This window comes from Myxine glutinosa, chromosome 11 (assembly GCF_964187855.1).
Source record: "Myxine glutinosa chromosome 11, kmMyxGlut1.1, whole genome shotgun sequence".
Taxonomy (NCBI): Eukaryota; Metazoa; Chordata; class Myxini; order Myxiniformes; family Myxinidae; genus Myxine; species Myxine glutinosa.
In genome coordinates, this window is record NC_136271.1 from 113438330 (window position 1) to 113510418 (window position 72089).

Genomic DNA, 72089 nt, shown 5'->3' on the forward strand with positions numbered 1-72089 from the left:
TAAAGCTCGCAGTGTTAAGTGTGGAAATTTCTGAGGAGATTCCATAGACTCAATGGCTCAGTGGGCTGTCACCGCAAAAGTGATGGAGGTCCTTGGTTCGAGTCGCGGGTTGAGTCAGAATTTTTCACACTAGCCCCACACAGGAAATTAAATCCTGTTTATTATAGCTCTTCCATGATCCTTGACTCTATATGCAGAAAACCCGTCATAGGTTGGCAACCATTGAGCAGGGCTGAATGGACTTGTGTGTTGAAGTTCCTTGGAAGGGAAGTCATCTCTTATATATTGCGAACCGTTGTGTCTGCCCGTGTGCTTGTCTGTCTCCCGTTTACGGTGGACTCTTCCCGCGCTGCATTTGAAAACCTCAACATTCACTTTTTAAATGAAGGGAGAACAGGTATGAATAATGTTCATACCTGTTCTCCCTTCAAATGGATGTTGCACCACCATTTTGCGGTGGGCGATATAAGTAGCTCAAAGCTTTGGCTCTGAGTGAAACCAAGAGCGCAACAAAATTAACCTTTATAAAGTCCATGAAATAATTTAAATTGATAGACTAACTTAAACTTTTCCTGGCACTGGGAACGGACACTTTTGCTTGCTTTTCCTGTCACTGGGGACGAGCATTCTGCCTCGTATTTTATCTGTCGTGTGTGTGTCTGTGTGTGTGTGTGTGTGTGTGTGTGTGTGTGTGTGTGTGTGTGTGTTGCTGTCGGCTGCTATCTCCACATGGTGGATTTCAGGAAATAGAATGGAGACACACTAGGTATGAAAGTATGTTTGTCACCATTTTTCTCAGAGATGGCTGTACGGATTACTTTCATAGGTTCATTAGTGAGAGCCGGGGAGTGCTTTAGGCAAAGAAAAGAAAATATCTCTTGAAAATATTGTCACGTTCCTGGCGATTAAAATCTTTTCAAGGAACGGATAGCCGAACAAGCTGTTACTCCACAGCTTTCATCAAATGTGGCGGAGTTAAAACACGCGGGAAGGGGAGGAGGATGCTGAAGAGCGCTTACCTGCACGGATCCCACCGGCAGTCCTCAAACTTGCAATAAATAAACTCAAACAAACCGGATTTAAAATGTACAAAAAATAACAAAATGATTTATTAAAAGGAGATACCGATAACAAGAAAAGCGCGATGGTACAACTAAATTCCGATGTTATCCTCCACACCAGATTTAAGCACGGACAAAGGGGAATGTAAAAAGAACTGGAAAATAATGGTGTAATTTAATTGTGAGGACTTAACTCGGATCGGTGTCTCGTCAGTAATGTCAGGCCCTGAGCGCGCAGGTCCGACGCCGCTTCTGCCTTGGCGGGAAGAAGGCATCGATGCGCCCTTGTTCACTCGGCCTCGATGAAGGCCTCCCGCGTGAGGCGAACAAGTAGGCATGCAGCCTGCTCTCCGGCCGTGCCCGTCCTCACAATTTCGGCCCTTAAACCGCGGCTCTTCGTTCTTGGCACTCTGCCTCTTTATGACCACCAGCAAGGTCCCGGAACATGGCCGCTGCGATGAAGCCCATTGAAGAGAGAAATGTCAGCGCACAGCCGTCTCCCATCAAAGTCCGGAACCAAGCGAGAAAGAACCAAGCGAGAAAATGTCTGCCAACTCGTTCTTTTCTCGGCCAACCTCTCACGTCATCGGTGCTTCTCCTCCAATCCCTGCAGGCTAACACCACAGGCTCAGCTCTCCACCACTCAACACGCAGTACACCTTTGTGATGCAGTCCGCCTGTCAATCAAAACCATGACCAATGGTGTCTCCTCGAGGTGTGGCTTTCGGCCTGCCTGACCCTGTGGTGATGTAGCTGGTTGCCGTGTCATCGGCAGTGCTCAAAACTGGCTTCCGGTTGGTTTTTATTGTTATATAAAGCAGTTAATGGGCAATTCCTGCTCTACGTGTCTAATGCGGTGCCATAAGGGACAAGGGATGTAAATTACAGAGGTTTGATGAACAAGGTAGTCGTTAACATAATCCCTACAACTAGTTAACACAAGGGCCATCCTCGTATGGCCACAATTCTTCACTCTTACGTGACAAACGGCTAAACAAAATCCCTACTTATTACATGGTGGTAGTTCTTCTTCTTCACGACATTCGGAGCATGCTAATTTATACATTCTACCTGTACTACAGTAATCGCTACCTCACAAAGATAACAATATATATTTATAAATGGTTAAATCGCTATCGTGCCTACGCCTTTGTACAGAGTGAGTCATAAGTCCCAGTACACCGTTTTAGCTGTTTATACAACATTGGTCTATACCGTCGACCAGGGTGTCATAAACCCCAGGCGTAATAACATATTACAGTAATACATAATAACAGGAGTAATAAAAACATATTACAGTAATACAACAATTACAATACGTCCTTGGACATCGATTGCATCCGTATGATGTCCACGGTTGTCACGGCACAAGATAATTTTTCTCCATGTGCGGTGTGAAATCCGACACAAAATACCATGTGTTATGGTGCCAAATGCTTCCTGAATGTGTTTCAGTTCATCAACAGATAGTCCAGAGGAAGTTTGAGGTAACCTTGCAGTAGAGGTCCCACATGGGATCTTTGCTGATTTTGAATCTTCAGATAATGTAGAATCAGAATCTGAATGATGCCAAGTTGGCAACCTTGAGAGTTTTGCAAAAATCACTGGTTTCTATGGTAACCATCTCAGCCAGCTAGGTGTACATGCAAAAGATGAAATTTGGCATATGCAGTCGTGCCCAAAAATAATGGCACCCTTTGCACTTTTTTTCAAATAACTAAACTTTACGTGTGTGTCATCGACTAGGCATGGCGATTTAAAGTTGATCATGAAAAATGTCTGGTCACACAATTTTCTCTAAAAATAAGTTGAAATTGACAAAAGTATTTGGTCTGCACAATTCTTTATTTCACTGTTAATATTACAGAACCTTTGTTTATGATTCAGAACTTAATATTTCCTTTTAAATCAGAAAATAAAAAGAAATGGCATTGACAAAATTATTGACACCCTTGACTTAATATTTGGTAGCACAACCTTTGGACAAAATAACTGCAGTCAAGCGCTTCCTATAGCCATGAATGAGCTTCCTACACCTTTGTACTGGCAGTTTGGCCCACTCTTATTGTGCAAACTTGTCCAGTTCTCCCAGATTTGAAGGGTGCCTTCTCCCAACTGCTGTTTTCAGATCTCCCCACAGGTGTTCAATGGGATTTAAATCTGGACTCATTGTAGGCCACTTCAGAACAGTCGAGCGTTTTGTCTTGAACCATTCCTGGGTGCTTTTTGAAGTGTGTTTGGGGTCATTGTCGTGCTGCATGACCCATGACCTTCGACAGAGACCCAGATTTCTGACACTGGGTTGAACATTGTGCTCCAAAATTCCTTGGTAATCTCCTGATTTCATGATGCCATGCACACATTCAAGGCACCCAGTGCCAGAGGCAGCACAACAACCCCAAAACATCGCTGAACCTCCTCCATGTTTGACTGTACAGAAGGTGTTCTTTTCTTTGGAGGCTTCATTTTATTTTCAGTAAACATAGAGATGATGTGCTTTACCAAAAACCCCTAATTTTGTCTCATCTGTCCACAGGACATTCTCCCAGAAGGATTTTGGCTTGTTCAGGTGTGTTTTAGAAAACTCCAGTTGGGCTTTCTTATGTCTCTCTCTCAGCAGTGAACTACCTGTGAGTAGAACCCTCTGTTAACCTCCTGGGTCTCTGTTGGGGACGTCTTAAAAAGAGATTTCTCAAGACAAGGCTCAGACTCAAAGGGACCCAGACTTGCTCAGTTCAAATCGAGATTTATTCCGATATTGCGGAGAGGACTTTACACAAAATACAGACAGAATACGACACGTCGTTCAGTTGAAGAATTCTCCCCGAAGCCTCGGAGCATTCTCGTTATATAAGTCCCGGCTGCTTTGATCTTGTTCAGTTGGAATTTCGAGGTCAACACAAACCTTGGTCAGGTCAGTCCTTTTGGCGCCAAAGCCCATCTGGGTTCCATCATGAAGCGACGAAGAAGTATACCATAGATAACTATCACATACAGCCGAAAAGAAACCATTGTTCTAACCGTTGCAGGTAAACCTACTTTGACCTGTCCAATCTCTCTAATTGACGAATGCATTCAAAACCCGGGCTGAGTCAACACTCTGCCCTAGGCCTTTCCACTAAAGGGCAAAGGTTGTTTTACAGATGGCCGCTTATCGTCCTGGTTCCATTTTCACTGCTTTGCTCAGGCTGCAAACTTTGAAAGCACATTCTGTCTTTAATACAATTTTAACTGTTGCCAATAACCCGCCTCTACATGTCCTTTACAATTCCACAGTCTCCTACCATAGAACCCTCTTTCATTATGTTGGCGACGGATGGTGCGAGTTGAAACTGTGGTACCTTGTGTCTGAAGGTCAGCTTGAATCTGTCTGGCAGTTGATCGAGGTGCTTTCTCCACCATTCGAACAATCCTTCGCTGCAATCTTCGATCAACTTTTCTCTTGCTGCCACATCCATGGAGGTTGGCTACAGTGCCATGGGCCTTAAACTTCCTGATAACATTGCGTACGGTGGATACAGGAACAGCAAGGTCTCTGGAGATGGACTTGTAGCCTTGAGATTGTCCATGCTTGGCTACAATCTTGTGTTTGACCTCCTCAGACACTTCTCTGGTTTTCTTTCTTTTTTCCATGCTCAATGCGATACACACAGTGACACAAAACAGCAGAATGACTCCTTTTCGCCATTCAAACTGGTAGAATGAGTGATTTTTATATTGCAAGCACCTGCAACTCACCACAGTTGAGTTAAATTGCAAAGTAAAGGAGAATCACCTGCTTGAAATCTAATTATTTCTAATAACTTCTAAAATGTGCCAATAACATTGTCTGGGCCATTTTAGGATTTCTGTGTGGAATAAGCTAAGATTTCGTAATTTTTTCAGCTTTTTTGTTTTGTTCCACTGCAAACCAAAGAAATACAAATGTGGATACCAAAATATATTTTTATTTCAACAATTTTCTGGAAGAAATGGTGCATTATTTGAAAAAAGTGCAAGGGTGCTAATATTTTTGGCCACGACAACATCAACAACTCTTTGTGTATTTCGTTCGTTTATTTGTCGATTCTTCTGGTTTCTGATGAGCACCATATATTTATGATATTTATGCTCTATTTACCTAATTTGCATGATAAAAAAGATGAAGGAAACAAATGTCTAGTTTATATCTCACAGGTATGTTGATTATAGCATCAAAGGTGTCACTCATTCAGAAAAAGGGAAAGAAGCAAGCATGCAGCATCAATTCTCATGCTCGATGCTTCTTCCACCACAAAAAATTGCATTGGCTTGTAACCTACAACAAAGTTCAGCTGATCGATTTGATTGTCGAGACTCTACAGTAGTGAAGGTACTTCAAGCTGGTAATCACCTATCAGAACTCGGGAACATCTCTGCTGCACTTGCTGATGTTGTACAAGAGTGTACTGCATTCATAGCAGCATGTTATGGTCACGTGCAAGCCTCGAATATGACTGAACTGCGATGCAAGAAATGGAAATTGAAATCAGCAAAGGCTAATATCGTCTCTGCTCCAAAGCTGATGTCTCTGCCTCCCACCAATTAAGCATTTCAACAGAATTTCATGCGGGCTCACTTGCAAGCCAGCATCTGGAAGCATGCTGCAGAAGCTGCTCCACCCGACCTAGACCTTACGATGCAGGATGGACAATGGATACAACAAATAAATCCTTGCAACCTGTAATGGTTTCCCCAGACACTGCAGCTGCACCAAAAGATGTACCCAAAATGATCAAATGCATTTGTGGCAACTGTAAGTCAACAAGGTGTTCATGTTCATCCTTAATGATGCCGTGCACAATGTTCTGTGATAGTGAAGGTGGATTTGATTGTTGCAATGAGTGCACCAAACAGTAGTGGGAGACACTCCAGAAGAAGAGAATGAACAAGGAGAATAATAAGGATAATTCGCTGTGTGTGGGTGTTTGTCTGTGAGCATGTGTACTCAGTCCTTTCTGTTCTATATCAGTATTAAAACATTTATTACCCTGCGCTCGCGAAGCGAAAAGCAGGGCTACGCATTCGGGTGCGTACGTATGTGTGGCATGCGTGTGCATTTTTAAAATTCATTTTCTCGGCAACTGTTGGTCCGATTGACACAAAACTGTTGTCCAATTGTCTGATTGACACAAAATTTTACCATAAGAGTGCCTCTGTCTGTAGAATTTTTTATTAATAATTGTGATGTTATTGGTCACATGGTACGGATGCCATATTAGAAAAATGTTACACCTATATATGTCCGAAATCGCTCAATCATCATCATACTAAAATACGCAATTTGGTGACTGTCTGTCTGTCTGATGATTTTTTGACCACGATACATTCCGTCGTTACTTATCCAATCTCAATCCCAAGGGGGTATTCTCCCCCGAGGGGGTTTTCCCTGCCATTGCAGTCAATGGGGTTGCATGTTGAGGTGTATATGCATGTTAAGTTAGCTTTATCGTGGCGATTTATAAGGGCGCTTCTAATAACAAAACTAACGATAATAGCATAATATTAATGTTATTACAAAGCAATATTAATACCAATGATATCCCACCTCCCCCAAGGGGTTTTTCCTCCTTGAAAAAAACATCGAGTCAACGTTTATAAATAGCTTATCATGGCGTTTACGTGGGAGCAATGGTCCAACAGCCTCTCCCGAAGTAAAAATATTATAAACCACAGACACGTATGATTAGCTTTTTAAACAGTTGCTAATGCTGTTTATAACACTAAATAAAGAAATTTGGATGAACCCTGACATTTGTGAGGTAAGTTTTACTGACAGAACTGAGCGAAGATCTACTGTAATCTATGTACTCCACAAGGGTTGGATTAATAACACGACCCTTCCTGCCACAACAACACAACAACAACATGCATTTTAAAGGACATTTTCCCTGCTAGAGCGGGGGTTAGCCTTGCGGTCCCCATGACAATCTCCATTTTGCCCTATTTTCTGCCTCTCTCCTTGTTAACCCCCTTGCCCGCATTTCTTCTTCCACCATCTTTAGCCAAGTCTTTCTCGGTCTTCCCCGTCCTCTACTTCCTTCTACATTCATTTCCATCACTCTTCTCAACCAGTCACTTTCATCCTTCCTCAACACATGACCAAACCATCTCAACCTGTTCCTCTTCACAGCATCAATCACAGGCTTTATTCCATTCATCTTTCGCAATTCATTATTTGTCTTCCTCTCTCTCAACGATACTCCGCACATCCATCGAACCATTCGCATTGCCACCCTTTCCAACCTTCGTTGCTGCTCTACGTTCATTACCCATGTCTCACTCCCATAAATCATAACACTTCTCACACATGCAGCATACACCTTTCCCTTCAGCTTCAACGACACTGCCCTCCTCATCAGCACGCCACCCAGTTCCCGAAACTTCTTCCATGCACATCTCACTCTAGCAACCGTTGCCGAGTCTGATCCACCTTCTCCATCCAGCATGTCTCAGAGGTAGCAAAATGTTTTCACACCTTCCAGTTTCACGCCGTCTCCAAGATCCAACTCAACATTTCCTCCATCTGCAGCTCCCTCTGTGCACACCTTACATTTGAATGTAGCTGCCACACTGGTTAATGACCCTCTCACACCACTACATTTTTGATGAACCCACTCAGCGCACATTGTACATTGAATGGAGTTCACTCCGACACCCTTCCTGCACACAGCACATGGCCACTTCCCAGTTCTTTCCACCTCACCACATGCTTTACCACTTGCCATCACCTTCGTTTTTCCGATATTCACCTTCAGACCTTTTGTCTCCATACATTCCTTCCACTTGTTCATCTTCTCCTTCACTCCATCCATACTTTCTGCAATTAACACCAGATCATCTGCATACAACAACTCCCACGGTAAACCCTCCTTTACGTTCTGAGCCAGCACCTCCATCACAGCTACAAATAGTAGTGGACTTAGTACCGACCCCTGATGCACTCCCACCTTCACCTCAAACTCACCACTGTTCCCGTCCTTCGTCCTTACAGCTGTGCGCGCTCTTTTGTACATTGCCATCACTACTCTGATCAACCATTCCTCCACTCCTAACTTCCTCAATGCCCATGTCAATACTTTGCGCGGAACCCTATCGAATGCTTTCTCCAGATCAACAAACCCAAGAAACAACTTCTTCCTCTTCTCCATGTACTTCTCCTGCAACTGCCTCATAATGAAAAGCACGTCTGTCGTTCCTCTTCCTGGCATAAATCCAAACTGCATTTCGTCGATCTTCACTTTCTTCCTTATCTCCTCTCCGACACCCTTTCCAATACCTTCATTCCATGCTCCAATAACTTTATCGCTCGGTACGAGCCACACTCCAGAGTGTCACCTTTCCTCTTGTATCGAGGGACGAGGGTACTCAGTTCCCAATCCACTGGAATACGGCCTTCTTTCACCACCACATTACAGATCTCTGTCATTCTCTTCACACCCCCAACTTCCTGCTGCCTTCAACATATCTCCCACAACTCCCGTCGGCCCTCCCGCATTTCTACCCTTCATTGCTTTTATCGCTTCCTCAACTTCCTTCTCAGTTATCTTCTCTGCCGGTCCTAAAACTGGGTTACTCTCTATGTTGCCATCCCATTCATTCTCTGTATTCAACAGCATTTTCATATATCTTTTCCATCTTCCTTTAATTCCATCTGGGTCGACAACTATTTGTCCCACTTCATCCTCCCTTTCATGGCGAACTTTTGAAAGTTCGTTTTTTGTCCCCCGTCGCACAGTGGAGCGAAAGGGGGACTATGGTTTTCCCCTCCGTCCGTGTGTCCGTGCGTGTGTGCGTGCGTGCGTGCGTGTGTGTTTGCGTGCGTAAGCGAAGGACCGCATTCGAAATTGGTGTGTGGGTGCAACCCTCGTCAAAATCCAAGATGGCGGCCGCCATGTATGTCTGATGCCATGTATGTCTGAACCTTGTGAGATGAATATCTTGAAAAATAAGCGAAGTACCAACTTCTAATCTGGTGTGTGGGTGTATCTAGGCACAAGCAAGAAGGCTGTTTAAAATTGGGTCGCCACGTCAAAATCCAAGATGGCCGCCGCCATGTATGTCTGAACCTTGTGAGATGAATATCTTGAAAAATAAGCGAAGTACCAACTTCTACTCTGGTGTGTGGGTGTATCTAGGCACAAGCAAGAAGGCTGTTTAAAATTGGGTCGCCACGTCAAAATCCAAGATGGCCGCCGCCATGTATGTCTGAACCTTGTGAGATGAATATCTTGAAAAATAAGCGAAGTACCAACTTCTAATTTGGTGTGTGGGTGTATCTCGGCATAAGGAAGAACGCTATTGAAAATTGGGTCGCCACGTCAAAATCCAAGATGGCCGCCACCATATATATGTCTGAACCTTGTGAGCGAAATATCTCGAAAAATAAGCGAAGTACCCACTTCTAATCTGGTGTGTGGGTGTATCTCGGCATAAGGAAGAACGCTATTGAAAATTGGGTCGCCACGTCAAAATCCAAGATGGCCGCCTCCATGTATGTCTGAACCTTGTGAGTGAAATATCATATCATAGCATGTTTTCTGCGTCTTCCACTTTGTCAACTCACATCACTTCACCGACGGAGGACCTCGGCGTAACGCTTGTTTTTGGTGTTTTTCATGGCGAACTTTTGAAACAGTTACTCCTGCTGTTTAACATGAAACTGAAAGGGAGGAAGCCCGGGGTGTGCTCATTTACCAAGCAGCTAGCTAGCGCTTGCCAAGCTAGCCATTCCTTAACCGTTTTGAATGGAGTTCTTTCTCGAATACTTAAACCAAATGGCGATGTCTCCACAAGAAACTTGGTAAATGAACACACACCCAATGTTCTTGAGACCCGACCATAGATCGACTGTCATCTATATACCCCAAAGTGGAATGACCCGTCCTGCCACTCCCGTAGTGAGCGGCTTTACGAGTAGAAACTAGAGCTTCCAGGGAAGCAGAACTCAACTGAACTGACTGGACAACTTTAAAGTAGGTCAGTTGTCTGTACTAGATTTGACTTAAATGAAAAGCCAACAACCTTGTGTAATAATTGAAAGGTCCTTGTATCCTTATACTTGTCCTTGTTTTACAATTGATACAATGTTACACTTAAATCCATAAATATTTGTGGACGTTGAAGTCTTGACGTCGTTTCGGAGCTGAAAACAATATGGCGGCCATTTTGTGACGGATCGGGTTGGAATGCAATAGCGACCTACCTTGTGTGGTAAGGGTTAAATATTCTAAGTTTGATCAAAATCTGTTAATATTTGTGGACGCTGGAGTGTTAACGTCATTTTCATGACCAAAAACAAAATGGTCGCCTAAGTCCGCCATTTTTCAACGGATCGGGCTAAAATGTAATACCAACCTGGTCCTTGGGGTAAGGATGCTGCATGTCAAGTTTGATCAGAATCGGTTGATATTTGTGGACGCTGGAGTGTTAACGTTGAAAAGTTAAAGGATGACAGACGACAACGACGGACGCCGGAGGGTTCAGTATGTGATGAACTCAACTGGACTGTAGTCCAGTTGAGTTAAAAATGGTAACGTGCCTCATTGTAAAGCACTCCGCATGGGGAACTAGAACGGGAATCAGGTAGGGAGCATACCTCCGCCTGGTTGGCCGTATCACTCAATGGTGAAGAATCACTTAAAAATTAAATAATTTTCATATCCGAATCCATATTCAGATCTTCACCAAAATCGAATCGATTCTTCCTTGTCACACACACAACCTGTCCAACAAGTTTCGTCCAAATCCATCCATAACTTTTTGAGATATACCGCAATGTATAGTTTTTGGCCCTATCTCCGAATGGTGAAGAATCACTTAAAAAAAAAAAGATTCTCATATCCGAATCCATATTCAGATCTTCACCAAAATCGCATCTATTTGTCCTTGTCAGACACCCAACCGGTCCACCAAGTTTCGTCCAAATTAGTCCATAACTTTTTGAGAGATCCTGCTGTGTATCGTTTTTGGCCCTATCTCCCAATGGTGAAGACTCACTTTAAAATTCTAGTAGCCGAATCCGGATCTTCACCAAAATCTAATAATTTCGACCTTGTCACATACGCTACCTCTCTGCCAAATTTAGTCCGAATCCGTCCACAACTTTTTGAGATATTTTGTTCACAAACAGACAGGGGTGAAAACATAACCTCCATCCTCCTTTGGTGGCGGAGGTAATAAGTGTTGTTAACGAGACGTCATTGGTGCCTTCATTATGACATAATTTGACAGGGACAACGCTAAGTCTGATCAGTTTGAAATTTCGTGAGCGTGATCTGCACAACAATTATAGTGGAGAATATAAAGTTATGATGTAATCGCTCAGGTGGTCTGGCAGCCATATTGGATCAAAGAAAAAAAATGTTCAAAAACAGAACAGTTAGCTCGCACCAAGTTGGCTGCGCATGGTAAGTATTCTATGAATACCGTCTAGTTTTCTACTATTTTTTGGTGTGACCTTCCTTTTGTAGCACAAGCATGATCTTAATAATTAATATGAAAGTTTCGATGGAATTCCTATATCAGAAAACAAATGAATCGACATTTTAATGACTGAAATACGAGAACTAGTCGATGCAACATACCGATTTTTATTAACTCACGAATGCTCAGCTGGCTGAGATGGTTATCGTAGAAACGAGTGATTTCTGCAAAACGCTCAAGGGTGCCAGCTTGGCATCATTCACATTGTGATTCGACATGGTCTGAAGATTTAAAATCAGCGAAGATCTAATGTGGGACCTGTACTGCCAGGCTTTTTTTTCTTTCTTTTTTTTGTATAACAGATCGAGGCTCGTATAAGAGCTAACATTAATCACAAAACAATATAAACGGACACATAAAACATATCATGAGAAAGCACACAAGGACAATAGTGGAGAACAGGGAGATCTGTGGGAGGGAGAGGGCTTGAGGGGAGGAGGCATGGGAAGGGGGGGGGAGAGGGGGCATGGGAAGGGGGGGGAGAGGAGGCATGGGAAGGGGGGGGGGCGTGGGACAGGTATAACACACATGGACATTGCTCGAACTTCCAGGAAAGAAGTCGGAATTTCAAAAAAGTGGATTTGGGGTGCATTAACGGGGGTAGAAAAGATCAAGGTTTTGGATGGGGGAAGAAGATAAGAGATGGCAGTGAACAGCTGTTTTGAAGACCTGGAGGGAGGAGAGGGATTGAAAAGAGTGAGGGAGTTTGTTCCAGAGGCGGGAGAAAAGAGGAATGAAAGAGTGAAGGTGAGCAGAGAGTCTTGATTTTGGCAGTTTCACCAGAAGAGGGTTGCAGGCAGATCTTGTGTGTCCTGCAGGAAAATTTGGGGGACAGCACAGATAGAGCTGGGGGAGCAAGGCCGGAGAGGAGTCGGTAGAGAACAGAAAGACCACCAACCTGCCTGCGGTGAGTGAGTGATAGGCCCTCACATTCAGCATCATCGCGGGAGATTCGAATGATTCTGAAAGCTTTTGGTTTCAACAGCGTGAAGCCGAGCTAGGTGTGAGGCAGGAGCACCAGCCCATAGGGGAGAGCAGTATTCCATTGAGCTGCGGATGAAAGCCTTGTATGTGGTGAGGAGCTCAGGTGTGCCAAGGAAGGACTTCGCACGACGGAGGATGCCCAGTCGGCGACTGGCTTTGCAGGCCAGCTTGGAAATGTGGTTTTCCCAGGAAAGATTATGGCAGATAGTGAGACCCAAAAGCTTGAGTGACAGAACTTATTGGAGAGGATTGTTCAGAAAGTGGATGGGAGGGTTGTCCAGTCGATATTTTCAGAGAGACAAAGTAAGAGAGTGAGATTTGTCAGGATTGAAAGACACGTTCCACTTGTTTGACCAGTCTGCGATTTTGTCCAGGTCTGCAGAGTGAGGAGGCTGCAGACTGCCGATCTGAGGGAAGAGGGATGGAGCGGCAGAGAGTGGAGTCATCAGCAAAGAGATAGAGAGGATTTTCCAGAGAGTCGGAGAGATCATTGATGAAGACCAGAAAAAGCACAGGGCCCAGAACACTACCTCGGGGAACTCCAGCCAGAACAGGAAGGGGAGATGAGAGAAACCCATTCAGGGCCACACGTTGACTACGACCAGAGAGGAAGTCCGCAAGCCATGCGTGGAGATCCATAGGTTGGACAAAAAAAATACCACCTTGGCTGCCGAACTAAGTTGCAATGTGATGTTCTGCTACCTTAGCTTTGATTTTTCTGCAACCTTAATGATTTTTTCGGAGATCTGAGAGCGATGTTTTAATGTTTTGAAATCACTAATTTTTGGTCGTCCGCTATAGATGAACGCTGAGCAAACTCGGAATAATTCGCATAAGGGTAGACCAACTAAATATACAGTGCAGGTGTGCGGGATAGCATTATAGTGCCGCTGATGCAGTGCCCTCTGCTGGTAATAGAGCGATAACACACCCACACTTCGTGGGGATCTTTAACGTCTACCAGGTGATGCCAGCAGACGGGACACCCGTTTAACGTCCATCCGAGAGACGGCATGACACACATCGACGAATCGTCCTGCCGGTGAAACACCGGGATGGCGGTTTATGTCCGGGTCGGGGTTCGAACCCAGGCTAGACAGCTTAGCGCCGAGTGTGGGTCCTGCTAACCGTACAGCACATGCCGTCAGGACTACTCTCAAAGGGAAATCGTATTGACAATTCGACCTATGGATAAACGCCTGATATTCGTGCACAATAACACGGATGGCGCCAACACCTGCGTAATTATCTACCACACCCAATCGGGCGAAGCGACCTATCGAGAAGCGCATTGATTGCTCAGTCTGTTGTAGGTTATCCAATCCTGTGTGAATAAGGCAACCAATGAAAAGTAATCTTGTATGTGACGTCAGTCTGGTCTAGATAGAACACTTCCTGGCAGCGCATGAGCCACGTCACAATCTGCTGACCATTTAATGAGATTGTGAGCAGAGACGAATAAAACGAAATAAACTTCACGTTTTTATACAACGGCACGACACGAACGAATCCGAGCGATTTACATTTTAATAACATCGCCAAATAATAACACTGCCTCCACCCAAAAAAAACAAAACGTCATCGCACTGGTCACACGGACGATAGCCAATGGGAATGACGCTGACTTGTCGCCGACGGTACATTAACCAATGACAGACGCGCTTGTTAGAGCTCTGCTTTTATGTTGGCCAATGACAGAAGCAGTCACTGCTGTCGATCTATCGCCGGTAGGAGAGTAGGGAGACATTTATTTGACGACACGATGTCTTACGCGTACCTCTTCAAATACATCATCATTGGAGACACGGGTGAGCTTGTCGTTCTTCGTTTCGCGTACAAAATGGAGGTCGTTATTGATCTTGTTGACGGGAGTTGTGAAGAAAAACGAACACGGGGCAGGGTGTGTGAGTGTGTTTGACGTTCCACATTCGCCTGAGAGAGACTGTGATTGTAATGAAAGTTCTCTGTCGCAATTGCTTGTGGAAAACATTGATACCGGCTGAATCTGCCGACGTTACGAATTAATAATTAATAAAAGTTTGTCCTTTGGTTCGTTGTGTTTGTCCAAACCGACGAGCTGTTTAATACTAATAGTCCATCGCTGCATGTGTAAAATCCTGTATTAATACGAATGGTGCACGTCGGATGTAGTTTTGTTTCCAAAAGGAATACTTTTCACATTCGTTTGAGGAATCCCGGGAATTTATTTTACAAGTCTTTCACGAACCGGCTCGCCAGGCATGCCGTTCGACTGGGTGGATGCTGGCGATAACTCCTTCTCGGTGATTTACTGATAGACGCCAATGGGTCTTTAGCGTTTGACTGAAAGTGTAATTGGGACAGGACGTTGTTTAAAATATATATATATATATATATATATATATATATATATACATATATACATATGTCTCCGTCGCCAATATGCCTCTGTGTAGGCCCTGCCCGTGACAACAGGTAGATGCCCTCGTCCACGGTCCTAAAAATAAACAAGTTTGATTTAAGTCCCTTCAGCTGTTCTCAAGTATCATTTTCACCAGCCATGGCAGGTTTCACATCGATCAGTGAAGCGGTTTCAGAGAATATATATATTTTTAATGTCTGCTTTCAAGCTAATATGGCTGCCATACCATGTGACGTATGACCTTAAAAAATGTACACTCTGCATATGTATGGGTAGGGGATCACGTTTGTGACTGTTTGTGTTTATCGGATAAGGTTCGTTTTTCTATCCAAGATGGCTGAAAAACCACGTGACCTACATCATTTTAAAACTACTAGGACGTGCCCGTACGTGGGTGCCCGTTCCTTGCCAAAAAAAAAAAAATGAAAAGGAAAAACATTCCAAACCGCGTGGCAGTAACGACCACAGAACCCCCCCCTCTATTTACATGAAATGGTTTGGTCCATTCGCAAAGCCAAAGCGAACGACCACAGAACCCCCCCCCCCCCCCCCTCTATTTACATGAAATGGTTTGGTCCATTCGCAAAGCCAAAGCGAACGGCTAAATCGCCATAGCTCGGTAACTACTTCTCCGATTAATATGAAACCTTGAAAAGGCACATCCTCGGGTCCCCAGCAATATACCTGGCAAGTTTCAAGTATATCGGACCGGTAGTTGTCGAGAAACAGCGGTCACAGACAAACACACACACACACACACAGACACAGACACACACACACACACACACACAGACACACACACACACACACAGAGATTACTGGAATTATAGATAGATGTACAGCAATGGCTAGATTGTGAAGTTTCACATCGATAGGGTAAGTGGTTTCTGAGATATAATTTAATATTTTCCTTCAATCCAATATGGCTGCCGCACTATGTGATTGACTTTTAATTGCCATGCCTAGGCAGACACGTAAAGTTTGGAGTCAATCCGAGTTTGGGGGATGTTTTTTTTTAAAGTTTTAGCCAATATGGCTGCCAAACCATGTGACCTATGATGTCAAATTTTGTATTTCAATACAAGTGTCATAAATCATGTGCATGCAATTTCAGATTTTTAGGATAAGGAATTCGATTAAAACATTTATGGCTGGTATACCACATCAAAACCATGCATGGTGGCTGGTATACCATTTTTTATTTATTTATTATTATTTGTGTTTAATCCAAGATAGTTTAATCCATGATGGTTTAATCCAAGATACCACGTGACGTATGTCACAATTATCAAAACATTCTACATGGGTGTTGCTCCTACCCTGAAAGTTTTGTCTCAATCGGACATGTGGTTGCTGAGAAAAACGAGGTTTGGCCCGTATGTATATACGGACGGACAACCCGAAAGCATAATGCCTTCGGGGGCGGAGGCATACAAAAAAACAACAATCCAGAGGGTAATTGAGTAAATTGCGACAATTCACCTCTTGGTGAATGTCGTGGTTTGGATCTTTAACATCCACCTAATGCTAACAGAAGAGACACCTGGCTTGATGTCCATTCGTGGGTCTGTGCACTTTGTGGTGTAACGTCCTGTGTGAGGTGCACTGATCTGACCGTTTATAGTCGGGTCGAACCCAAAATTGGGTTCAGAATTTAAAAGGACAGAGCACGTACAAACAACCATAAGTTAGCAACGGTGCAGGCCGGCTTTGTATCTAATGACCTCCGCTAACAGTGAAGGTGTTTTGTAAGAAATCGACACACACACACACACACACACACACACACACACACACACACACACACACACACACACACACACACACACACACACACACACACACACACACACACACACACACGTATATAATGAAATCTCAGCACTTCCTGCATGGCCTGTTAGCAGCAAGTGTCCCTGCCCTGCTGATCACGAGAGATGGGCATCATTTATGTGCATGACATCGGTCTCATGTCGCATCTAGGGTCAGTGTGCTCTTCATTATATACATACACACATCTGTGGCATCTTGCAAGACCAGTGATTGAATTGTGTAGTTGACTAACGAAGTAGATTCCATTGTGATCACTAGGTATAGGGGAAGTTCGATGGACAGATGTAATTTTCAGCCGGGTTGCTCAGGTCGCATTCTCACCTTTGTATTGTAAAGTTTGGTTTGAATTCCCATCCGAAATAAACGATATTATTATATATATATATTGTTGCGGATCTCTGCGCCGGCCTGTCCCCTTACCAAGGGGGGGTTAGTCCCCTTGTCTTTTACTAGCCGACGGGACCCGGGACCTATGACGTCCTTCCCAGACGGCGTTAAATAGGGTTTTAGGACTATGAATTCGCTATTACCTAAGTACTAACGCTGACCGGAAACGAGGAAATAAGCCCCGCCCGAATCACGGGTGTTAGTGGAAATGCCGAGCAGTAGTGACCCGAGCCGTTATCAAGGATTAAACCCGATCCAAGTGGTTCTTAATCGTGCCACGCTTACCCAATGGAAGAAATGACTGAAACGGTTGAATTTGGGAAGAAAGGAATAACAGAATTTATTTACACTTTGTACACTAAAAGAAGAAGAAGAATACACAGTGCAGCCTTAAACAGTCTTAACTTATCCCTGGACAAACGACAAACGTGCCTGTCACACTCAGACACTCACATGGGGTTGCAGACGAACAGGTCGATGGTCCAGGGATGGCGTCCAGGCAGTTCGCTCTCCGGTCCCCAACTCGCACCGCGAAGTAGATGAATCAGACGGCAGGGCCAGGAGCTCTCCACGTGTCGTGGCGTGCACGGGATTATTACGGTCTGAACGGCAGGCTGGCTTTGGCGGTTACACTTCGGCTCGGCCGCGTACGTAATAAACGGACGGTCTGTAATAGTTCAATAAACGCGAGCAATGCGCTTCTCAATCAAGGCTCGAAACTGTTGTGCGCAAGCCAGTCTTAATGCAGTTCTCGCACGAGTGCTCCGGATTAGTTCTCTCAAGTGCCTCTCCCTTCTCATAGCTCAACTCCAGCCAGACCTTCGTATCAGTTCTCATAAGGGCAGTCCTCTGTAAGCGCCTCCCTTTTCATCTCAACTCGACGAGTGCCTCTCCCTTCTCATCTCAGATGGGGGCCTCGCGCCAAGGGTTTTATTGCCACGCCCTTGGAACCCTCTCGAACTCGCCAGACGTTTCTTGCCATGCCCACCGAGCTCTGGTTGGCTATTGCTCTTACCGTCACCACCTTCTGACGTGTTGCTTGTCGCGGCCACACCCCAACCTCGTGCTCCTCTTCTTTTCAGGCCTACCCCGTGGTTACCCGACTAGTTTGAGCGAGCAACGGGCAGCTAACGCTGCTGGCGGCCAAAGCGTAACAAGCTTAAGGGATGCCAAATGGGCCGCGGGATCGAGTTCGCCCATGATGAAAATGAAGGGTGGCCGCAAAATGAAAAGGACCTAAGCTCATTTCTTTACACAACGCAGATATCACTAGGGAAATGGCCTACTCTTACACATACTCTGACATAACTAATTCTAATGGGCCTACGTGTTGCTTGTGGACTAACTATGGGGGGGGGGGGGGGCAAACCTTTAACCTTTAATGATGTTATATGTACAATTCTCGAAACCTCAACAATATATTTTAAGTTGGAGGCTCAAGGCACGGACAATATAGCCCTCATCGAGGCCAGGCCTTAAATAAAAGGAAAGAAAAGTATATGATGTTTGTTTGCAAGAGAGGTTGAAGGTAGTGCAGTATAGTCAGGTTCACTATTTTTTTTTGTTCAAAATTTTTGGAGATTAGCAAAACTATACATTTTTGGAATATTCAGAGCATGAGGAATCCAAAAATTAATGTTGGCATTTTCGTAGACACCTTTGCGAAAATGACACTGGGCAGCGATGAAGATCTGTAAAAGCATATTCCTGAACGGTATGGACCTAGTAGATCCTGTGTATAGGACTTATAGTTCAATCTGATACTAACGGCTGCTTTCTTGCTTTACAAACCCATACCTATAACTTCAAAGGAGTTGCAATATCATGTATTATGTAATAGTTATGTCACAAATATAAAGACAATGGTTTTCAATTACCTGTTTGTTGCTTTTCTATAATCCTGAGCACTATTTTGAGGCCTTTATTGGATTCCTTGACCCAGAAAACATAGGATTAGCATATTTAATTAAGTTTATAGGTTGACTAGAAGCCGAGATAGCACAAAATATGTATTTATGGCGGCAATTTTGAAAATCCAAAATCTGTCTGTGCAAATGCCAACACTGATTTTCGGATTCTCCATGCTCTGATTCCAAAAATGTATAGGTTTGCTAATCTCCAAAAATTTTGAACGAAATTATATTTGTTAACATTGTGAACCTGTCTTGTCGCTGTAGTTTGAGTGAGACATGAAGTAAGACCAGCAATCCTGACACTGAGTGCAAGATGGTTCCGGGTACCACTTTAACGCTCCTAAGTCCGAACGATCGTCCGACCCTGGGCGGTTGCTGTCTGCAACCTACTACCTAAAAAGAAAAAATTTGCCAATGCAAAACTCCCCAAAAAAAACAAAAAACATTCAAGTTGTTCCAGGTTGGAAAACCTTGGATATGCCCTGCAGTTTTGTGGGCAAGACTGAAGTGTGTTAACTCGAGTCAAAAATAAAGAAATAAATAATGGGATTCTTTCATTGTGAGAAATTGAGGCTCAGTTTGTGAACCGACACGGTGGAAGATCTCTGACTACTTCATGCCTAATTCCCATCCCAGTCAAACTTCACCTTCCTCATTGAGTAAACCACAACATTCCACATCAAATCCCTGACTTGATCCCATAAAAGGACAGATCAGAAGCTTGTACCACCGTCATTATGAAATCGAAACGGCACTGGGTTTATAAGAACATTAACACAGCTGTTTGAGGTCCCAATTATATATTTATTTTGACCTGGTCGGCACGAACCCTCGTGACATTGGCTTCATGGTGAAGGTTTTGTGAGCGGCTGGTTAGAAGATCGAACCCTAAGTCGTCTTGTTTGTTTGGAACGACCGTTTTCCACAAATCCGATGAACCGGAGATTGGATCTTGCGATCACGTGGTCCATCGTTCAACCTGTATCTCAAAGTACATGACGCAATAGGGTGAACATTTGAGCTTTTGTGCATGTCTTCCAAGGGTCGACGACTAACAGATCATTAAGAAAATGGAAACTTGTGCCGTGGCACGCTCTAGCTGGACTGAGTGCCGACCTCGGCACCGACCTAGTCCTTCCCTGTCGATCTCGACTAGCTCTCCGTGCATCCCCGTGTGGCGAGGCTTCAGCCCTGCTCCGTCAAGATCACACGCACTCACGTGGCGATGAAGTGTCCCGTCGGCACAGGCCTGTCTGAGGTCACTCGCGTGGACACGCCATGTCGGTGGAACATGCACCAAAGCTACTCTGGACGTGTTGTTTTGATTTGTTCGTGTGTGTCGAGAAATTTGAATGGGAAAGGATTGAGAATCTCAATTGTAGAAGGAAGAGACCAGGACCTTCCTATGCACCCGATCCTGGCCATCTCTGACATTCATGGAGTTCACTAATTGATAATTAAATCTTCCCGCAGTCATTTCAATAACGATACATTATCATGAGAATATCATGAATTTTCACTTTGTATTGGTTCTCCTTCTCTGGTACCTTTACCATGATGCAGCGCGCAGTGTTGTACACAGTGGCGTAACATCTTGAAGATCATAATTTCCTTGGTGAAGCCTTTGACAGAGTAGCACCGCCCTAATGATAGGCCCATGTCCAACTTTGGTTGTTTATTGACCCTCACGCCAGAAAATGTTGGGCAGTTGTCACTGACTATTGTTTCTTTACCTGTGACAGGTGTTGGGAAATCGTGTTTGCTGCTGCAGTTCACAGACAAACGCTTCCAGCCAGTTCATGACCTCACCATCGGTGGGTGAGATGCTGTGTTGGCTTTGTGTGTCGTGCACATGTTTCTGCACTTTATCTCGTCTCTTAATGTCTATTATTTGTACATTCTCTTCATTATAACATTTCTTGATAGTCTGACAAATTGCATTCGAATGAATAAACATTATTAAAGTAATTGTTCTCAAGATTGAAGGCAGGATTCTTTTAATGGCCCCCGGGCCTATTGACGGTACATGTTTACTGCAACATATTGTGGGAAGCAGCCACGGTTAGTTTAATTATGGCGGACATTGGACTTGTTTAAAAGGAGAGGGATATAGGTGATGGTGGGTGCTATTGTACAGTGCTCAGTGATTGCCAGCCAGACTTTTTCTGCGAATATGGTTGTGAATTAAAACTGGAAATATCTGAAGAATTTGGCAAACTTCCTGAGTTCTGCTCTTTTATGTTTTTTTTTTTTGTTTGTTTTTTTTCCCCCCTGTACATTTCCATTTACTTGGTTATAAAAGGAATACTTATTTGTACTTACTGCAATGTCAGCTGTTATAAGGTTTTAAAGTGATAGAAGGCCTATATATGGTTTAAAAGTGTTATAAGGCCTATATATGGTTTAAAAGTGTTATAAGGCCTATATAATGTTTACGTTTTAAAATCAAAATCGTTTCTCAAATAGTATATGTCTCAAATCCTCACGGCCATGTTAACATACCTTGTGTTCGTTGTGTGCCATAGCTTTTGTTTGTTGTATAATGACCCTCACATTTATGGTGGAAACCTGTGGATGTTACCTGCATATATCTGCCATTTTGTGTTTCAATGTAAAGGTGTTGAATTTGGAGCACGGATGATAACCATCGATGGCAAGCAGGTCAAGTTGCAGATCTGGGACACTGTGAGTCTTGGCAGGGTAGACTGGAGGGAGGGATTTTGCTATGGGCGTAATCCCCCACACTCCTTGCTGTACAGTCCCCTCTCCCACTCTCATCCCCTCCCTGACAGCATACACTCTTCTCCTTGCATGTGTGCACCTCTTTTCCCCTCTTCGCCCCCTCTCAGCACCTGTGGCACCTCCATTCTCTCCCTCTCATGGCATTGTGCCCCACTGCCTCCTCTTTCTCGCTCCCTCCCTCATATTGGTGGCGTCTATGCTTCCCAACCCTCTCGTACCCTACTTGTGACGTGAGCCCTCTCCCTCCTCCCATATCTAACTCATGGCAGTGTTTCCTCTCTCCGCCCCCCCCACCCCCCCCGCCTCCCCTTTTATTGTTATTCTATTTTTTTTTTTTAATATGCAGTACTTACTGTCTTGTCTATCCCAGGTTGCATCGAGATGCTGTGAATCACCCCTCTGTTGGTTTTTACCATATAACAATCAATATTTAGAAACTTGGAGAAAGTTAAAAACAAAACTTGAAGTTTATTTTGTTTTGTTTTTATTTTTGCTCTCTCATGGCAGGCCGGACAGGAGTCGTTCCGCTCAATTACCCGTTCCTACTATCGTGGGGCAGCTGGTGCTCTCTTGGTTTATGACATCACCAGGTGAGAGAGTTGGCTGTTCTGGATTGGTTGTGTATATTAGGGTGGAAGTGGGCAGGATGGGTGTTGGTGTTTCTAAAAATGTAATGGACAGTTTGTTAATTTTTTTAATGGTGTGACATGCGTTTAGTGAAAAATCCTGTTTTTTTTTTTTTAATGTTTTTCTTTTCTTTTTTTTGTATACAAGTTCTAAGCTCGTGGAAGAGCGAAACACATAACAGTGGGAAGTAGGGGAGAGGGGGCAGAAGGACACCAGTGGTGAACAAGCTGGATATATAAGCTTAAAATCAGGAAGAATTAAGTTGAATGAACAAAGGAGAAAAATAAATGTGGAAGGAGGAGAGAAAATACAAATTAGAAAGGGATGGTGTGCTTGGTAAGTAAAAGGTTCATGTTAAGAAAGGGATGGTGTAAATTATTGAAGAAAAGTTTGAGGGTGGATGATTTGAGGAGTAAGTGAACAGCAGTCTTGAAGCTTTGGAGGTAAGAATGAGATTGAAAAGATTGAGGAAGTTAGTGCCACATGGAAGGGAAGAGAAGAGGTCTATCATTGGTTGTCATCGCCATGTGTGGGGGCTTCAGAAGGTGGAATGGAGCCCTTACAGGTCTTGAAGGTGTGTGTGCTGTGAGTGTGTTAAAATGTGGATGGGTGTGAGGTCTGCAGCGCACGAGAAGGGCAGAGGGTGCAATACCAGAAAGGAGGTTATGGAGGAGAGTGTCCACTGCAGGAGTAACAGGCCCAGAGATTCCAATGAATTTTTTGATTGCCTTCGTCACCACAGCATCAAGGTGTGAGGCCAATGGGTGCCAGCTCAAAGTGGAAAGGAAGACTACCGAGCTACAGATAAAGGCCTTGTATGTTCGAAGTTTGGATTTGCCAAGAAAAGTCTTTTCTCAGTGGCTGGATTTAGAGGCCAACTCTGTCGTTTGCCCCAAAGAGATTGTGACTGAGGCCAAAAGGTTGAAAGGATTGAACTTATTTGTGTGGTTTGTCTCAGAGGTAGATTGGAGGGTTCGCCGGATGCTCCTTTTGGCGAGATAGTGTGTGAGAGAAGCACCAGGTTTGAAGACCTATTCCAAGTGGTGCACCATCTCCTGATTCTATGAAAGTCTACAGAGGGGTGGGGGTGGGGGGGGGGGGGGGATGAGAAGAAGATATCCTCGGGGCTTGCACTCTCCTCTAAGCTGTTTAGCCTTGGTTTGAATCTCAGCCCAGGTATAAACTGCCATCCTGGTGTTTTGCATTCAGGGAGATTCATCAATGTGTGTGCATCCCTCGGATAGATGTTAAATTCGATGTCCTATCTACTGGTATTAGTTGGAAAGCAGGGATGTTCAAATATACCACGGTGTCCTTCGTGTAGGGTAGGCAAGTTATTGTGGGCACCCTGGCTAAGTTCCGAATTCATGGTATAACCTCCAGGGGGCATTGCAGCAGTGACACAGCGATGACCCCCAACAAATGAATCGACCTGCAGCCATGTGCTGCATATGAAGGAGGGAAGACACTGCAGCCTGCCTATCACAAGGATTGTGGTGGTGGTGGTGGTGTTGTCGGAGGGATAATTATTTTTTTTCCAAGAGAATTGAAGATCATTGGTGAGGATTAGCAACACGACGAGGCCCAAGACACTACCTTGGGGTGGGTACTCCAGCTTCAACATGGAGAGCAGATGAGGGTATTCTATTGATGTCCATGCACTTGATTGACGAGTGGAGGAACTCAGCAAGCCATGTGAGGACGTAATCTTTAATGCTATAGGTTGAGAGTTTGACAAGACTAAAATGCTTAAGATATGTCCAGAAAGGTGGCCTTGATCCCTTTTCTGAGATTCAGAGCTCCCTCCATTGTTGGAAGATCTGCAGCTAGATGACCAGGCTGGAAACCAAACTCATGGTCAGAGATCAGGCCGTCTGAGAAGAGTCTTTGAAATGAACTTTTATTGGGAAGCAAGCGAATGGGCCTGTAGTTGAGAGAATCCGTTTTAATGCCTCGTCTCCCCGAAGTTAGAGGTTTGTTACATGAGAATTGGAAGCAAATGCCGATGAGGCAAATATACCTTCACACAAGTCTCTTGCGGTGTTATTTGAAGTGATGGAGGGAGGTGGCACACACCAGAAACAGACGCTATAAGGTAGTACCAAGACTTTGAGGAAGGAGACTGGTTCGAGAGGTTGGCCAGATGTTATTTTCTGGCTCTCCTGATTAGACGCCCACTCGGTACTTATATTTTATATTATATATTGTATTATACTTGCCACCACAAAATTATTCTGAGGTTCCCTGGAGTGTTTAATACAGGCAGAAATAGGACTTGCCAGGAATGGCCATTTTCCATTGGCATTTTTTGGATCCATTCGTCGAACTCTTCTTCTTTCAGTTTTTTGCCATGTACTTTTTCTCATGATGGTTGTGTGAAAGGTCTGGTCTGCCTGATCATTAACCAAGAAAATTATCTCGTTTCGTTGCAATTTAAATCCCGATTAAGCGGATCCACGAGTTTTGTCGATAACCAGTAGCAGTGAGATTCCTGTGAACTTTTCTACCTTTTCGTCGCCAGCAGTCATGTGGTGCAGAGCATCGTCGGGCATTAATTGGTTGTGCTGCTGCATGATTATTCAGAAATCTATTTCTCATGAGAAAATGTTTTTGCAAGTTTTCCTGGAGAATGCTGGAATGTTGGCGTTTCTTTCTGGCGAATCCTATAGTGAGGCAGTGTGCAACAATTAGGAATGCGGCATAGAGCAGACTCTGCAATGCAGTCATACTCTGCATGATGTGGGATGTAATCTGGAATTATGTTCCACTGAAGGGATGCTCTGGCTTCGTCACTCGCCCTACGACGGTGAACGTAGCAGTCATGGGCAAGACATTGATAAATTTCCTGACCTTCCTCATTGTGACAATGGAAATAGTAATGTCTCCAACAGATATGGGCATGCCAGACAAGGTGATGTTTACGAATGAGCTTTCTTTACAGCTTGTTGGACCTTTTCTGAACGTAAAAGCAAAAATTTATTTATATAGAGTCTGGGCTCATGGAAGAGTTAGAACATTGAATCGATCAGAAGGCAACAGGACGCAAGGAATAGTAGCGAGTGAGGGCAACATCAACCTCAGAGTTGAAAAACAGGATGGAGGGAGACTTTTTTTTTGTATACATGGTAGACGCTCGTGGATGAGCTAATAGTGAACGGATCAGGACCTAATGGACAAAAAGAGGATGCAAAATATGCATGCATGAGGTGGATAAGATGGACACGGAAGGAAACTAAGGAGAGAAAACTGGAAAATTGGAAGGGAGGGATTTGGGTGGGGTTAACGAGGTTAGAAAAGATCATGGTTTTGGATTGTATATGATCTGAGATGGTGGGGAATAGATGTCTTGAATACCTGGAGGGAAGAATGAGATTGAAGGTTTCACAGGTGGGGAAAAAGAGGAATGAATGACTGGATGTGAGCAGTGATTCTGGATTTGGGGAGTTTCACCAGAAGGGGGTTGATCGTGTACCGTGTGCACCCTTCAGAAATGTGGGGGTTTGGGGTAGGGGGAGACTATGCACAGAAAGAGCAGAGGGTGCAAAACCAGAAAGGAGGCGTGAGAAGACAGAGACCACCGACATGTCTGCAATGGAAAAGTGGTAGGCCCATAGACTCAGCTTCAGCGTGAGAGATTCCAATGATATTGAAGGCCTTGGTTTCCAAGGTGTGAGGCATGGGACCAGCCCAGAGGGGTGAGCAGTACTCTATCAAGCTATATATTGAAGGCCTTGTCAGTGGATAGGAGTTTAGATGTGCCAAGGAAGGACTTTGTATGACGGAGGATGCCCAGTTGGAGGCCAACATTGAAATGTGGTTTTCCCAATTACGATTGCAGCTGATTGTGAGACCCACGAGTTTGAGTGGCTGAACCTCAAAATAATTAAGTGGATGGGGGTTCGGGGGTTGGAGTCAGTTGCCAGATGGCCCTTAGAGATTTGTTTGGATTGAAAGACTTATTCCAAGTGCTTTACCAGTTTCTGACCAGTTTGTGATATTTGTCAAGACCTGAAAAGGGGGAAGAGGTTGCAGCCTGTCTGTGGATGAGGGATGTCACGGCAGAGGGATGTCACGGCAGAGGGTGGCATAATCAGCAAAGAGACGAAGGGGATTTTCCAGACAATCGGATCATTTCTGACGATCAGAAATAGGACTAGGCCAAGAACATTGCTTTGGGGCACTCCAGCTTGGACAGGGTGAGGAGTTGAAAAGATTCTGTTGAGAGCCCCACGTTGGCTATGAGAATAGAGGAAGTCAGTAAGCCATGTGGTGTAGAGTTGGCCTTGAATGCCATAGGCAGAGTTTTGAGAGTAAGGCAGCATACCAAAATTTCAGTAATAACCCATTTCCTTTATCATGACACGTGAGAGCAAACCCCATCGTCATTATCAGCTTTATAATCACTAGGGCATGCCCGTACTATATATATATCTAAAATTATATCCCCCCCCTCTATTTACATGAAATGGTTTGGTCCATTCGCAAAGCCAAAGCGAACGGCTTGCGAGTACGGTGACAATCCCCCCCCCTCTATTTACATGAAATGGTTTGGTCCATTCGCAAAGCCAAAGCGAACGGCTTGCGAGTACGGTAGAACCCCCCCCCCCCCCCCCCTCTATTTACATGAAATGGTTTGGTCCATTCGCAAAGCCAAAGCGAACGGCGAACGGCTAAATCGCCATAGCTCGGTAACTACTTCTCCGATTAATATGAAACCTTGAAAAGGCACATCCTCAGCTCCCCAGCAATATACCTGGCAAGTTTCAAGTATATCGGACCCGTGGTTGTCGAGAAACAGCGGTCACAGACAAACAAACACACACACACACAGAGATTACTGGAATTATAGATAGACTAGGGCATGCCCGTACGTGGGTGCCCGTTCCTTGCCAAAAAAAAAAAAAAACGCTACCCGTACGCTCTACCCCGCCCGTACGCCCGTAAACAAAAAAAACAACGCTCTTCGCTTCCGCCCTTCGCTCTGACTGAATTGGGAGAAATAATGCGCATAAGAAATCGAGAAATTATTATTTTCTCCGGAAGAAATCGAATTACGAACCGTAATGGCGCACACGCTCGGCTCGGCTCGCTCTCACATCGGCCACGCCTACGCAATAACGCGTTCTGTGATTGGCTGCCGGAAGTGCAGTCTTCACTGTCCGGAAGGTCGCAAATCGCAGTTACGATGAATCGCAAATTAGTTTTAATTAGTTTTAAAACATAGTTTAACGGCAACATAGTTTTCCAACGTGAAATAAATGAATACGCTCTCAAATGTGCCGTCCGAGGCAAAGTCTGTTCGCCACGTTCGGCACACGTGATAGCTCGCTGCTCTCTGATTGGTTGAATCGTTTTTTGGACATAGTTCGGTAACTACTTCTCCGATTAATATGAAACCTTGAAAAGGCACATCCTCGGGTCCCCAGCAATATACCTGGCAAGTTTAAAGTATATCGGACCCGTGGTTGTCGAGAAACAGCGGTCACAACACACACACACACACACACACACACACACACACACACACACACACACACACACACACACACACACACACACACACACACACACACACACACACACACACACACACACATTGCTGGAATTATAGATAGATAATCGTCAAAGGTACATTGCTTTTTACACAGTACCCCCCCCCCCCCCCCCACAGTTTTGGGGCTACCCCCACCAAATGTTCTGTGCAGCTTTTTGGGTCCCTGGCCATATCCTAAATTGGGTGGGAGTTTTAATAATATTTCTCAAACATTGTTTTTTTTTTGTTTTTTTAGATACCCGGCTCCCACCCATGCCCGTGCTAGTATATATTATATTATACGAGTATTAGCCGAAGCCTGTGGTAAAATTGCCACGATATAAAAAAAATCCTTTTAATTATTTCGCTGGTTCAGCACTCACAGCTGGGAGGTTCAATAAGGAATGTGTTGAAGTGCATGTGCCTTTCACTTAAAGAAAATATCAGTATAAATAAATCGGTTTAACCTATCGATTTACTCAAAACATTCGATTGAGTCAACTTACCATGGATTATATGCACATAGTTTTAGGCTTTGGGACAAAGTACAGGCTGTCCACAAAGCCTTGTTACGGTAAAAAAAAAAAAAAATTATAACCAAACCAAGAGATAAAATGATGTTTCTTTGCATTTGGCACAGAATTCATAAAGTTTATTGTGTTCTTCAGTACATCTTAACAGCAAAGAAAAACAATTAGGAGGATCGAAGCGGACCAGCCTTGCGGCACCCACCCTGTTGCCCAAGCACAGCCTGCTGCCCACAGTCTGATTCAATTTGTTGTCTGATTTTTAATTATTTTTTTGTTTGATAATTTTCCTGTAGGGTTGGATCTATTTGGAGCAACTTTTCTTAATATATATTTTTTTCTCTGAGGAGCCTTTCCGTGTTTCAGGGTGGGACAGACCGTTATGGACACCATTAGCCAATTATATATTTAGTTGTGTTATATTGTGAGGCTGGCTTAAGATCTTAGGGTCTTGAGTTTGAGCCCCCTGTTGTGCCATTAAATGACACCAGGTGGGTTGACTCAGCCTGTCATCCTTCTAATGTCAGCAAAATGACTGCCAGCTTACTGGAGACGGGGCACCATCAGCGGCGCAGCCAGACAATGATGCAGCCGCAGGCTATATACAAAATAATGTATATTAAATGAAAGGAGCATGCTGACCCTAGATGTGATATGACACTGACGGTGCGTGTGCGTGCGTTTAAAAACAATTGTGCAGTAATCTGTGCCAAATTTCAGATATCTCTATTAATAAATGCTCATTATGGAGGTGTATGCAGATATTAGGCAAAAATAAATAGAGGAGCTCATCTTGAAATGCTAAAAATTTGATTTACCTGCAGACATATTTGGTGTAGTTTTAAAAGTTATATTTGCAAATTTAGTAAATATCGATACAGGGGTCCTCACTACAAATCTTCCTGCTATCCGTAATTTCGCATACAAGTCATTAAGTTACATCGGAACATTTTCATTATACATTGATTCAGCAATTCCCCGCACTAACGGATGGAAGACGAGTTACCAGGCGTCCACAATGCTTTGCGGACCAGCTTCCCAGTGTTCAAACCCACAATGCAGCTTCCCAGCATTTAGGAACCATTACAGTTGCATATTGTAAGAAAAGGAAATATAATAACCTTCTGTTCAATGTGTTGGGGTCCCAGCAGGTGCTTAAGGTAGGTAGGAGGTTTAAGAAATACCTCAATCCAATTATTATTTTGAAATGCGATCGACACGGGGACCTTGTTCCCAAATCCGGAAGTGAACAGATGACGGTTCATTTGTTTGGTATCTCTATATAATCATGATTTAACATTATATTAGGATATACTGGTGAGATGCCCGTGCTACGCACGGGTGGGAGGCCAGAAGCAAACGGGCAATGCAGATATTTCGAATGCTAAAGCATGAAACCAATAAATTCCACATTCCTGCAGCACCTTGAGTCGCAATTCAGACATGGACGGCAAGTTCGTGAATGACTTCCATGAAAAACGTACCCGTTCGCAAACAAATGGGTACGTTCATGCATAGAAACATCGATCGTGGGTCCGTGGCGAATCTGCATATGGCGATCCGCGAAGTTCACGTTCAGAAAGTAGAACCATCATGGCATGTCGTCATTCACTTGAACTCAGTCGCTTTTTTCATTCCAAACATATCTCCAATCGCAAAATAAACTTTTAACAACATTGTTAATGTTTCCTTCATTGTAAAAACTACCAAATCAACAGTTAAAAGGATTTTGAGCCGATAGCTGTTACGGCCTTGGCAAGATCGATGGAGACAGCGATCTGTTAGCGTATACACCGCTCAAATAGCTATGTGGAATTCTCTCATGTGGAGATTAAACGTTGTTTGAACTTTGGCCGAGGTCATTATTTACTTTTAATGATGTTTATATACGAATCGAAAAGGAGATAATTGGTTTTGGGTCGTTCTTTCCGCATATCTCGTGGGATTGTGAGTTGGAGAGACGGCTGTGATGGCGGGGAGGGGGTTGGAATTCTCAAGCAGGGATTCAACCCGTCTCCTTATAAAAAGGTCTTTGTCCGAGGTCACCGAGTCAGATCGGTGCAGCCATGCAGTGCAGCCGTTTGTGCGGCACCCGGGAAAACAACATCGTCACAATGAAAACATCGTCGCAATGAATGATGTGCGGGAGTCCAAACCTGAGAATGCTGGAGACTAAAGCTGAAATTGGAAAAACAATATACCCTATTTTACTCCTGGAGATCCCAGGATTACCCACTCAAAATATCGTTGCAATCGGTTCAGCAGTTTTTACGGTACCTTCAGACAGACGGACGGACATTTGGTGAATTATAGTAAGATTAATACCATTGTTTTAATTTGTGATTGCAATGATGAATGAAAATATAGAGAACGTGCTGTCAATGCCTGACGTTTGACTGAAGGTAGCACAGGAATGTGGAATTTATTGGCTCATCTTTTGCCATTCGCCTTTTTTTTTCTTTTTTTCTTTTTTCTTTTAAATTATTATTACCCAAGTCATTCATGAACCGGCCGTCCATGCCTGAAGTCAAAAAAAATAAATTAATACTTGCATTATTTGCGAACTGTTATTTAGCCCCACAGGCTGTACTATCGTCTTCAACTAAAGTATCAAACAAGCCCGGCTACATCAATGTTAGACTATCGGTCTTGTTTTATTATTTAATTTTATTTTTTGTGGTTCAGATCACAAATATCTAGTATTCATTCAAACCTTTGATCGATTGAAATGTTTCACGGGTTTGAAAGTGACCGCATATCGTTTCAGGCGGGACACGTTCAATCACCTGACTACCTGGCTGGAGGATGCGCGACAGCACTCGAGCTCCAATATGGTGATCATGCTTATCGGCAACAAGAGGTGTGCACTCGGTTCTGAAAGCTCTGATCTTTGCCTTGCAGTATGATTAATCCTTTTGTTTCAATGGACTTGGGTTGTACATATACTGTACATATACATATTGTTACTTGTGAAAATCTAAGATTTTTCAAGTATATTGGTTGGTCTTGTGGGCTTGTCTGTCAGTCGCCTACCGGCCACAATTTTCAACTGATCTTCACGACACTTCACCAAATGGTAGTTAGTCATAAGCCAGAAGCCTATTGTTTTTTGTCAAAAGGTCAATAGGTCAACATAGGCCTAAGGTCACCAACTTTGTCAAATTCCTAAAATTCTCAATTTTCATCTGATTGACTTGAAATTTGAAGAGGATTTTGCCTCATTTAAGTAATGCAATTTCCTGTTCTGTCTCTTGACTATTCACAACACAATTGGAAACAAATTTTCGTTGATAGTTTTCATCATTTCCTGTGCTTGATTGGCCTGTTTCGATTAGGGTACTAAACTTTAAATTCTTCACATTCTTCAACTTTCATTTCTACTTTATTGTGTGAAAGTTTGTTTTTCCAAAATGTTCATTCGATCCAAGTAGCTAACTATTTCATTATTAAATATCTTCGTTTGGTGCAGTGACTTGGAATCTCGGCGGGATGTGAAAAAGGAAGAGGGTGAAGCATTTGCACGAGAGCACGGCCTTGTCTTCATGGAGACCTCTGCCAAGACTGCTGCCAATGTTGAAGAGGTTTGATTGGCTACTGTTGAAATTTTTAATATCCTGCCTTTCTAGCAAAATCTGATTCCGCCCCTACTCCTGTAGCATACATTCCTTTCATCTGTCTCGTCTGGGTTCTATCCTCGACCCAGCCAAGCTTGATCGGTGCTTCGCAGGGAGGGAGATTCATCACAAAGTATGCCATCCTTTGGATGGTCGTTAAGCTGGGCGTCCCATCTGCTTGCATTATTTGATGGATGATAAAGATCCCACGGTGTCTTCTGCAAAAATTATATCCACGTTCCTAATGGGTTGAAATTTTTTGATTAAATTGCTGTTGGTTGAACGTCAGACCTGGCCAGCCAGTTCGTGAAAGACTTTGACCAGAAACTGTCTGCCCAACCCCACAAGAATGTGGGAATAATTGAGACGAAGTAGTTGTCTCCTGGGTCACTCACACCTTGTTTACTTTTTCCTGTGCCTTTGTTTCAGGCTTTTATCAATACTGCCAAAGAGATTTACCAAAAGATACAGGAGGGAGTGTTTGACATCAGCAATGAGGTAATTTTCCTTTTTTATAAATGATTTAATGTATAATTTGGATAATATCAAGCATTTGCCGACCAAAGTTAAATATGGAAAGAAAAAAAAAAAAAAAACATGCCACGCTTTTTCTGACTTCTGACCGATCATAAAAATAAAAAAAACCCACCTTTAGAGGCCATTTTTCCCCGCAAGCGGGGGTTGGCCTTTTTCGGGAACTGTGGTTGTTGTTTTTCGGTCCCCTTTTTGAAGCAATGTTTTGCCCTTCCTGACGCCAACCCTTTTTGCCGCCTTTAACGACAAGCAGGGAATTACCAGTGAACTGGTACTCAATTTGCCGACCTCGGAAGGATGACAGGCTGAGTCAACCCCCCTGGCGTTAATTCAGCGATTGACCGGGATTCGAACCCAGGATCCTAGGATCCTAAGCCGGCACCCTAGCCGCTAGCCCAACACCAGGGACTAATCACCGACCCAGGGACCAGGGACCGATCATAGTTATTCAGAAATGCGGAATGGTAATTTATCTCTTTGCTAAACGGTTCTTTCATCTGATTGCTGCAAAAGGTTTGTATTTGCATCGTACTTTACCTTTAAACGGTACATTCCGTTTAATTAATCTATTTATATATATATATATATATATATATATATACTTTAAAAAAAAATTATAATATATATATATATATATATAAAATCGGGAGATTGAATAAGACACGGATGTAGCTTTTGGACGGTCGATCTTTAATTATCGACAAGCTTTCGACCAACAAAGGTCCTCTTAGTCGTCCCCAAGTTCAGCGGAACTTCCGTTGACTTTTTCTGGTTGTTGACTTCCGCTGAACTTTGGTTTTCCCGTGCGTGCGTAAGCGAAGGACCGAATTCTAATTTGGTGTGTGGGTGCAACTAGGCATATGGAAGAACCCTATGAAAATGAGGTCGCCACGTCAAAAATCCAAGATGGCTGTCACCATATCTAAACCTTGTGAGCGCGATATCTTGAAAAGTAAATGTCTGAACCTTGTGAGCAAAATATCTTGAAAAATAAACGAACTACTAACTTCTAATCTGGTGTGTGGGTGTATCTATGCATAAGGAAGAACGCTATTGAAAATTGTCGCCACGTCAAAATCCAAGATGGCCGCCTTGCGTCTTCCACTTTGTCAACTCATCACTTCACCGACGGGGGACCGAGGCGTAACGCTCGTCTCGAATGCAAATTCTGTTGCCTTTTAGGAAAAAAAAGTTTAATGGATTTGCCTGATTTTATTTGTTCAGCTCATTTTGGCCATTCTCTGGCCATCCATTGGCAGGCTGTTGAATAATTTTGTTTTTGTTTTTCTGGTTGTCTGCCCTCCATTCCCTCTCTCGGTCCCTTGAAGAACAATGGTATTAAGATTGGGCCTCAGCATGGTGGCGCCGGCACTGCACAGGCTGGAACGCTCGGTGGACAACAAGGTGGCGGTGGCTGTTGTTGAAAATATTTTTTATTTTTTATTTTTGCTCCTGGCCCTGCTAACAGTCTCCATTGCGCCCTGGCACCATGTGTGCCAGTTGCACTGCACCAAACTTGTACAAATATGTCTTGTGCTTGTATTGTCAACGGTTATTGCCAAAACGCTCCCTGATGCTCCTTCACTTTTCCTTGAGAATCCCCACATAATACATTCAAGGAAGCTCGAGTGTACATTCTGAAAATCCACCTTTTTTCTCCTTTTCTTCGTGGTTGAGGCTCAGCTTGTTTGTGTTTCAACCATGGTATATTTGCTGTCATGGATTTTGAATCATGGATGTTCTTGTTTGTACTCATGTAATATTGGCAGTCATCAGCTTGCTGAGACGGATATACAAAAGTTTGAAGTGTCTTTGCCAGAAATAAATTGTTTAAAAAATAAAGTTGTACAACATAGCATTGTATTGGCAAATTGTGATAAATTTTTTTTTCCCCTTTGATTTGGTGCTTTCATGGTCTCCCCATTGTGCTGCTGTTTCGATCATTCAAATTTGTTTGGAAATTGTGTTTTTGAATGGTTAATAGCAATTTGCATTTGCTCAAAAATGTTCTGAAACGATCTATATACACACAGACTAATAGCAACACTAAGCCATTTTCCCAGACCGTAGCAATCCCACTCTTATGGAATGTCACAGTTAGAATCTTGCCATGCAGAGACGGGCTATGAGGAGGAAGTTCCTTCGCTGCACCGAGTCAAAGTGAGGGCGATGTTGGGAGAAGAGGTAACTTTGTGTAACAAACATACATGGCTGCTTGCAGGCAGAATCCGGTAGTGGGTTGGGGGAAATAGAGCTTTGGCATGAATAGCAGGGAAGTTTTCTCTCCTGATATGGATCCTAATGGAAATCTGAGGATTAAATTGTCTTTTGTAATATATATATAGGAAGCAGCGTCTGTCGGTGCCTTGCTCTGTCATTTCCTTTATTTCTGTGGTTGTTTTGTCGTGGTTATTACTCCTGCTGATGTATCGGTTTCCCAGCATGCTCCCAGATTGTATTTTGCTCCTGGATATGAATGTTGCTCCACCTTTTCTTTTTCTTTTTTTTCTTTTTTTGGAAAGAAAACTTTTAAAATTCAAAAAAAAGGTTGGAGAGCAATATAGATGTTAAACATGTGCAAAAATTGCCTACTTGGCTTCTCGCTTGTGACGTGGTGTCTCTGTACATAAAAAGAGCTGTGCACGCTGTCTCCAGCTGCTTGGTGTCTTGACACGAGGCTGTGACTCGGAAATGCACAAGTTGCTTGCTAATGACGTTTGGTAATGTGGAAAGTTGGACACCCAATAAAGATTTCCATTGTATTTTGCCTTTCTGCCTCTTCAAGGTAATTTTTAGTGGATATTGAAAGATACAGATTTAAAATTTGAATAAATCCCTGAAAATATACAGCGCCTTCAGAAAGTATTCACACCCCTTGACTTTTTTCACATTTTGTTGTTGCAGCCTGAATTTAAAATGGATTTGAGATTTCTTTTTCACTGATCTGCATGTAATATCAGTGGAATGTTTTTTTTGTTTTTTTTTCTTAAAGTTCTACAAAATTATTAAAAATGAAAAGCTGAAATGTCAAGTCAAAGTATTCTACACTTTGCTATGACACCTAATTGAGCTCAGGTGCATCCAATTTCATTTGATCATCCTTGAGATGTCTACAACTTGTCCACCTGTGGCCAATTCAATTGATTGGACATTGTTTAGAATGTTGCAAGACAATAGGACATTGCAATGAAGAGTAGAAAAGCGGGAGGGCCGACCGGAGTTTTGGGAGATATGTTGAAGGCAGCAGGAAGTTGGGGGTATGAAGAGAATGACAGAAATCTGCAATCTGGTGGTGAAAGAAGGCCGCATTCCAGTGGATTGGGAACCGAGTACTCTCGTCCCTCTATACAAGGGGAAAGGTGACCCTCTGGAGTGTGGCTCGTACCGAGCGATAAAGTTATTGGAGCATGGAATGAAGGTATTGGAAAGGGTGTTGGAGAGGAGGATAAGGAAGAAAGTGAAGATTGACGAAATGCAGTTTGGATTTATGCCAGGAAGAGGAATGACAGACGCGCTTTTCATTGAGGCAGTTGCAGGCGAAGTACATGAAGAGGAATAAGTTGTTTTTTGGATTTGTTGATCTGGAGAACGCATTCGATAGGGTTCCACGCAAAGTATTGACATGGGCATTGAGGAAGTTAGGAGTGGAGGAATGGTTGATCAGAGTAGTGATGGCAATGTACAAAAGAGTGCGCACAGCTGTAAGGACGAAGGACGGGAACAATGGTGAGTTTGAGGTGAAGGTGGGAGTGCATCAGGGGTGCGTACTAAGTCCACTACTATTTGTAGCTGTGATGAAGGTGCTGGCTCAACGTAAAGGAGGGTTTACCGTGGGAGTTGTATGCAGATGATCTGGTGTTGATTGCGGAAAGTATGGATGGACTGAAGGAAAAGATGTATGTGGAAGGAATGTATGGAGACAAAAGGTCTGAAGGTGAATATCGGAAAGACGAAGGTGATGGCAAGTGGTAAAGCATGTGGTGAGGTGGAAAGAACTGGGAGGTGGCCATGTGCTGTGTGCAGGAAGGGTGTCGGAGTGAACTCCATTCAATGTATAATGTGCGCTGAGTGGGTTCATCAAAAATGTAGTGGTCTGAGAGGGTCATTTACCAGTGTGGCAGCTACATTCAAATGTAAGGTGTGCACAGAGGGAGCTACAGATGGAGGAAATGTTGAGTTGGATCTTGGAGACGGCGTGAAGCTGGAAGGTGTGAAAACATTTTGCTACCTCGGAGACATGCTGAATGGAGAAGGTGGATCAGACTCGGCAACGGTTGCTCGAGTGAGATGTGCATGGAAGAAGTTTCGGGAACTGAGTGGTGTGCTGATGAGGGGAGTGTCGCTGAAGCTGAAGGGAAAGGTGTATGCTGCATGTGTGAGAAGTGTTATGATTTATGGGAGCGAGACGGGTAATGAACGTAGAGCAGCAACGAAGGCTGGAAAGGGTGGAAATGCGAATGGTTCGATGGATGTGCGTCGTATCGTTGAGAGAGAGGAAGACAAATGATGAATTGCGAAAGATGATGGGAATATTGCCTGTGATTGATGCTGTGAAGAGGAACAGGTTGAGATGGTTTGGTCATGTGTTGAGGAAGGATGAAAGTGACTGGTTGAGAAGAGTGATGGAAATTAATGTATACACAAAGAATTAAGTTAAGCACCCCTACACAACGAATTAAGGTAAGCACCCCCTAATATATATTCTTTGTGTATATGTATACATTGGCATATATTCTAAGGTATGTGAGATCAAATAATGATTGGTATGACATTAGCAATTATCCATTGATGAAATGCAGATGAGTGCACTCGTAGGGTTGAGTTGGGTTGAGTAGTGATCCGATCACGTGGGTCCTACACACGTTATTGACGCAAAGATCGCTAGAGGTCTTCTCAGAACAATGACTGTACGTTAGAAAACATATACGTCATCCACACTGTCCGTGATGGACCTATAGCTCCATACTTAAATTGAGGTGAAAATATGCCTAAAATTCCCAAAAAATTTCACCTTAAATTATTCAGAATAAAATAATGAAAACGGCCTGATTGTTATGTTTTTATGTGACCATAATATCACTTCTCCAGAAAATATAGCAATATCATGGGTATATTACACTGTTTTGACGACAACAAACTTGTAATGTGCGAGGTTGTAAAAAAACGGGGGGGGTGCTTAACTTAATTCTTTGTGTATTTTTTTTTTTTTTTTTTTTTTTTTTTTTTTTTTGTATACAAGATCGAGGCTCGTGAAAGAGCGAACATTAATCACACAGAAAGACAAACCGACACATAAAACATATAACATAGGGAGCGGTAGACAAGATGGGGAGAGAGGGGGAAGGACACAAACACAACATTTGAGAGCAGGGACCGAGAGACATGGAGACATCGAGAGATCTGAGAGAGGGCGAGGGCTTTGGGGGGGGGGGGCGTGGGAAGGGGGCAGTGGGAGAGGTATAAAACATATGGACACTGCCAGGACTTCCAGGAAAGAAGTTGGAATTTCAAACAAGGTGGATCTGGGGTGAATTAGCGGGGGTAGAAAAGATCAAGGTTTTGGATGGGGGAAGATAAGAGATGGTGGTGAACAGCTGTTTTAAAGACCTGGAGGGAGGAGTGGGATTGAAGGGAGTGAGGTAGTTTGTTCCAGAGGCGGGAGAAAAGAGGAATGAAAGAGTGAAGGTGAGCGGAGAGCCGAGATTTCGGCAGTTTAACCATCAGAGGGTTGCTGGCAGATCTTGTGCGACCTGTAGGAATATTTGGGGGACAGAGCACAGAGAGAGCTGGAGGTGCAAGGCCGGAGAGGAGTCGGTAGAAGACAGAAAGACCACCTACCTGCCTGCGGTGAGTGAGTGAAAGGCCCTCAGAGATAGCTTCATCGCGGGAGATTCCAATAATTCTGAAAGCTTTGGTTTCAACAGCGTGAAGCCGAGCTAGGTGTGAGGCAGGAGCACCGGCCCATAGGGGAGAACAGTATTCCATTGAGCTGCGGATGAAAGCCTTGTATGTGGTGAGGAGCTCAGGTGTGCCGAGGAAGGACTTCGCACGACGGAGGATGCCCAGTCGGCGACTGGCTTTGGAGGCCAGCTTGGAAATGTGGTTTTCCCAAGAAAGATCATGGCAGATAGTGAGGCCCAAAATCTTGAGCGACAGAACTTCTTGGAGAGGATTGTTGAGAAAGTAGATGGGAGGGTTGTCCAGTCGATCTTTTCGGAGAGACATAGTTAGAGTGTGAGATTTGTCAGGATTGAAAGACATGTTCCACTTGTTTGACCAGTCTGTGATTTTGTCCAGGTCTTCAGAGAGTGAGGAGGCAGCAGACTGCCGATCTGAGGGAAGAGGAATGGAGCGGCAGAGAGTGGAGTCATCAGCAAAGAGATAGAGAGGATTTTCGAGAGAGTCAGAGAGATCATTGATGAAGACCAGAAAAAGCACGGGGCCCAGAACACTGCCTTCGGGAACTCCAGCCTGAACAGGAAGAGGAGATGAGAGAAACCCATTCAGGGCCACACGTTGACGACGACTAGAGAGGAAGTCCGCCAGCCATGCGTGGAGATTTCCATGGATACCAAAGGAGGAGAGTTTGGTGAGCAGAGCGGGGTGCCAGACCGTGTCGAAGGCACGTGATATGTCGAGGGAGACAGCTCTAATTTCCTGTTTGGCATTGAGGACCTCCATCCATTGTTGAGACAGCAGAAGCAGCATGTCCAGAGTAGAGTGACCTGGTCTGAAACCAAATTGATGATCAGAGATCAAGCCATTGGAGAAGAGGAAAGATTTCATATCAGAAGCAATGATGGATTCCATGACTTTGCTGATAATTGGGAGAAGGCTGATTGGTCTGTAGTTGCTAGGATCTGTTTTTGCACCTTTTTTGTGCAAAGCGGTGATGTTGGCTGATTTCCAAGCAGATGGCAGTTGACCTTGAGCAAAAGAGAGGGTGAAGAGAACAGAGAGAGGGTGAGATAGAGCAGCAGAGCAGGATTTTAGGACCCGTGGGCTGATGCCGTCGGGTCCAGTTGCAGAATCAGAGTCGAGGGTTGACAGAAACTTTTCCACCTTGTCAGGAGGAAAGGACACGGAGTCCAGGAGCAGCAGGGTACGACTGGGTATGGTGGGTACAGAGAGGGATGGGTTTGGGACACAAGATTTAGAGGCAAACACAGAGTTGAGGCATTCAGCTTTTTCACGTGCGGAGTCAGCTGTGTAGCCGTTTGAGGTAAGGGAGGGGATGGAGGGGGAACAAACACCAGAAACGGATTTGACCAGACGCCACCAGGATTTGGAAGAGGGAGACAGATAAGAGAGTTCGGTCTTGAGAACGGAGAGATATTGTTTCCTGGCTCTCCTGAGGGTGGACACACACTTGTTTCGGGCTTTGTGAAAGGAAATGAGATTTCCTTCCGTTGGATTTGCTTTCCAGGAGACGAAGGCAAGTTGTTTCTGGGCAACAGCCTCACCACAAGATTCCGTGTACCATGGACGGGAGGAAGGGTATGACAACTGAAGACGAGATGGGATAAATCTGTGCATGAGAGAGAGCAATTTACTTTGGAAGAATTCCCAGGATGAGTTGATGTCAGAGGTGGTAGAGATGGGAGACCAGTCCAGATGATTGATGGCTGCTTGAAGACCGTGCCAGTTGGCCTGAGTGAAATGCCAGACTCGTCGACGCTGAGCAGGCTCCCTGAGGATGGTCAGAGAGATGTCCACTTTAACAAGGACATGATCAGATGATCCGATCGGAGCAGAAGAAGAGCAGCAGACATTTTCAGGGAAGTTAGTCATAACCAAGTCCAGAAGAGAAGATGTTCCGTTGACTGAGATCCGGGTCGGGAAATTGACAGATTGTGTCAGTCCCAGTGAGTCGCAGAAGTCCTTTGCTGAGGAGCCATGGCTGGTGAGAGAGGTACCCACACCCAGCCAACTGGCATGATGACAGTTGAAATCACCACATATGAGGAAGAGAGAGTTGGGATGAGTAGATAGAAGTTGGTCCATATCATCAGACAGCGAGAAGTAGATGGAGTCATCACTGTTTGGTGGACGGTACAACACACATATGAACAAGAGGTGGGAGCGAAGGGGAAGCCGTAGCCAGAGGTATTCCTGGGGGTGAGGTGGAGAGAGTGCAGTGCAGGGCGAGTGAGGAAGAGAGTTTTTGATAAAGATAGCAACCCCGCCTCCAGGACGAGGCTCAGGTCTATCATACCGGAGGAGGGAGTAGCCCGGGAGAGATACTATGGAATCAGAGACATCATAAAGGAGGAAAGTTTCTATGGAAGGAAGTAGAGGACGGGGAAGACCGAGAAAGACTTGGCTAAAGATGGTGGAAGAATAAATGCGGGCAAGGGGGTTAACAAGGAGAGTTGCAGAAAATAGGGCAAAATGGAGAAGATTGTCATGGGGACCGCAAGGCTAACCCCCGCTCTAGCAGGGAAAATGGCCTGAAAATGCATGTTGTTGTTGGACATTGTTTAGAAAGAAACACATTTCTTTATACTAGTACACCCGCTAACTACGGGAGGGGCAGAAAGGGTCGTTCCTCTTTGGGGTACATAGATTACAGTCGTTCTATGGTCTGGTCTCAAGAACATTGGGTGTGTTCATTTATCAAGTTTCTTGTGGAGAGATCGCCAAGTGGTTTAAGCATTCGAGCAAGCACTCCATTCAAAACTGTGAAGGAACGATTGGCTTGGCAAGCGCTAGCTAGCTGCTTGGTAAATGAGAACACCCTGGGTTTCCTCCCTTTCAGTTTCGTGTTGAACAGGAGCGAGTTTCAAAAGTTCACGACGAAAAACGCCACGTTAGCACCAGGAAGGGTCATGTTATTAGCGCTGAGGAAGCGCCTCTAGCGAATGACTTCCAGCCAGTGTAACGCGAATTCCTGTCACAGGAATTCTGAGATCATATAAGTGTGACGTGGCAGTTCCTGATTGGTTCGTGTTGGGGAACCCCTTCTCGCTGCCGACGTGACGTAAATTCGCGCACGCGCACTGGTGAAGCGCGAGATTCGGCCCAAGGTTCTTATTATTATTATTATTATTTTTGTATACAAGATCGAGGCTCGAACCATGATCGAGGCTCGAAATTCCATGCCCGAACCTCAGCGCAATCCAAGAGGATTCACTTGTTAACCCAACATTTGTTTGTTTTTGAGTATTGTGGTTCTGTGCACACACGACTTGATTGCCAGAGAGGTCGGCCACAACGCGTGGATACAAACAAGTCTTCATGAAGAGCTCGCATATCAGCACTGGGCGGGCTCAAGCTTAGAGCCCGCATATATGTCCCGAGGCCACGCCTTGCCCCCGGGCGTGGCCGATCGGCCGAAAGGCGGGGCATGCATTTCAGTTCCCTGCCTGGATGCTCGCGCCACCCACCGGTGCGCGGAATTATTACCCCTTGTGCCCGCCACACGCGCCCCCCCCCCCAGAATTCCCGCGCACCTGAAGGGTGAGCTTGCGGGGAAGCCGGATGACCCGGTCAAAACGCCCCCTGGCGATGCGTGCAGGGATGGGGGGTAGCGGGGCTGGGGGTGCCGGGGGTCTGACCACCATGGGGCGGCCTCGACGCTGAGGCAGAGCTGCTTGCGGGGGTGGTCCAGATCGAGGTGGGCCGGCTTGAGGCGGTCCACGGAGATACGATCCGGGGCACCGCCGATGTCCACGGTGAAATGTTTGTCCCCGGTCTCCAGCACGCGGAAAGGCCCGTCGTACGGGGGCCGCAGCGGTGCCCGGTGGGCGTCGTGTCGGATGAAAACGTACTCCGCCGTGCGAAGCTCTGGGGCGACGTTGGAGGGCGGGCAACCGTGGTGTGCCGTGGGCACCGGGGCGAACCTCCTGGCGGCCTCCTGCAGTGTGAAACGTTGTTGCGCCACGGACCAAGGAGCCGTGGAGTCGGGGATAAACTCGCCTGGCACCTGCAGCGGCTGTCCGAAGACCAGCTCCTCCGAGGACGCGCACAGGTCGTCCTTGGGCGCCATCCTGAGGCCCAGCAGGACCCAGGGGAGCCTGTCGGCCCAGCTGCCGTCATGGAGGCTGGCCCGGAGTGCGGCCTTCATGGAGCGATGAAAGCGCTCGCACAGGTCATTGGCCTGGGGGTGGTAGGCCGTGGTGCAGTGCACTTTGACGCCGAGCCCTTGTGCCACCGTGCCCCAGAGCTCCGAGGTGAACTGGGGGCTGCGATCGGACGAGATGTCCGAGGGGCACCAAACTAGGCAACCCACGTGGCGATGAAAGCATGTGCGATGTCAGCCGCAGTCGTCGCCGCCAAGGGCACGGCCTCCGGCCACCGGGTGGTGCGGTCCACCATGGTGAGGAGGTGGGTGAACCCCCCGCGAGGGGGGCAGAGGTCCCAACAAGTCGACGTGGACGTGGTTGAACCGACGCTCGGGCACCATAAACGGGGCCAACGGGGCCCGGGTGTGGCGGTGGACCTTTGCGCGCTGGCACGCGAGGCACGTCCTGGCCCAGTCGCGGACGTCCTTCCTGAGGCCATGCCAGACGAGCTTCGCCGCAACGAGCTTCTGGGAGGCCTTCGTGCCCGGGTGTGACAGGCCGTGGATGGCGTCGAAAACCGGGCGCTGCCAGCCAGCGGGCACGATGGGGTGAGGCGGGCCGAGGGAGACGTCACACAGGAGGGCCGCACCCGCGACGTCGAACGGCACCTCGGTGACGCGGAGGCCCGTGACGGCGGTCCGCAAGGCCTGGACGCCGAGGTCGGCGGTCTGGTCCTCCGCCATCCGGGCATAGTCGATCCCGAGGTGGACCGCGTGCGCGACGGACCGGGAAATGCAATCCGCCACCGGGTTGTCTTTACCCATGACGTGACGGGTGAACTCGGACACGGCAGAGAGGGGACGTTGCTGCCGCTCCGACCATGGCTCAGCGACCTTGGCCATCGCTAACACAAGGGGCTTGTGATCAACGAAAGCCGTGAACGGGCGGCCATCAAGCAGATGGCGGAAGTGTCAGACCGCCAGGTGGAGCCCGAGCAGCTCGCGGTCGAAGGTGCTGTAGCGGCGTTCGTGCGGGCAAAGCTGCCGGCTAAAAAACGCCAGGGGCTGCCAAGCACCACGCACCCACTGCTCGTGTACCACACCCACCGCGTAGTCCGACGCGTCGGTGGTGAGGGCGATCGGTGCATCGGGCGCCGGGTGCGCCAGCATGGTGGCGTTGGCCAGGGCCAGCTTTGCGCCCGCAAACGCCGCGGCCATCGGCTCCGACCAGGCGATGTCACCTTTGCCCGGCTTGCCCCAGAGGGCCTAGTGGAGGGGGCTGAGGAGCTGGGCGACGTGGGGCACGAAGCGGTGGTAAAAATTTACCATGCCCAGGAGCTCCTGGAGCCCCTTGATCATGCGGGGGCGCGGGAAACCCCTGACCGCCTCCACCTTGGCCGGTAAAGGGACGGCCCCGTGCCTGGTGATGCGGTGCCCCAAGCGGTCGATGGCGGCGATGCCGAAACAGCACTTTGCGGGGTTGATGATCAGGCCATGCTGGCCCAGGCGTTCGAAAAGCGTGCGGAGGTGGAGCAGGTACTCCTCCCGGGACGCGCTCGCGACTAGGATGTCGTCCAGGTAGACATAGATGAAAGGTAAGTCGAGCAAGACGCTGTCCATGAGCCATTGGAACGCCTGGGCCGCATTCTTCAACCCGAAAGGCATCCGCAGGAACTCAAAGAGGCCGAAAGGGGTGATGACGGCCGTCTTTGGGACATCGTCCGGTTGTACGGGGACCTGGTGGTAGCCCCGGATGAGGTCCACCTTGGAGAACACGGTCGTGTTTGCCAACCGGGCGGAAAAGTCCTGGATATGCGGGACCGGGTAGCGGTCGGGGGTGTTGGCATCATTGAGCCGGCAGTAGTCACCGCACGGCCGCCATCCGCTGCCGGGCTTCGGCACAATGTGCAGAGGAGAGGCCCAAGTGCTGTTGGAGCGCCGTACGATACCCAGCCGTTCCAGCGTGGCGAACTCCGCTTTCGCCACGGCGAGCTTCGTGGGGTCGAGTCGGCGTGCTGGGCGTAGACCGGCGGCCCGACCGTGGGGATATGGTGCTCCACCCCGTGTTGGACGGCCACCGCTGAGAAGGTGGGCCGCGTGAGGGCCGGGAAACTGGCGAGGAGGCGGGTAAACTCATCCACTGCCGGAAGCGTGCAGACTAACCTCGCCGAGACGGAACCTTTCAGCAAGCTGCTCGGTGAGCCGCTCAGCGAGCTGCTCAACGAGCCGCTCAGCGAACAAGCGAGCGAGCTGAAGGTTTCGGCCTGGACGAGACGTCTGCGCTTAACGTCGACCAACAGCCCATGCGCACATAGGAAGTCCGCGCCGAGCAGGGCCATTGGCACACTGGCGGTGACGAACGACCATTGAAAGCGCTGCCCTCCGAACCGCAGTGAGAGGCAACGCTTCCCGAATGTGCGGATGGGTGTACCGTTGGCGGCAAGCAAAGCGGGGCCCCGGCCCGCGGCTTGCTTGTCGGACGCAGAGGCAGGGAGGACGCTTACCTGCGCTCCCGTGTCGCAAAGAAAACGGCGCCCGGACAAGGTGTCCGTGATGAACAGGAGGCTGCCGGAATGGCCGACGCTCAGGGCCGCAAGTGAGCGCCGGCCCGGTCGTTTCCCGACCCGTCAAGAGAACACGGCGGGCGGCACGTTTTAGCCTTGCAGCCGAACCTGGCATGGTAGTAGCACCAGGTTTGCGGCGGTGTCGGCCGTGCCGGTGGCGGTGGTGGTGGCAGCGGCGGTAATGGGCGGGGCGCAGCAGCGGCCATGAGGGAAGCCGGGGGCGCTGTAGCCTCTGCACCGGGATCCACTACGGCAGCACCGTACACCGACCGCGTGTCGCAGGCCGCGAAAAACTTGTCGGCCTCTCCGGCCAGGGCGCGGGGTTCCGTGATTTTGGAACCAGCCAGCGCAAGGCGCACCTGTATCGGTAGCTGGCGGAGGAAAAGTGCGTGGAACAAGAAATCCGGGCGCTGTTCTCCAAGCAGGTACAGCATGAAATCCATCCGGACGGATGGTCATGTGTCGCCGAGGGCGGGAAGGTCCAGGAGGCGGTCGGCACGTTCGACCTCCGTGAGCCCAAACGTGGCGAGGAGGAGATGTTTGAGCGCCTTGTACTTGTGGTCGCCAGCCGGGCGCCGAAGGTTGGACACGACGCGGGCGGCAGTGCCGGGCCCGAGGGCGGGGACCACGTCCAGTACTGGGTCTCGTCCGCCGTGATGCCTCGGAGTTGGAACTGAGCTTCGGCTTGCACAAACCAAACGTCGGCTTGCGCTTCCCAAAACTCCGGGAGTTTGATTGCGACGGCGTTGGTAGCCATGGCGCGTTCGGGGGTCAGCAACGGCTGAACCAATCGTAGTCACCAGTGTGGTGCTGTGCACACACGACTCGATTGCCAGAGAGGTAGGCCACAACGCGTTGTACAAACAAGAGTCTTTATTAAGAGCTCGCATATCAGCACTGGGCAGGCTCGAGCTTAGAGCCCGCATATATGTCCCGAGGCCACGCCTTGCCCCCCGGCGTGGCCGATCGGCCGAAAGGCGGGGCATGAATTTCAGTTCCCCGCCTGGACGCTCGCGCCACCCACTGGTGCGCGGAATTATTACCCCTTGTGCCCGCCACAGTATAGTGGATCTGCACTCAGTTCTGTAAGTAAACCTTACTTCATGGATGTCGGGATTCCTCCAAATTTCTTCATTTAGTGTTATAAAGAGCATTAGCGACTTTAAAAAGCAAAGCATACGTGTTTGTGGTGTATATTTTTACTTCCTGTAGAAGCCGTTGCTCCCACAGAAACGCCATATATAACTATAAGCTATTTATACACATTATCACTGCGGGGAAAAACGCCTTGGGGGAAGCGGGACATAATTAGTATTAATATTGTTTTGTAATACCATAAACAATATGCGATTATCATTAGTTTTGTTATTAAAAGCGTCTTTGGAAAAACGCCACGATAAATCTTTGGAAATACGCCACAATAAAGCTAATTTAACATTTATATACACCTTAATGGCGAGCAAACTCGCTCAGGGGGAGAAAACCCCCCTGGGGTGGGGGTCAAATGAATGTGGTACAACCTTAATTGTGTAACTCTTAGTCATCCTGTCACGTTTGGTTGAGATTGGATAAGTAACGACAGAATGTATTCGGGTAAAAAATTCATCAGACAGACGGACAGAAATGGCATATTTTAGTATGATGGTCCGACAGTTGACAGTGCATGTCAGAGCAGAAACTCTGCCATGAATTCCAAGGAACCGTCCGTAGAACTCTGAGATAGAATTGTGAGGAGGCATATATTTGTGGAATGGTATATAACAATTTCTAGTGTTGAAGGTTCCCAAGAGCACAGTGAGTTCCATCATTAGGTAATGGAAAGAATATGGACCTATCCAGACTCTTCCTAGAGCTGGCCGTTTGACCAAACTGGGAACCGGGGAGACGGACCGTGGTTAGGGAGGTGACCAAGAACCCATGAACCACTCTGACAGACTTGGCTGACGTCCTTGGCTGAGATTGGAGAACCTGCTGGGAGGAAAACGGACTCTGCAGCCCTTCACAAGTCTAGGCTTTAAAGGAGAGTGGCCAGATGGAAGCCACCACTCCTGGAGTTTACAAAAACGCATAGGACACCCTGGGAGCATGAGGAAAAAGATTCTGTGGTCTGATGAGATGAAATGTCACTGGCATGAATGCAAGGTCTGGTGGAAACCAAGCACAGCTGATCATCCCTACTGTGAAGCATGGTGGTGACAGAATCATGCTATGGGGATGCTTTTCAGCGGCAGGGATTGTGAGGCATGTAAGGATAGAGGGAACAATGAATGGAGCCAAATACAGGCAAATCCTTGAGGTGAACCTGCTTCAGAGTGCAAAATTACTTAAACTGTGGTGAAGATTTATGTTCCCACAATTGAATACTTGTGTAATTTAGATATTTCTGGATTTAACTTTTTATTATTAAAAATTCCTAAATAAACAAAAAAAACAAATCCACTGACATTATTGGGAATTATGTGTAGACCAGTGACAAAAAAATCTCAGTTTAATCCATTGTAGATTCAGGCTATATAACAACAAAATGTGAAAATGTCAAGGGGTGTGAATACTTTCTGAAAGCTTGGTATATACCGTTTTGATATGTACTGGCCTAATAAATGCCTCAATTGTGTGAGGGAGGATAGGGGGGAGTAGTTGTGCTCAAATTATAGATTGTACGAGTTTTTCGTTTGCGGTAGCACGGCTGCAGGTAACATCTTTGGCTGAAGTGGAGGCGTGTCTGTGCCACTGATGCAGTGCCCTCTGTCACTTATCACAGGAATTGAAGTTGTTCATGGTGCCGGCGATAGCTCGCCTCCTCTTTGCAAAGCACCCAAGGGATCTTTAATGTGCACAAAGTAATACCGGCAGACGGAACACCTGTTTAACGACCATCCGAGGGACAGCGTGCAATATTGAATGACCCTGCCTGTGAAAGGTTTATAGCTGTCGGGATTCCAACCAAGGCTCGACAGGTTTGAGGTGAGCACGCCTACCTCTAGGTCAGCCTGTACAAGTGTTGAGCAAGAGAAGGTGTGTCGGTATCCTGGCCAAATTCCAAAACCTGCTTGCTCTTCCCATTTGAGCACTTGGCTTGAGTCTGACTTCTGCAATGAGGTCCAATGTTTTATTGGCTTTGATCCTCAAGTTTCAAAGCTTCCAAAAGTTTCCAAATGTGGTTTGGCAAAAGATTGGCAGATGTTCTTTAACCTAACAAGTGTTTCAATGAATGGCCAATTTTAACCGAATGGCCTTTACCTGTGTCTCATTTCCTTATGTGTAACCCTTTAACGACATCCCAAAAAGGTATGATCAAGGAGTGAGTACCAGTTTGAGCAGTTAAAGTTGTAAAATAACTTTTATTTGTCTTGCTTCAACATGTCCGTGACATTTTCTCGATGTTAGGTTTAATTATGAGATGGAAGGATAGCCTCGAGGTGTGTGCTCACATGTCACGTGTCTTTGAGCTGTCTCGCCTTGGTTCAAGTCTCACCCCAATTCGATGAACTCACCTTGATATTTTGCGTGCAGGTAGCGAGGCCTCGGTGTGTGGTGTCCATCTGATAGGGGTTAAGCCGGACGTACTGCTCGCACTCGTGTCTTATTAGACAAATATGAAGATCCGATCAGTTTGAAATTTATTGAGCGTGATCTACACAAAAATTGTTTGGGAGGATTAAAATGGTGACGTCATCGGCCACGTGATTCGGCAGCCATGTTGTATTGATTGACAGCCATAATTGCAGCCACATAAAATACACCAGACAAACACGTCCTGGTGAGGATTTGCATCTCTGATTGATCTTTCTTGTTTAAAATGTTTTTATTCATCTTAAGTCATCGAATTTTCATGATTATGTAATTGCTTGTCAACAATCTTAACACTCGCTTTAAAAAACCCAAATACGTGGTTTTCAAATTGTTTTTAAAGCTTGAATGGCAATTTTTCCATAAACATCTTGCAAAGTTAGTGGAGTACATGCGCATTTATCTTCGTTAATTTTTATTTTTGCATTTTCCTTATTCGCGAGATCAATAAACTTTTACTTCCACGAAACTATTTAGGGTGTGTCGCAGTTATGTGTTAGCTCGACGAAGCCTTCCACCTTCTTGATGTTTAAGCAGTGTTATATTAATGTATACCCCAAAGTGGAAACAGCTGTTACATCAAGGACCATTGATAATTATTTGTGTTATTGTAAGATCACTGATTTCAATTAGATTTTTCTACATTGAAACTTCTTCGTATCGAAATATGGAGCGGACACCCTTCACGTTCAGAGTTCGCGAGCGCAATGTCGCCTTTCTCCAGAACAGAGAAACTCGAGAAATGCTACAAAAATGGTAATTGTCGTTTTGGGTGTAAAAAAAGTAACGACTGTTATTCAGTTTTTTGTCCCCCGTCGCACCGCGGAGTCAAAGGGGGACTATGGTTTTCCCCTCCGTGCGTGCGCGTGTGCATGTGTGCGTCCGTGCGTTGAACCTTGTGAGCGGAATATCTTGAAAAATAAGCGAAGTACCAACTTCTAATTTGGTGTGTGGGTGTATCTCGGCATAAAGAAGAACGCTATTGAAGATTGGGTCGCCACGTCAAAATCCAAGATGGCCGCCGCCATGTATGTCTGAACCTTGTGAGCGGAATATCTTGAAAAATAAGCGAAATACCAACTTCTAATGTGGTGTGTGGGTGTATGTAGGCATAAGGAAGAACGCTATTGAAGATTGGGTCGCCACGTCAAAATCCAAGATGGCCGCCGTCATGTATGTCTGAACCTTGTGAGCGGAATATCTTGAAAAATAAGCGAAGTACCAACTTCTAATTTGGTGTGTGGGTGTATCTCGGCATAAGGAAGAACGCTATTGAAGATTGGGTCGCCACGTCAAAATCCAAGATGGTCGCCGCCATGTATGTCTGAACCTTGTGAGATGAATATCTTGAAGAATAAACGAAGTACCAACTTCTAATCAGGTGTGTGGGTGTATCTAGGAATAAGGAAGAACGCTATTGAAAATTGGGTCGCCACGTCAAAATCCAAGATGGCCGCTACCATATACGTCTGAACCTTGTGAGTGGAATATCTTGAAGAATAAACGAAGTACCAACTTCTAATCAGGTGTGTGGGTGTATCTCGGCATAAGGAAGAACGCTGTTGACAATTGGGTCGCCACGTCAAAATCCAAGATGGCCGCTACCATAAATATGTCAACCTTGTGAGTGGAATATCTTGAAAAATAAAGGAACTACTAACTTCTAATCTGGTGTGTGGGTGTGTCTCCAACCCACTCGCAAATATTATCGACTCTTCCATGTTTCCTGCATCTTCCGCTTTGTCAACTCGCATCACTTCACCGACGGGGGACCTAGGCGTAACGCTTGTTTTATTTAACCCGATCGACTTTATGTTTTTTTTTTTTTTTTTTTTTTTTTTTTTTTTGTATACAAGATCGAGGCTCGTGAAAGAGCGAACATTAATCACACAGAAAGACAAACAGACACACAAAACAAATAACATCGGGAGCGGTAGACAAGATGGGGAGAGAGGGGGAAGGACACAAACACAACATTTGAGAGCAGGGACCGAGAGACATGGAGACATCGAGAGAACTGTGGGAGGGAGAGGGCTTTGGGGGGGAGGCATGGGCAGGGGGGGGGGGGTGGGAGAGGTATAAAACATATGGACACTGCCAAGACTTCCAGGAAAGAAGTTGGAATTTCAAACAAGGTGGATCTGGGGTGAATTAGTGGGGGTAGAAAAGATCAAGGTTTTGGATGGGGGAAGATAAGAGATGGTGGTGAACAGCTGTTTTGAAGACCTGAAGGGAGGAGTGTGATTGAAGTGAGTGTGGGAGTTTGTTCCAGAGGCGGGAGAAAAGAGGAATGAAAGAGTGAAGGTGAGCAGAGAGCCGAGATTTCGGCAGTTTAACCATCAGAGGGTGGCTGGCAGATCTTGTGCGACCTGTAGGAATATTTGGGGGACAGAGCACAGAGAGAGCTGGGGGAGCAAGGCCGGAGAGGAGTCGGTAGAAGACAGAAAGACCACCTACCTGCCTGCGGTGAGTGAGTGAAAGGCCCTCAGAGATAGCTTCATCGCGGGAGATTCCAATGATTCTGAAAGCTTTGGATTCAACAGCATGAAGCCGAGCCAGGTGTGAGGCAGGAGCACCAGCCCATAGGGGAGAACAGTATTCCATTGAGCTGCGGATGAAAGCCTTGTATGTGGTGAGGAGCTCAGGTGTGCCTAGGAAGGACTTCGCACGACGGAGGATGCCCAGTCGGCGACTGGCTTTGGAGGCCAGCTTGGAAATGTGGTTTTCCCAAGAAAGATCATGGCAGATGGTGAGACCCAAAAGCTTGAGCGACAGAACTTCTTGGAGAGGATTGTTGAGAAAGTAGATGGGAGGGTTGTCCAGTCGATCTTTTCGGAGAGACATAGTAAGAGTGTGAGATTTGTCAGGATTGAAAGACATGTTCCACATGTTTGACCAGTCTGTGATTTTGTCCAGGTCTTCAGAGAGTGAGGAGGCTGCAGACTGCCGATCTGAGGGAAGAGGAATGGAGCGGCAGAGAGAGGAGTCATCAGCAAAGAGATACAGAGGATTTTCCAGAGAGTCGGAGAGATCATTGATAAAGACCAGAAAAAGCACAGGGCCCAGCACACTGCCTTGGGGAACTCCAGCCTGAACGGGAAGGGGAGATGAGAGAAATCCATTCAGGGCCACACGTTGACTACGACCAGAGAGGAAGTCCGCAAGCCATGCATGGAGATTTCCATGGATACCATAGGAGGAGAGTTTGGTGAGCAGAGCTGGGTGCCAGACCGTATCGAAGGCACGTGATATGTCAAGGGAGACAGCTCTGATTTCCTGTTTGGCATTGAGGACCTCCATCCATTGTTGAGACAGCAGAAGCAGCATGTCCAGAGTAGAGTGACCTGGTCTGAAACCAAATTGATGATCAGAGATCAAGCCATTGAAGAAGAGGAAAGATTTCATATCCGAAGCAATGATGGATTCCATGACTTTGCTGATAATTGGGAGCAGGCTGATTGGTCTGTAGTTGCAAGGATCTGTTTTTGCACCTTTTTTGTGTAAAGCGGTAATGTTTGCTGATTTCCAGGATGCTGGCAGATGACCTTGAGCAAAGGATAGGGTGAAAAGAACAGAGAGAGGGTGAGATAGAGCGGCAGAGCAGGATTTTAGGACCCGTGGGCTGATGCCATCTGGTCCAGTTGCAGAATCAGAGTCGAGATTTGACAAAAACTCCTCCACCTTGTCAGGAGAGAAGGTCACAGAGTCCAGGAGCAGTTTGGTTCGACTGGGAAAGGTGGGAACAGAGAGAGATGGGTTTGGGACTAAGGATTTTGAGGCAAACACAGAGTTGAGGCATTCGGCTTTGTCACGTGCGATGTCAACTGTGTGGCCATTTGAGGTAAGGGAGGGGATGGAGGGGGAACAAACACCAGAAACGGATTTGACCAGACGCCACCAGGATTTGGAGGAAGGAGACAGGTTTGAGAGTTCATTCTTGAGTGAGGAGAGATAGTGCTTCCTGGCACTCCTGAGGGTAGACACACACTTGTTCCGAGCTTGGTGGAAGGAACTGAGATTTCCTTCAGTTGGATTAGCCTTCCAAGAGGCAAAGGCAAGTTGTTTCAGGGCAACTGCCTCACCACAAGATTCAGTGTACCATGGACGGGAGGAAGGGTAAGACAACTAACTGAAGGCGAGATGGGATAAATCTGTGCATGAGAGAGATCAGTTTGCTTTGGAAGAATTCCCAGGAAGAATTGATGTCAGAGGCAGTGGAGATGGGAGACCAATCCAGACGATTGATGGCTGCTTGAAGACCGTCCCAGTCGGCCTGAGTGAAATGCCAGACTCGTCGACGCTGAGGAGGCTCTCTGAGAATGGCCAGAGAGATGTCCACTTTGACAAGCACATGATCAGAAGAACCGATTGGAGCAGAAGAAGAGCAGCAGACATTAGCAGGGAAGTTAGTCATAACCAAGTCTAGAAGAGAAGATACTCCATTGGCTGAGATCCGGGTCGGGAAATTGACAGATTGTGTCAATCCCAGTGAGTCACAGAAGTCCTTTGCTGAGGTACCATGACTGGTGAGAGAGGAACCCACACCCAACCAGGTAGCATGATGACAATTGAAGTCACCACATATGAGGAAGAGAGAGTTGGGATGAGTGGATAGAAGTTGGTCCATGTTGTCAGACAGTGAAATGTAGATGGAGTCATCACTGTTTGGGGGACGGTACAGAACACATATGAACAAAAGGTGGGAGCGGAGAGGAAGCCGTAGCCAGAGGTACTCTTGGGGGTGAGGAGGAGAGAGGGCAGTGCAAGGAGAGTGAGGAAGAGAGTTTTTGATAAAGATAGCCACCCCACCACCAGGCCGAGGCTCAGGTCTATCATACCGGAGGAGGGAGTAACCAGGAAGAGATATTAAGGAATCAGAGACATCTTGAAGGAGGAAAGTCTCTGTTAAACAGATCAAGTCTGGATTGTCAGAAGCAACCTGTATGGAGAGATCAATCAGGTTTGAGCGAAGGCCCCGGATGTTTGAGGTCCATCTATCTATAATTCCAGTAATCTCTGTGTGTATGTGTGTGTGTATGTGTGTGTGTGTGTATGTGTGTGTGTGTGTGTGTATGTGTGTGTCTGTGTGTCTGTGACCGCTGTTTCTCGACAACCACGGGTCCGATATACTTGAAACTTGCCAGGTATATTGCTGGGGACCTGAGGATGTGCCTTTTCAAGGTTTCATATTAATCGGAGAAGTAGTTACCGAGCTATGGCGATTTCTTTACCAAACTCCGCAAGCCGTTCGCTTTGGACCAAACCATTTCATGTAAATAGAGGGGGGGGGATTGTCACCGTACTCGCAAGCCGTTCGCTTTGGACCAAACCATTTCATGTAAATAGAGGGGGGGGATTGTCACCGTACTCGCAAGCCGTTCGCTTTGGCTTTGCGAATGGACCAAACCATTTCATGTAAATAGAGGGGGGGGATTGCCACCGTACTCGCAACCCGTTCGCTTTGGCTTTGCGAATGGACCAAACCATTTCATGTAAATAGAGGGGGGGGATATAATTTTAGATATATATACACAAAGAATTAAGTTAAGCACCCCTACACAACGAATTAAGGTAAGCACCCCCTAATATATATTCTTTGTGTATATGTATACATTGGCATATATTCTAAGGTATGTGAGATCAAATAATGATTGGTATGACATTAGCAATTATCCATTGATGAAAGTGAGTGATCAAAGTGAAAAAAAGTGATTGGTTGAGTCAGTGATCCGATCACGTGGGTCCTACACACGTTATTGACGCAAAGATCGCTAGAGGTCTTCTCAGAACAATGACTGTACGTTAGAAAACATACACGTCATCCACACTGTCCGTGATGGACCTATAGCTCCATACTTAAATTGAGGTGAAAATATGCCTAAAATTCCCAAAAAATTTCACCTTAAATTATTCAGAATAAAATATTGAAAACGGCATGATTGTTATGTTTTTATGTGTCCATAATATCACTTCTCCAGAAAATATAGCAATATCATGGGTATATTACACTGTTTTGACGACAACAAACTTGTAATGTGCGAGGTTGTAAAAAAACGGGGGGGGGTGCTTAACTTAATTCTTTGTGTATATATATAGTACGGGCATGCCCTAGGTGAAATATTATAAAATAATGCAAAAATTTTACTCGTACCGTTAATGAAGAGAGAGGGGGAGCATCGGGTACAGGACAGGGGAGGGGAGGAGTAGGGTAAGATGAAGGATGAGAGGGGGAGGTAGGGAGAGCAGTTGTTAGTGTGTCAGCGATTGCAGAAGAGTTCCAAGAAAGGGAAGGATGAGGAGGATGAAAGGTTTGAAGGTGAAGGGATGAGGCACAGAGAGGGGTTGTTTGAGGGGGGGGCAGAGGAAAGAAGAAGGTTGGGGGGGGTGGAGGTATGAGATAGAAGGGAGACGAAGTGGGGAGGAGGCAGCTTTGAGGAGGAGGGGGGAGGAGGGAGAATTGGAGAGGAATGGTATGGGGGGAGATTTGAATGGGAGGGGTTGGGGGGGAGTTTTGAAGGGGAGGAGTGAGGGGGGAGTTTAGGAGGGGAAGGGCAAGGGGGGAGTTCAGGAGTGGAAGGGCAAGGGGGGAGTTCAGGAGTGGAGGGGTAGGGGGGGAGTTTAAGAGTGGCGGGGCAAGGGGGGAGTTTAGGAGTGTAGGTGCAAGGGGAGGGATTTGGATGGGAGGGGCAAGAGGGGAGTTTAGAAAGTGGATGATTAATGAAAGACGAACATTGAAAACAAATTGGGTTTGTTGTGATTTTCAAGTTAGCAATCCGTTTCAGAATGATGGAGGAGGGATGGAATGAATGTGAATTTAGACCATGTAGTGAGGGAGACGTATAAGATATTGAATTTCTTTTTTTTGAGGTGGAATGAGTTGGAGAGGAAATTGAGAAAAGCCTTTTAAATAGGAAGAAAAACAGCGTGTTGTAAAATACCACTGAGTAAAACACTGAAGGGGAAAGGTTATACATATTTAAATAATATTTAAACAGAACCGTGAACAATCTTATGTGCACAAAAATACCAACGGGGGGAGAGCCGAGAGGGACCACCACGAGTCACGTGAAGGGCAAACGGTGGATCAATTTCTCCGGTTTGTTTTTCTGACCGATGCGACTTTAGGCGCGTGCGAGATTTGGTCTCTTCCGAAGACAGAAACCTCTTCCGGAAGATTGCTTTGCGCCGAACAGGCAGAAGAGAAGCAAGATGGCGGCCAAACATGTATTACTCGCGCTCATGATGGAAGAATTAGACAAAGATGACACTACATCACAAGTTGATGCAAATATCCAGATTGTTTTCACTTGCAAGTTTTGCTGCGTAAGTATAACCAGCGGCGTTTCTCCGTGACTGAAATTATGGGTGAAAACGGCGTACATATCACTCCCATATCACTCACTAATTACCAAGAAAACAACAAATAAGTAAAATAGAACTCGTGATTAAGTGAGTTAAGCCTGTTAAGCAAACTTGTCATACAGCTGTAATATCAACGTGTCATATATGACAAAGTTCCTTCAAAGTAATCGGCGAGGCCATTTTCTTTTCGAAGAGCCCACGCCTCTTCTGCTGGATAACGGGAAGAGGCAGAAGAGCTTCTGAGAAGAGAAGAGTTCAAATCAAATGACCGGAAGAGAGCTCTTCTTCTTCCAGAAGTGCAAATCGCACGCGCCTTTTGTGTTACCATGGTGACTGACGCGATCGTGGCCTTCATTGTCCGTTTTAATTAATTATTATTTGGAAGTTAATGCAATTTTTCTTCTTTATTTCTATCCTTTGAAATGAAAAAGTACATTCATGTGAAAATAGTCCATACTCGGCCGGCAGGATGGTGTATGAGTAGGCGCACTCGTCGCTAAGCAGCCTAGCCTGGGTTCGAACAAATTACAAAATCCTGCCCCAACCTACATATAGCAAGGAAATTAGACGCTGGAAGAGGCCATTGGGTCCATCATGCCTTCGTCACACCATTTATCAGCGATTACAGCTTCAAGTCTTTTTGGTTATGTCTGTATCAGTTTTCCACATCTGGATTTGGGGAGTTTCTCCCAATCTTCCTTGTAGATTTGCTCGAGCTCTGTCACGTTGGATGGGGAGCGTCGGTGAAAAGCAATGTTCAAGACTTTCCACAAATTCTCAAAGAGATTCAAGTCTGGGCTTTGGCTGGGGCCACTCAAGGACTTTCACATTCTTGTTCTGAAGCCATTCCAGTGTTGCTATGGCTGTATGCTTGGGGGCATTTTCCTGTTGGAACGTAAATCTTCGCCACAGTCTAAGGTCTTTTGCACTCTGAAGCAGGTTCTCCTCAAGGATTTGCCTTTATTTGGCTCCATTCATTGTTCCCTCTATCCTTGCAAGTCTCCCAGTCCTTGCCGCTGAAAAACATCCCCATAACATGATGCTCCCACCACCATGCTTCACGGGTGAGATGGTGTTAGATAGGTGATGAGCTGTGCTCAGTTTCCGATAGACGTAGCGCTTTGCATTCAGGCCAAAGAGTTAAATTTTAGTCTCGTCAGACCACAGAATATTTTGCCTCATGCTATCAGTCTTTCACGTGCTTTTTTTTCAAACTCCAGGTGTGCTGTCATGTGTCTTTTTCTCAGGAGTAGCTTCCATCTCGCCTCTCATAAAGCCTAGATTTGTGAAGTGCTGCAGAGACTGTTCTCCTTCCGGCAGGTTCTCCCATCTCAGCCAAGTAACTCTGTAGTTCTATCAGAGTGGTCATTGGGTTCTTTGTCACCTCCCTCACCACCAAGGTCCTTCTTGCCATGCACTGTTGACTGTGGGACCTTATATAGAAAGGTGTGTTTCCTTCTAAATCATGTCAAATTAATTCAATTGGCCACAGGTGGACTCAAATCAGGTTGTTGAGAAGTTTCAAGGATGATCAAAGGAAATTGGATGCACCTGAGCTCAATTTGGATTGCCCTAGCAAAGGGGTCGAATACTTATTGACTCGACATTTCAGTTTTTCATTTTTAATTATTTTGTAAAAAAAAATTTTTTTTAAATTCCACTTTGACATTATGGGGCATTTTATGTCGATCGGTGACAAAAAAAACAACTCAATTTAACCACTTTAAATTCAGCCTGTCGAGGGGTGTGAATACTTCAGTTCAAAGTGGAGGAGTACCTTCTCACCCCTCATTGGTGAAATGTCTGTCCCTGAGTGATGTCTCTTTTTGTGATATTAGATTTGTTAGGTATTTGGGTTGGTCTATTAGGTGTTCCGTATGAGCACGATATGTGATTATGCCCATGTGATTCTTGACTTTATTGAATCAGTAACATTACTTGAAGTGCTAAACCTTGCATTTTGAATTTGCTCTTTTCATTTTGTCGATCTCCTTCAGGTCCCTCGCTGACCATATGACAGTGCAGTGTTTCTCTGTGGATCAATCATTTCAGACATATAACAAGGATGATTTCGTTAGCGTAAGTCCTGGTTGGAGATTTTGTTTATAGCAAATTATAGAATTGGACCTTTGCTATTTCGTGCATATATAAACAGCTTTTAATATTTCCACATTTATTCTGGAATTGGTACAACTGAATTTTGAGTGTTGAGTATAATATTATATATATATTTTTGTGTCAAAGTAGAGGCTCGTGGAGGAGTTGGAACTTATAACAGATCAGGATGTAGGAGAACAAAAGGATCAGCAGAAAGAAAGTGAGGAAGCACACCAATGGTGGGGTTGAGGGAAAAAATAGTGGGACGGTTGGAAAACTAAGTGATGTGGGGAAGATTGAAGGTTAGGGAAGGAGGCACGTGATGGACATGATGGGCACAGAAGCCAACTCTCTGGAAGGAAAAACTGGAAATTTGGAAAGAGGTGGGCTTGGGGAGAAAGCGTGGAAAGAGGCATTCGTGAAGCATGGATTGAAGATGAGTATGGAGAAGACTGAGGTTATGTGGGCCGAGGAGCAGATAAAATAAATGAATATCAGGTTAGAGGGGAAGGAGATCAGACAAGGAAATAGGTTTGAGTATTGTTACGGATTCGTCACTTCTGCCTTTGTTGTTATTATATACTTGTCGGATTTTTAGTTTCAGGTAATAAGATTTTTGTGTGAAATGGAATTGACTTTAGTAAAAGGTGAAAATAAATGTTTGTGAAGGAAAAAGGAAGACGCGGCAAAGAGGCCGGAAGAGGAGAAAGAAAAAGTCGGCAGAGAGAGGAGGAGACGGCCATGAGTCGCATCGAGGCTGCGAGCGGACTTTTTTGGTATTGGTTGAGGCTTCCCGGGAGGGGGGAATGCCCGCGACGTCGTCCTATATTGCGATTGCGGTTGAACCTGCGTCTCGGGTTTTATTGCCAAGCCTGGGTTGTTGATGGTGGGAAAGAGGGAGCCTCCATTGCAGGCCGATCTGCCATTTTGTCATCGAGGAGGCCATCTGCTTGGTGCATCGTGTTTGGTCGTTGGGGTTCCCATATCGACGTCATCGTGTCGATTGCCGTTGGGTTTCATGTCTGCTCAGTTCCCATATCAACCTCTCACCTCGTAACTCCTCGTTCGCAGCCGCGCTGATGGCTGCCTGTTCTGGTCGTACTGCACGACCTCCACCTTCAACCAGCGTGGGGATCCGTGCACGGACTTTGGGAGTGTTGCATTCCATTCACGTTTGGCGTGTCGTGAGTTTATTGCTTTCAGAGCATTGGGGAATGATGGTACCATCATATGTATTGTTCGTTTGATGCAAGTGATATTTTCATTGTACTTTCTTTAATGGTGTTATTATTGTGTATGTGAGAGTTCTTAATACAATTGCTTGTTTTGTTCTGTGATTGTGCAGTTCTGTATTCTGTGATTCTGTGTGATTTGTCCTGTGATTCCCCTCGGTGAAGACCGAGAAATCACGGATAGCAAATTGAGCGTTAATGGAGGCGTTCAATTCAAAAGCGAATTGTATATCTACACGCGGGAAGAAGAACGAAGAAGAAGAAGCTGGAAAGCCTTACCTGTTCCGATCTCGCCGGGCAGTCTTCAAACCTGTGGAAAATAAACTCGAACAAAACAAGGATTTAAAATGTACAAAAAGCAACAGGTTTATTAAACGGAATCCCGGTAACAAGAAAAACGCGACGCTCAAATAACTGTCCTAAACGGAGCGCTCCTGCACCAGACATATAACACAGACACAGAAAGAAAAGAACCACCTTCAGAGGCCATTTTTTCCCCGCAGAGCAGGGGTTGGCCTTTTTCGGGCACCTTGGTCCCCTTTGTGAAGCAATGTTTTATGGCCGGATGCCCTTCCTGCCGCCAACCCTGTTAGTCCCCTCTTGCGACACACAGGGAATTACCAGTGAACTGGTACTCAATTTGCCGACCTCAGAAGGATGACAGGCTGAGTCAACCCTCCTGGTGTTAATTCAGCGATCAACCGGGATTCGAACCCAGGATCCTCGGATCCCAAGCCGGCACCCTAACCGCGAAGCCAACACCAGGCTTAACACAGACACAGGAAAGATCAATAAAAATAACCGTGTGTGTGTGTGTGTGTGTGTGTGTGTGTGTGTGTGTGTGTGTGTGTGTGTGTGTGTGTGTGTGTGTGTGTGTGTGTGTGTGTGTGTGTGTGTGTGTGTGTGTGTGTGTGTGTGTGTGTGTGTGTGTGTGTGTGTGTGTGTGTGTGTGTGTGTGTGTGTGTGTGTGTGTGTGTGTGTGTGTGTGCGTGCGCGCGCGCGTGCGTGCATGCTTAGCTCAACCAGCTCAGGGTTCGTCAACTCGTCCTGTGCGTTGGCAGGAACCACCCGGTCGTTGGCGGGAACCGCCCGTTCCCGCGCTGCTAGGCCTCCGTACGCCGCAGCGGCAAGCCTCGCATCCACGAGCGATCGCTCGTGAGGTCCCGTACATGAATGCAGGGGAGGAGAATCATCAGCGCTCCACCGTCCGTCGTCGTCCAACAAGCAAGTGTCCAGGGTCAAGAACGCAAGGGGCAACGTCCAGCGCAGGGAGAAGGTCCAGAACAAGAGAGAGAGAGGAAGAGGAAGAATGAAGGATGATGTCGGTTTCTCTTCACCTTTTATCAACCCCTCGTGACGTCATCTGTCTCTCTCTACCAATTCCCGCAGGCCACAACTACTGCCTTTCGCTCTCCACCAATGTCCGCAGGCCACTCTTTGACGTAATCGGCGGGCCCTGCCAATCAGTCCTCTGCTTTCCTCTCAGCCTTCCTTCCACCAATCCGCAGGAAGCTTCTTGCCCCGCCCCTGGCCAATCACAAGTCCTTCCTTACTCCGTTCTTCCCATTGGTCAACTCCCGCCCAATAGCGAGTCGCTTCTTGGTCGGCCCTGGCCAATCACGAGTCTCCAGGACGTTCTTCGGCCTGCTTGAGCGCTGTGTGTTCAACCAGGCGGTGTTGTTAGCCCTGGTGTTGATGTCTGGATTCTTGGTGGTTTTATCATTACTAATGCGTTAATTGGTGTACTAATGGGCCTGACTAGTATCTGTGGTGTAATGCCAAAAGAGCCAAAGGATAGATCACAAGGTCTCATGCTCAGGGAAATTAACATAATCCCTACACTAGTTAACACACCCCATTCCTCGTAACGGGGACGAATATACACTTAATCCGACATTCGGGCTAAACAGGTCCCTGACTTATGTACATCGAAATGGTTCTTTCTACCCACGATCGGAGCACCTACCTATGCAGATCTACCTGAATCTACATATAACGACCCCAAAATTCATAACGGTATTGTTCATTTGATGCAAGTGATATTTTCATGGTACTTTCTTTAATGGTGTTATTATTGTGTATGTGAGAGTTCTTAATACAATAGCTTGTTTTGTTCTACAATTGCATTGGTGTGGTTTTACCATGGTTTATTAGAAAACGCAAAATAACAAATCTTTCTGCCGTGTTCCTGCTCGAGACTCTGAGGGGCACCGTAACCGGGGTTTGGGGAGGTGACACGTAACAATATCTGGGGGGGAACAGTGATCGGAAATGGTATGTTTGAGGTAGAGGTGCAGAAGAAGATTCAGGTGGGTGTGGATGCAGATTGATGTGTTGTTGATGACAGACAGAAAAATATCAAGTAAGTTGAAAGGGAAAGTTATGGTGACTTTTGTGATGCCAGCCTACCGTTGCAGTCTGGAGACGGTGGCGCTGATGGAAAGACAACAACAAAGGAGCACAACTGGGTCAGGAGGATTTCATGAGTGAAGAGGGTGGATGGGAGGTGTGCAGATGGTGTGCAGAGGAGATTGGTGTGCAGATGAGTGCATCAGGGAGATTGGTGCTGCTTGAAGTGGGCCTGACACTTAGTGCGGGTGGAGGAAGAGAGAATGGCAAAGAGAGTGGATAGGTTTAGTGAGGGAGAAAGGTAGAAGGAAAGGAGGTACACCACGGTCGAGGTGGGAAGATTGTGTGACAAGGGCTATCAATAAGGAGGGGGTGGTTGGGTGGCAGTGGGCGAGAACATTCATTGGAAGATTGGGCCATGTTTGTGCATGCAATAAATATATGAACTGCAAAAAATGAAGTCATAAGGTAATTGCTACCATAATGAGTTCATTTTCCTCCTGGCAGCAATCTAAGGTAAGCCAGAATTAATGACTGCACAGCTATTATCCTAGATTATCCCAGAAAACCTTTTTAATTTCCTCTGAAATGGTCATTGATGGCATCATTTGTGAAATGATTGATGAACCTTTCCTTTACCAGGATTTTTTTCAAGATCCAGTCGTTACCAGCACCCTTAAAGTTCTGTCATCGGGTGGCGAATGGACTGTTTTGGGTGAGGAAGGAAAATAAATTGGGTTTCATGAATGCATACTTTGAAAACATCTGAATTTTTGCCTTTTAACTCTATGTTTTATAAATACTGTAACATCTTGAAATTAATGTTAACAATTTAAAACAAAGCAGGTGTGCGTGTGTGTGTGTGTGTGTGTGTGTGTGTGTGTGTGTGTGTGTGTGTGTGTGTGTGTGTGTGTGTGTGTGTGTGTGTATGTGTATGTATGTATGTATATATATATTGTTACGGTTCGCGGTTAAGGATGTTATGTTTGCCGAGTGGAGGCCCCGCGACCTAACAGTTTCCCCGATTCACCCAAACGTTGGCCCGATCGCGCCACAGCTATTCAATGTGGAAAACTCTAAAACGACCGAATGTAGAGAGGAAGAAGAAGACGTACAGAAGAGTAACGGGATTTATTATTACACACACAAGCAAAAAGGAGCAGTCACGGTTATGTACAGGGACATGAAAAAGCAGGTGACACAGTGAAAACTACTAGCTTATACAGACTTAATTGACTACCCAGGACAGAACAAACAGAAACGGACTCACACGGGGAATTGCAGAGTGGATTGGCTGGAAGGAGAGCGAGGTCCAATGGGTCCGGCAGCACGATCGGCTCGTTGGGCAGCCGCCGTCCCTTCGCAGCCCTGCTCAAAACCGCCGTCCAGGCCCCAAACGGCTGTCGAGGGTTGTTGCTGCTGTGGACGCTGCTGCTGGCGAGCAAGGTGACGAATAGCAGGCTTTGTGCTTCCCTGGATGATCTCTTCTCTTGGACCTCACAACCCAGCTCTCTCTTTTGCACCTCACCACGCAGCTCAGCCTTGGACCTCACAACTCAGCTCTTGTCATAGCTCATCTCTCATCTCTTAAAAGCTCCTCTCCTTGGGGAACGTCCCGCGGTGGGTTATATAGGCCCCGCCCCTCAACCTTCGCGAACCTCCTTGATGTTTCTCTCCACACCCTCTCCAAGTCCAACCCCTTGTTCGTGGTTGGTTGAGTGGGGCTGACTCACTCCTCCCCTCTATGACGAGGTGGGGACCCGCCTTTCTTCCCCAACCCTGCCTCGTGGTCAATGGTGGCAATTGTTGGTTGGCAATGCGAATGGCAATTGACGAAAGGGGGAATGGAGGTTTTTGGGAATGGGAATGAAGGATGAAGGGAATCTATCTCTTTCACTTGGTGCAATGGAGTGTCATTCTAATGGAAGACAAGGCCTTACCCAAAACACATAATAAGGATATAAACTACTGAACAAGGGTATTATAGTGTCCTTCAATGGATGCTTTATGGAATTAACTACCGGGACGCCCTTTTTACCTTTACACAACTCTGGAGGCAGGAGGGCCCATATTCAAGCAATATTACACAATCAAAAAAATACAATCCTCATATCCGCAACAATATGTATGTATGTATGTATATACAGACGTGGCATTTAATATGGAATTTTTTTTTCTTTTCTTGACTTGGGTTTACTTTCTTAACTCAGTATATCAATCTGGTGAGTTTCTTTTACACTTTGGTGATTTATTTGTTAAAAGAACCATGTCACTGATTGTCTGTCGCAGCAAGAAGTCAACAACAGGATTATATCACAGGTGGCGTGGCAAAATGTACGGACAGGTGCATTTGATGATTGGCTTCACAGTCGGGTATACAAGGGTTGTTGCGTTCTGTATTAGTGGAAAACAACTGCTGCACGTCTCCAAAAGTTATTGCCGCTTCCTCTGGAGATGGTCCATCAACTCGACAATGCTGTTTGTCATGGAGTGGTGGCTTTACGAAATTACGGCATGAAACAGCGTGCTATTGCTCGGCAGTATGGCATCACTCAAGGTCAGGTGTCAAAGATCCTGAAACGAAATGCTCAGAGGGGTGTCCCTACTCCAATACCGAGGCCAGGACGTCCCCGCAGAACCACAAGGAGGGATGATCGCCAGCTGCACCGGTTAGTCCGCAATGGCCGTACCAAGTCAGCTAATCGGCTTCGGGCTGCGTGGCAGCAACTGACAAATGTGCCTGTATCCAGAAGGCTAGTCAACCAACGACTGGTTCAAGCAGGCTATCGTGCCAGGCGTCCCCTGAGAAAGCCACGTCTGACCAGACAACACCGCCAGCGCCGATTGCAGTGGGCCAGAGAGCACCGCCAATGGCAGCCAGGACACTGGAATCACGTGATCTTCAGTGACGAGTCTAGATTTCTGGTCTATCGTCAAGATGGCCGCGTCCGAGTGCGCAGAGAAGTGCATGAAGCCTACAACAAAGATTGTATAGTGCCAAGAGTCCAAGCTGGAGGTGGTGGGGTGACCGTTTTGGCTGCTTTTCATGCAGGGGGCAAAACTGACCTGGTTGTTCTGAATGGAAACCTGAACCAGTTCAAGTACAGGGCCATTCTGGAAGAAACATTGCTTCCATTTGCTCGTGCAGCCTTTCGAGGAAACTTTGTCTTCCAAGATGACAATGCACGGCCTCATCGTGCTCGCATGATCCAACACTTTCTTGCTGACCGTGGTGTAGAGCATATGGAGTGGCCTGCCATGTCCCCGGATATGAATCCGATAGAGAACTTGTGGGCAGAATTAACGCGTCAAATCGACAACTTGGACCAGCAGCCGACTTCTGTGCATGAATTGCAGCAGGCTATTGTCACTGCATGGCAAGCGATTCCTGTCCAAACCTTGGCAAATCTAGTGAACAGCATGCCTCAACGTGTACGTGCTCTCCTGAATGCTCGTGGGGGTTACACGAAGTAGTGAACTGTAATTTTACTGTCCGTAATCCCAGTCGTAATTTAACTTTTGTTTTTGTTTAAAACAAAATTTGGCTAATGTGCAAAATAAAGAGATACTTCTGGAAAACGTACAGAAGTTTAACACAGTACTGTCCGTGAATTGAGTTCGATATCAGTTGACATCACTTTCAAGGATCAATTTATTTGTTTCGAAATGTAAAATGTGGTTTTTGTTTCTTTTAAAGGTCACATTAACAAAATCTAGAATAATTTCAACATAATTCCAATGAACTTTTGGTTCTAAGACATCTTGAAAAGTAAGATCACCCCCACAAAAAAAATATTCCATATTAAATGCCTAGTCTGTATATATGTATGTATATATATATATTGTTGCGGATATGGGATTTGGCCTCCATATCCGCTTGTAAATATTCCCCTATTTCCCCAATACTCCCCAACTATCCCCAATCCCCCATTCCCTAGTCCCATTGTCTGTAAACAACACTCTGTAGAACCGACCTTCCCCTTTTTCCCCCATTAAATGTCGTGCCCAGGTTCACCGCATCTCACGTAGACAACTATAGGACATCTTGCTAGTTATTCTTAGTCTATGTCAGTTAAGGACTCGTTTCCATTAATTCTGACTCTTCGTTGCACCAGAATGTGATTGTATGGCACCAGTAGTGAGTTTAGGACCTCCCCATACCTCCTCCCATCTTCCTCATGAAACAACAACAACAACAACTACAACAACAGCGCGCGGGGAGTGTGCGTCCTCACACCGGCTTGGTTAGCCGCCATTGCCCATGTGCTCCGACGGGGTTACCACGAAGGGGCTGCCTGTCAGCTCCTCGTCAAGGGCGGAGCCCGGTAACCCCCCCGCACCCAATAAGAAGCGGCGGGCCGATTCCATCTGGGGCGGAGCTAACGAGCCGAGGGCGTGTCACTCCCCGCTGGATATACGCAGCGACTTACCGGAGGTGACGTCAGAGATGCGCCCCCAGCTTGAAGAAGAACCAGTCGCCACCTCCGAGCGCTGAGAGACCTCCCTGCATCTTTCGGACCGTGTGGATCCTGTCCCTGAGCCAAGGTGCACCTTGTGCTGACCATCGACGACCTGCCCTTCCTTGCCATCAATCCCTGTGTGAGTCAGTTTTGTCCTGTTTATCTGTGGTCTGTCGGGGCTACTATAAGGCCGTGATTAAGTGCCCACCTTCCTATGCTGTCCCTCTTGTCCTTGTAATCTAAACGTTCCGCATATCCCATATTATAACCTCCTCCGGAGGTCTTGAGAACTGTACCCCTGGTGTCGTGTCATTTAACCCAGCTGTTGTGTCCTTTCCTTAATTGATTTAGCATAGCGCGACTCGGCCAACGTTCGAGTATAATCGGGTAAACTGTGCAGACGCGGTCATACCAAACCGCTCGGTAAACTAACATCCACAACCGCGTCTGTAACAATATGTATGTGTATATATATATTATTGTGAAAGTACAAATGCAGTTCTAACTTTTGCCTAATGCTTGTTTCAAGGCCTTAAACATGCCCTCGCCGACATGTAAAAGTATTTTTTGCTATTTAAATGCTTGTGGTGAGATTTTCATCACACATTAGATAATTACACTCCAGCGATTGGCGATTAATCCGTAACACTTTGAACGAATCCGTAACACTTTGAACGGCTGATCATCGCACGATTAGCGATCCTACACGCTATTCGGCCCATAATGTAACCCTTAAATGCCTTTCGTAACTTCGGCCCATAATGTTTGCTGTGATAATTAATTTGCCAGCTTCACAGGCGGCACTTATTTGCTGTTTGAGCCATGGGTTGAGAACCCTTATATCCAAGCAAGGTTCAATGATAATTCACATCAACCTTGTTTTGTGACATATACAGTTTTTTGGTGGTTTCTAGTGAATTTGTAGGTGCTGATTCCAAATCCAGTGAGTGCCAGATGAGGAACCTTGAGCATTTTCTAGAAACACAAAAATTCAAAATGGCCGCCATGACAATAATTTAGTTTATTATTTAATCGTTTTTGACACTTTTACAAGGTATATTGTTGTTGAGGCTGTGGAAGCATTTTGTATTTGAATAATATTTGTCTTTTTTTTTCTTTCTTTTTTGTATACAGAGTCGAGGCTCGTGAAAGAGCTAACATTTATCAAACAAACAAATCAAACAAACAAGCAAACAAAGTATATAAAAAGGGGAGCGGTCTATAAGATGGGGAGAGAAGGGGAGGAAGCACACAAACACAACATTTGAGAGCAGGGACATCGGGAGATGTGTGGGAGGGAGAGGGCCTGGGGGGAGGCAGGATAGGCACAAAACGCAAGGACACCAAGGACTTCCAGGAAAGAAGTCGGCACCTCAAAAAAGTGGCTTTGGGGTGAAATTAGTGGGGGTAGAAAAGATCAAGGTTTTGGATTGGGGAAGATAAGAGATGGTGGTGAACAGCCGTTTTAAAGACCTGGAGGGAGGAGTGGGATTGAAGAGAGTGAGGGAGTTTGTTCCAGAGGCGGGAGAAAAGAGGAGTGAAGGTGAGCAGAGAGTCTTGATTTTGGCAGTTTAACCATAAGAGGGTTGCAGGCAGATCTTGTGCGACCTGCAGGAATATTTGGGGGACAGTGCCCAGAGAGAGCTGGGGGAGCAAGGCTGGAGAGGAGTCGGTAGAAGACTGAAAGACCACCAACCTGCCTGCGGTGAGTAAGTGAAAGGCCCTCGGAGATAGCGTCATCGCGGGAGATTCCAATGATTCTGAACGCTTTGGTTTCAACAGCATGACGACGAGCTAGGTGTGAGGCAGGAGCACCAGCCCAGAGGGGAGAGCAGTACTCCATTGAGCTTGGGATGAAAGTCTTGTATGTGGTGAGGAGCTCAGGTGTGCCAAGGAAGGACTTCGCATGATGGAGGATGCCCAGTCGGCGACTGGCTTTGGAGGCCAGCTTGGAAATGTGGTTTTCCCAGGAAAGATCATGGCAGATAGTGAGACCCAAAAGCTTGAGTGACAGAACTTCTTGGAGAGGATTATTCAGAAAGTAGATGGGAAGGTTGTCCAGTCGGTCTTTTCAGAGAGACGTCGTAAAAGTGTGAGATTTGTCAGGATTGAAAGACATGTTCCACTTGTTTGCCCAGTCTGTGATTTTGTCCAGGTCTGCAGAGAGTGAGGAGGCTGCAGACTGCCGATCTGAGGGATGAGGAATGGAGTGGCAGAGAGTGGAGCCATCAGCAAAGAGATAGAGAGAATTTTCAAGAGAGGCAGAGAGATCATTGATGAAGACCAGAAAAAGCACAGGGCCCAGAACACTGCCTTGGGGAACTCCAGCCTGAACAGGAAGAGGAGATGAGAGAAACCCATTCAGGGCCACACGTTGACTACGACTAGAGAGGACGTCCGCCAGCCATGCGTGGAGATTTCCATGGATACCAAAGGAGGAGAGTTTGGTGAGCAGAGCGGGGTGCCAGACCGTATCGAAGGCACGTGATATGTCGAGGGAGACAGCTCTAATTTCCTGTTTGGCATTGAGGACCTCCATCCATTGTTGAGACAGCAGAAGCAGCATGTCCAGAGTTGAGTGACCTGGTCTGAAACCAAATTGATGATCAGAGATCAAGCTAATGGAGAAGAGGAAAGATTTCATATCCGAAGCAATGATGGATTCCTTGACTTTGCTGATAATTGGGAGAAGGCTGATTGGTCTGTAGTTGCTAGGATCTGTTTTTGCACCTTTTTGTGTAAAGCGGTGATGTTGGTTGATTTCCAAGCAGATGACAGTTGACCTCCTTGATGCAATTAGATGAGAAAGTAAGCAAAAATGGAAAATTCAAGATGGCCGCCATAGCTCAAAATTGCTACTAACAGGGGTCGCACTTAACTTAATTTTGTAGACTTAGAAGATGCAGTAGTTTTAGATGCTGCTTAATTTGTATTACTCAAATGAAGTTGAGTTCAGATTCCCATGTCCCACAGCAGGTAGGCTCATGAATGATTTGGCTGTCTTGACTGAGGGTCTTGGTGCTACATGGGCACAGTAGTGTTGATTTGGATCTGGTCGTGATTGAGTACCTTGGTTAGGTAGGATGAGTAAGAGTTTATGAAGGTACAATCGGAGTACTTGAGCTTTTTTTTCAAATTGGACTTTTGATTTTGGTAATGGTACCAAAACAAAATGGCTGACTCCTTTCAAAAGGTACCACTTGATACTTAACATTCACAAGCAAGCGCTAGTAGACAAGGCAACTGCCTTAATGTCCATCTGAAGGACGCCGGCCGTACTCACTGTTGCAGCACCAGGGAGACGCTTTATCGTGATGCTGGGAAACGAACCCAGATGACAGCTCAAAGCCACGTGCCCGAGCTGAGCTATCCTGGTTAAATGAATGCTTGCTCCCTGAAGTAAAGAGACTAAAGTAGAAAAATGTACAGCAGATGTGAGAGAAATTTTTGTTTTTGTTAGGGTGTAAAGTGCAGCAGGCCATTGCTGAAGAGCTGTACTGCACCCAGGTGACCCTCAATTTCTTTGACCGCCTGGCTGCTGTTGGTGTCACCCGTGACAATGGCCGACTGGTCAAACGGCTTGATGAACCTTGTGGGGATTTTCTGATTTCAGACAGACTACGAGAGGTGATGCAACATGAGCGGCCATCGATTTATATATTATATATATATATATATATATACATATACAAAAATTGCATATATTAAAATATTATATCTTCTCCCCCCCCACCCCCCCTTCCCTCCTTTCATTTCCTCTCCCATATATAATCCTTCCCTTCCTTATCCTTGCTTCCATCTTTTTCAAAATACCTTTCATTTTCACCCCACTTCTCCCACATTACTGTCCCGACCCTTCACTTATTTTAACTTCAAAAAAGAAAATTCAAAAATGGTTCACTCGCCTTGTTAGATTTGTCCTTTTTGTCCAACTTTTCCCAATGAGGAACCTCTTCAAAGTCTTAACCATTTTTATTCTCCTTCCCTGTCTCAAGACTCCACACTATCCACAAAATCACAACTCAGTCATTTCAGTCCTTCACTTATCCATGAGCATCAAACAATGCATGAAAATCTTTCAAAAGATGAAGATAAAATTAGGATCTGCAATTGTGTGTTGGTGATGCTGAATATTATTACGATGACGCTGACGATTATGACGTTTTCTTCCTGCAGATGCTTTTGATGCCCGCTTCTGAGCTCGCGGAAACCTACAGTGAAAGGGAGAAGAAAGAGTTCCTCTACGTGCTTTTCCGCCACCTGTGCCTTGGTGGTGTTGTGTGTCAATTTGAAGATGTCATTGATCCTTACTTTGATATTACCAAGGATATTTACAAAGAACTCATTGGGTCAGCACTTTCAAATATTATACATAAGCTCCCATACAGAACTCATGCTTACGTCTTTTCCCCAGATGTAGTCAAGGTTACAAATGAGAAATTTCAGAAAGCTTATTTTTTACTGATAGTAAAAAGAACATGTGCTGTAATTTGTTTTAATTTGAGAAACAATGATCTTACACGGGCAGCTGAGTATGGAAGTGAAATGAAAATGGACGGTATGGGAGTTCTGGTCATCATTAATCTGGTTTGTCAAAAGTTGCTCTGAGTATCACCGTGGGTGATGTTGTGATGGATCACAATTGTAGTCAGCATGGTGTCGAGGAGGGTGAGGAGGCTTGAAGTGACAAGTTGTCACCTGTATTATTTGGGGATTTTCAGATAATTGCAGAATGGAGAAAATATTTCACTGTATTTTATTCCTTACAGTGTTGTGAAGGATTCAGATACCAAGTCAATACGGATTACATCTGCTGTATATCGAATTACTGCTTACGTAAGTATCGAATGAAAGCAACACATTCTTGATAAGCACTATAATCACGAAAAGGATGTCCTTAGAACTACGGTATACAAAACCTAACAAATCTATAATAATAATAATAAACATACACAACATGACCAAAAGTATGCGGACACCTCTTATAATTAGTGGATTCGGCTGTTTCAGCCACACCTATTCCTGACAGGTATATATGATCAAGCACACAGCCATGCAATCTCCATAGACAAACAATGTCAGTTGAATGGGCCGGACTGACGATCTCAGTGACTTTCAACGTGGCACCGTCATTGGATGCCACCTTTCCAACAAGTCAGTTTGTAAAATTTCTGCCCTGTCAAATGTTAAGTGCTGTTATTGTGAAGTGGAAACGTCTAGGAGCAACAACAGCTCAGCTGCGAAGTGATGGGCCACACAAGATCACAGAAAGGGACCGCCGAGTGCTGAAGCGTGGAGCGCGTTGAAATTGTCTGCCTTCAGTTGCAACACTCACTACCGAGTTCCAAACTGCCTCTGGAAGCACCGCCAGCACAAAAACTGTTCGTCGGCAGCTTCATGAAATGGGTTTCCATGGCCGAGCAGCCGCACACAAGCCTAAGATCACCATGGGCAATGCAAGCGTCGGCTGGAGTGGTGTAAAGCTCACTGCCATTGGACTCTGGAGCAGTGGAAACGCGTTCTCTGGAGTGATGAATCACAATTCACCATCTGGCAGTCTAACGGATGAATCTGGGTTTGTCGGATGTCAGGAGAACGCAACTGCCTGAATGCATAGTGCCAACTGTAAAGTTTGTTAGAGGAGGAATAATGGGCTGGGGCTGTTTTTCGTGGTTCCGGCTTGGCCACTTAGTTCCAGTGAAGGGAAATCTTCACGCTGCAGGATACAATGACGTTCTAGACAATTGTGTGCTTCCAACTTTGTGGCAACAGTTTGGGGAAGGCTCTTTCCTG

General features: G+C 45.9%; 2 protein-coding genes across 8 annotated transcripts in view; both read left to right on the plus strand.

Annotated features, from left to right (window-relative positions):
• Nucleotides 1-13909: 13909 nt before the first annotated feature.
• LOC137436978 (ras-related protein Rab-2A) lies at nucleotides 13910-35421 on the plus strand. The gene is made up of 8 exons (XM_068131242.2): nucleotides 13910-14356; nucleotides 20825-20896; nucleotides 21700-21767; nucleotides 22332-22414; nucleotides 31279-31371; nucleotides 31981-32092; nucleotides 32555-32623; nucleotides 33988-35421. Exons 1-8 carry the CDS (start codon nucleotides 14230-14232, stop codon nucleotides 34081-34083), a joined length of 720 nt encoding a protein of 239 aa, XP_067987343.1. The 5' UTR covers nucleotides 13910-14229; the 3' UTR covers nucleotides 34084-35421.
• A 14012-nt stretch (nucleotides 35422-49433) lies between these two features.
• The window catches only part of LOC137436977 (cilia- and flagella-associated protein 300), a 24425-nt gene continuing 1769 nt past the window's right edge, over nucleotides 49434-72089 (plus strand). Inside the window, exons 1-6 of one of the 7 annotated variants that reach the window (XM_068131237.2) lie at nucleotides 49434-49552; nucleotides 58156-58237; nucleotides 62479-62551; nucleotides 69757-69923; nucleotides 70473-70645; nucleotides 71066-71132. In XM_068131237.2, the coding sequence (XP_067987338.2) occupies nucleotides 49464-49552; nucleotides 58156-58237; nucleotides 62479-62551; nucleotides 69757-69923; nucleotides 70473-70645; nucleotides 71066-71132 (651 nt within the window). In that variant the 5' untranslated portion in view covers nucleotides 49434-49463. Of the gene's footprint in view, nucleotides 49553-49647; nucleotides 49695-49728; nucleotides 49825-49875; nucleotides 50178-50212; nucleotides 50323-55889; nucleotides 56488-56683; nucleotides 57605-58155; nucleotides 58238-62478; nucleotides 62552-69756; nucleotides 69924-70472; nucleotides 70646-71065; nucleotides 71133-72089 lie in introns of those variants that run through there. The other 6 variants (XM_068131241.2, XM_078787010.1, XM_068131240.2 and 3 more) reach the window with 6 other exon arrangements.

Excerpts from the sequence above, each read along its gene's own strand:
- LOC137436978 (XM_068131242.2), top strand. The coding sequence starts at position 14,230 with ATGTTGGCCAATGACAGAAGCAGTCACTGCTGTCGATCTATCGCCGGT. Across the intron at positions 32,093-32,554 it reads CTGCTGCCAATGTTGAAGAG|GCTTTTATCAATACTGCCAA; the intron begins GTTTGATTGGCT and ends CCTTTGTTTCAG. Across the intron at positions 32,624-33,987 it reads TGTTTGACATCAGCAATGAG|AACAATGGTATTAAGATTGG; the intron begins GTAATTTTCCTT and ends GGTCCCTTGAAG.